The sequence below is a fragment of the Salminus brasiliensis genome, chromosome 4 (genome assembly GCF_030463535.1).
Source record: "Salminus brasiliensis chromosome 4, fSalBra1.hap2, whole genome shotgun sequence".
NCBI lineage: Eukaryota > Metazoa > Chordata > Actinopteri > Characiformes > Bryconidae > Salminus > Salminus brasiliensis.
This window is the reverse complement of record NC_132881.1, coordinates 39,351,264-39,417,472: the sequence shown is the minus strand read 5'-3', so window position 1 is coordinate 39,417,472 and position 66,209 is coordinate 39,351,264. Positions and strand designations below refer to the sequence as shown.

The 66,209-nt window shown below is 39.9% G+C and overlaps 2 protein-coding genes across 2 annotated transcripts in view; one reads left to right on the top strand and one right to left on the bottom strand.

Moving 5' to 3' along the window:
- The window catches only part of rgs17 (regulator of G protein signaling 17), a 21,445-nt gene extending 2,190 nt beyond the window's left edge, over positions 1-19,255 (top strand). The window contains exons 2-6 of the mRNA XM_072677060.1: positions 151-387; positions 11,454-11,584; positions 15,891-15,965; positions 16,420-16,651; positions 18,072-19,255. Coding sequence (XP_072533161.1) covers positions 385-387; positions 11,454-11,584; positions 15,891-15,965; positions 16,420-16,651; positions 18,072-18,257 — 627 coding nt within the window. The 5' untranslated portion in view covers positions 151-384 and the 3' untranslated portion in view covers positions 18,258-19,255. The remainder of the gene's footprint in view (positions 1-150; positions 388-11,453; positions 11,585-15,890; positions 15,966-16,419; positions 16,652-18,071) is intronic.
- Positions 19,256-31,163: 11,908 nt separating this feature from the next.
- On the bottom strand, positions 31,164-64,473 carry pcnx2 (pecanex 2). The gene is made up of 34 exons (XM_072678421.1): positions 64,040-64,473; positions 61,605-61,807; positions 61,270-61,384; positions 61,093-61,126; positions 58,542-59,642; positions 54,011-54,152; positions 53,758-53,900; positions 53,507-53,585; positions 53,242-53,377; positions 51,352-51,494; positions 51,114-51,267; positions 50,995-51,027; positions 50,727-50,898; positions 50,399-50,509; positions 50,218-50,309; positions 49,733-49,842; positions 49,542-49,647; positions 49,135-49,227; positions 48,490-48,640; positions 48,213-48,354; positions 46,776-46,953; positions 45,846-45,954; positions 44,486-44,615; positions 44,041-44,099; positions 42,883-43,098; positions 41,879-42,132; positions 41,003-41,236; positions 39,907-40,010; positions 39,385-39,529; positions 38,757-38,987; positions 37,265-37,539; positions 37,012-37,175; positions 35,293-35,711; positions 31,164-33,731 (listed from the first exon to the last, which is right to left on the bottom strand). Exons 1-34 carry the CDS (start codon positions 64,190-64,192, stop codon positions 33,567-33,569), a joined length of 6,096 nt encoding a protein of 2,031 aa, XP_072534522.1. The 5' UTR covers positions 64,193-64,473; the 3' UTR covers positions 31,164-33,566.
- Between the last annotated feature and the right edge of the window lie 1,736 nt (positions 64,474-66,209).

The window sequence follows — 66,209 nt, the reverse complement described above, 5'->3', positions numbered from 1 at the left end:
CGATTAGTGGTCACTGATTGATTTGTGCTTGGTGTAGCATGTTAATTAACTTGTAAGTATGCCTTGCTTGGTCAGTTACATTAACAGCTTGCTTTTCTTTTGTTGACCTGCTTTTTTTTTTTTTTTTTTTTTTTTTTTTTTTTTTTTTAGATGTTTTATCCTGGTTCACTTTGCTCTTGAGAGAGAGGAATTTGCCTGTGAAGACCAGGTGTAGCAGACCTACCTCTACCTACTAGACCTTCTCCTCAAGCATCCGTGGTCAGGGATGGTAAGAGAAGCGAAGAGGAGCCATCGTTTAAATTCCAGCACCCTCCCTAACTCAGCCTTTGACGTTATGATCATGAGGTTTCTGCCTGGTCTGTGGAAGGACAGCCGCTAATTTGCATGGTAAGCTTTGGCCTCTAAACTATAGGTTTAATGCTAGAAGAAATGCTAAAAGAAAATCAGAGCGCCTTTTAAAACCTACACTGTTTAGGATTCCTGAACAAAGTCCTCCGTGACAAGCCAGTTTCTGTGTTCTGCTCTCGTGATCTCATGCTGGGAAAGAAATCTCATACTATTGACTGATTGTATGTTGTCAGCACTGATGATGGTGTCTGACTAGTGTGCTGTTATGCAGTGGATAATCTGTACATGTTTTAAAGCTATAGTAACATAACTTTATCCAAAATGCACCTCTGCTTGGTTGGCAGCACATTGGAAGCAGTAATCATCATTGACGTTATGTTGATCAGTCATGTTGGCATGGCCATGTTATTTAGGAATGGAAGCATTTTGGTAATAGGGAGGCGTAACCGTCTGCATTTCACTGCTGCTGTTTTCCCCAATAAAGCTGACACTTACCATGCTTAATATACAATGAGGTATGCCTAATATTTTGACTTGCCAAAAGTGAACTGAATCATTGCTTTAACCACATAGTCTACAGTGTTCCCCAACAAAGGATTGCAAATACTGAGCACATCTCAGTTCTGACAGCTGAATTTAAACATTTTTTAATGTAAATAACTGTGTGTTAGTTTTCACACCGCCAGTTTTTCTCAGCAGAGAATGGCTCTGGCATTGTGCAGTATTTTAAGTATATTTAGTTTCTTGGTGCCCTCATGTGTTCATCTAACTGAACAGGTTTTCGAATAGGACAGAAAGTCGAACAGGGCCTTTCGGATCTAGCATTATAATGCAAGTTTTGAAGTGATATTATTTTATTTAAATGATCCTTCAGTTCAGACCCTTAATTGATAATTTTATAATTAATCAAGATTTTATATTTAGAGATTCTGATCATTTCGTCTTGTTTTGAGCATCAGGTGTTAAATCTGTCTTCTATTGGATTAATTACAGGTGGCTAAAAGATTGCATTGCGCAGTTTATTGGCACATTCCATCACTTCTATAATGTACTCCACAAGAGTAACACGCTTACAGCCTAAACACAGCGCAGCCGTCACAGAGCCGCTACAATGAAGTAATTACTCACACCTGAGGAGTAAAGGACACTTTTGGACACTTCCTGAGACATCCTCAATCCACCAGCTGAACTGGGAGTTCTCATCAGGTTGCCGCTGCCTTACGGTAGAAAATGCAGATTGCAAATTATTCAAGTAAACTATGTCTACTTACTATATCACAATATTTAAAGACGTTTTTCATCATACACTGTATTTATCACATGTAATCACAGATTAAATACATCAGTAGTAACAGATTCTTAAACACTACTATTCAGACACGCTCCTGTGATGAGTACAGTGATCTTTGTCACAATGTGCTGCACTTCATCTAATTAAGCCAGTCTAATCACACAGTTTGTAAGGAAGCGTGCAGTTGATCAGGGTTCTTTAAGCACTAACAGTATCCTCTATATGCTTAGAAAAGCATATTGTTTATCAAAATAACAAAATTAATCACAATACGATGAAATATCGTCATATTGCCCACCTCATCTATTTCATATAGATGAAATGTTCAACAGTTGTTATTCGTATCAAAATAAATCAACCCTTGAAGGCTGAATTAAAGGTAAACCAGTTGATGCCAGCTTATTTAATAAATCCACATTACAGACGTATTAAAAAGATCACATTCTTGAGAAATGTCTTAATAAAACAATGATCATGCTGGTTACAACCCCTTAAATCTAATCTGCTGCTGCTTCTGATATTAGTCCAAAGTGAGAAATGTGACGCATGCCATGCTTGCTGCAACTGTGTACTGTAAAACTTCTCTAAAACTAAAGCTTTAAAAAGCATTCCTATCTGCATTTACATCAGCCAGCCTTATGATTAAAACCAGTCACAGGTAAGGTAAATTACATTGTTTATCTGGCTACAATGGCACCTGTCAAGGGACAGGCTGTTCATATTAGGCATCAAGTGAACCGTTAGTTCTTAAAGGTGATGTGTTGGAAGCAGGAAATCATCTGAGTTGCTTTGATAACTGGGCCAGATTGAGACAATTAGCCGACTGTGTCAGAGCAATGTTGGTTTTTTTTTTATGTTTGTTTCATTTTTTTGGTATGCACTGGTCAGTACCTATCAGAAGTGATTCAAGGAAACTCAACCAGTAAAACGACGTTAGGGTGCCCAAGGCTCATTGATCCAATCCATGGAGGCCCGCCTTGAAACTTATAAGAAACCTGCTGCTAATGTCTTGGTTCCAGATACCACAGGACACCTTTAGAGGTGGAGTGTGGTGGCAAAGGGCCAAGGGGGGGTACACAATATTAGGGAGGTTTTTTAGTATTGTGGCTGGTTGGTGTGTATATAAAGGTTTGTTTTTACCCCTGAGACCACAGAAATATTAGTAATGTCTTATAGCTCATTGCCTGATTCTGTTTTCTTCTGACAGTGACTGCATACACATACAGCACTAAACAACAGTCTGGCCAAAATTGTAAACAATCCGAATTTGGGATGAAATTTAGAGCCTGTTTCCACCTGACATTAACATGCGTTTTGTGTCTGGATTGTATCTGGATCTACTTTGACTAGATTTTGTTTACGTCCTCAGCGTCTCCAGCATGACCAAATGAGATGCGATTTTACTTTTCCACGCAAAAAGCACTCCAACACATACATCATTTCAGTTTTACTTCCTGTAAAACAATAGATGGGTGGGACAATAGATGGTTCTCACATCGCCGTAACAGCTCTATCAGAAAATGCAAGGGAACAAATAAGCCTACACACACACACCTGAGCAAGAAAGAGAGTGGGGAAGTGCAGAGAGAAGCCAAGATCCACAGTAATTATTACTATTATTAATGCTTTTTTTAGTTTGCCTGATCATCAATCCGATCAGAGGAAACGCATTCCCATTACACTTGCATTAAACGTGGATGAGAGCCGTCTCTGACCATCTCCGAATGTGGTTTGAGTGATCCGATCGTAATCTGATCACAATGCGTCTTGGGGGTGTTCCGATCATCAAAAACACATGTTAATGACAGGTGTAAACAGGCCCTTAAATCATGGATGCTGTTAATTCCACCAGGAAGCCAGATAGCTAACTTTACTGCTAGAAAGCCTAGTACCTTATCACAACTGAGTAAGTGTGGTAACTTTCATTAATCAATTCAGTGGCGAGACAACACAATGGAGGACATTAAGCTAAAAACTAAAGCTAAAAAACATGTATCTTAACTGGCTACAAACTGAGATATCCTACCTCAGTTTGACTCCTTCTCTCTTTCTGAACATGTGAACAACTATCTCTCTCTCCATTGTGTGCTGAATAAAGATCGCCAGTGACACAGCTTTCAGATCTCTCTGGTAATTCTGTGGTTTGAAGTGCTTCACAGTCCTGAATATGCATTATTTTTGGTAGCATTTGAACGTCCTTTCCATAGTCACTACCTACTTTTTGTTTTTGGGAACATAACAGTGAAAACAACACATTTCCCTGTGCAGCAGATTCTCTTATCAAACAGATGAGAACTGGAGTTGTGTTGCTCAGGGACCCCAGTGAGAGATTTAGTCGGTCACTCTGACATCTACAGGCATTCTTCATTTGGATTGTGTCTTTGATAAAGGTGTGTTGCTTGACAGTAGCTTCGTAGTGCTTAACTTAACTGTGTATAGATCAGTGGCTAGGCCAGAAGTCAGGATTGCCTGAGCACCACAGGGATTCCGACAATCTTAAGAATAAAGATGCTACAAAGGGTTCTTTGAGTGACGCCACAGAAGAACCGCTTTTGTAACAGAGATGTGAGTCTGAAGAACCTTTAAACTGGTGAAGGATCTTAACTTCAATCCATCTACTTCTTTAAACCTTTAAAAGGTTCTTCACACACATCTCTTTTACAGAAATGCTTCTTTTTGGGAACAGAAATGTTTAGTTTATGGCATTGCTTAAAGAACCCTTTGCAACACTTTTATGCATAATAGTCATATAACATATTTTAGTATGCATGCTGGGTATTGATTGAGAGACCACTGACAAAAAAACATGAAGTAGCAAATGTGGAATGTTAAAAATCGTGAATTTTGATGCAGAGGGATGCAATGTTACAAAGCTAGTTTTAGATTGTAATACACCTTTAATGTCCCTTTAAAAACTTCTTAATAAATTCTTGTCTATTCTGGACGTCATATGTCCTTAAGTGTGTACAATATTTTTAGAAGATGGAGGCTGTGAAGACTGTGAAGAGGCTGAACTAAAACCAACACTGAAATCAAGCTGCTGAAGGTGCTGAAGGGGCATTCAAGTAAAGGATTTGATAGAAAATATCAAAAATACACAGAAATATATGGACAGAAGTATTGGGACACCTGCTCATCCACTGCGTCTTCCAAAATCAAGGGTAATGAAAAAAAAAGGAAATAAAGAGTTTATCCTGCTTTTGCTGGAATAACTGTCTACAGTTTAGGGAAAGCTTTCTATTTGATTTTGGAGCATTGCTGTGAGGCTTTCATTGCATTTCTGAGTGTTAGCAAGGTCAAGATGTTGGATGAGCACGACCCTAACTCATCCACAACTTCCCAACTCATCCCAAACATATTTGATGGAGCACAATCATTTTCAGAGAACACAGTTCCCCTTCTCCACAGCTCAGTGTTGGGGAGCTTTATACCCCTCTGGCATTAGGCATGGTGCCAATAGGTCCAAGATTTATCTGGTATTCTATTGGAAGTTATTTTTCTACAGGGACTAGATAAACTGTGTGTATGCATTTGCACATCTGTGTCCGCAATGGGTGCAAGTTAAAGTAGCTGAATGCATTAATTAGCGTAGTGTTGACAAATATTTGGACAGTTTTAATATGCAGTGGAGGATACAGTAGGAATATTTGAGGTATGTTGTGTAGCGTGTGTTTTAAGTGCAGTTCTGTCCTCTGCTGTATATGTGCGTGTGAGTAGACTTAGTTATTGTCTAAGTCTGCCCACAATACACAATTGCTGACAGTAGAAATTTGCGATTGTGCAGTCCGGTTGTATATCCATGTCTGAGCTCTGCTGCACGTATACACACCCACATATTTGCATGTTTTTGGGGCTAAGAGCCAAATAGTCTCCTGCCGCCATTCCCTGCGTCACTGGAAAACACACTAGTAATTTACATGATGATAAATCAACAATGCATTTTGCATAGATTCCCTAGCTGAGCATTTACAGTAAACATAAAACAGAAATACAAATGAACAAACCAAAAATAACTACAATAAAGAAAACCAGAATTAGGAGATAAAAGCTAAACATTTGAAAATATTTTACAATAAAATTGAAACTTAGTTTAAAATTAAAAACCACCAAACAAAATGATAAAAAAAAGTATTTTAAAACAAAAAGTATTACTAAAAACAATTATTAAAACAATAATAATAATAAGTATCATATAATATAAATATATAATATTAAAGTAAATGAAATTTAAATAAGAATGCATTAAGAATATAATAACTAAAAGTAAAATGATTCAAATCAAGTAGTAGTTTTATTCCTGCAAAAAATCACGTTGACGTTTTTTAGGGTATTTAAAATAAGTCTCCACCTCTCTTCCCCTCTTCAGATCAGGTGTTCTCCAGGCTTGCTGACACCAGGGGTGATCACAGTGTGCTTTCAGCACTTTGCTAAAGCACTGATGCAGTTCTTCATTGTTAAGAAAGGATGCAAGATGGACCTTTTCAGTTTGTGTGTGTGTGTGTGTGTGTGTGTGTTGACTTCAACAGCAGAAAGGTGCTTGCAGCCTGTGCAGTCAGCCATGACTGTGCTATGCATCACTTGATCCCCTGGAATGTGTACGGTAATGTGCACAGGAGCACAGAAGGCTTCCATTGGGAGAGAAAGGGGGAAAAGGGTTAGAGCTAGGGAATTTGCTGCCACACATTCACACATATGCACACTCAGATAGCAATAAATAAGTTATTAAGAAACACATGTATTTTTAATTCTTGGAGGGCAACATATATCTAACAAAAACTCCAAATTAAATCGATTTGTATTACAAGCTAATCAAAGCGCAGATTAGATCAATAGTAATTAGAAGTGCTCTCAGACTTCTGATACTCACATTAAGGCTGATCCATACTAAATAAATGTTTCAGGGTTCATGAGTAAGCTTAATGTACAGAGGCCGTGATGTGCACATGTCTAAAATCTTAACCGTAGAAAATACGGTTGCTATAAGAGTGGGACAATATGCAAACTATACTTGGCCAAACAAGAACTTGCACAGAATCAAACAGGGAAGCTCAAATATCAGTTTATAGAAGAGATGTGTCGTAATGGACATTTATACAACCTGTCGAGTAGCAGTTCTTTGAGACAGATAAAAAAAAGTCTTTCCTCTTTGTTTTCTCTGTAAAACATGTTATGGACATCCTTTCTAATGAATGAATGAATGCTTCTTTACGTTGCACCATTTGCTGACACAGATGTGCCAGTGCACACACACACACACACACACACACACACACACACACACACACACACAGCTTGTCTAGTTCCTGTAGTGAAATACTGCCAATAGAATGGGACTCTCTGGAGCAGATCAACTTGAAACTTTTGGCACCATGCCTAACACTAAGTGTGGGCTAGAGGGGTATAAAGCCCCCCAGTGGAACTGTGTTCTCTGGAATGATGGTACTCCATCCAGTCCTTTTGGGATGTGTTAAGGAGCTGTTCTTGTTGATGAATGCAATCAAATCCTCATCAAATTGAACATGTGAACTGATGTGGGAACTCCAGTTGCTGATATTAGATTTTTAAAAAGTATGAAGTAGGACTGCATTGTTTTAGTATTACAGGAAAATTCATTACTGATCTGCATTATTCTTCCAAAGGGTTACACATACTGCACAATATTATTATATATTATTATAATAAAATGCTGATATTTTAGTGCAGTCAGTCAGTTTAAATGTACTAAATCTAAACCTCTGTCTAATGCCAGTTTGGTTTTTTTATGTTGATTAAAATTAGAGCACTGGGCTGTTGATGACAGGGTTGTGGGTTCGATACCCGGGCCTAGACAAGCTGCCACTGTTGGGCCCTTGAGGAAAGCCCTTAACCCTATCTGCTCCCTTGGCCCAGAACTCCGTTCGTGTGTGCTCACTGTCACTGTGTGTGTTTGCTCACTAGTGTGCATGTGTATGTTCACTGCACGGATGGGTTAAAGGTGGAGGCCAAATTCCAAAAGCCATATCATTGGAGGTCATAGTCTTGAGTCACAGCAATCAACCCTTCTGTTGTTTAATTTAGAAAAAGCCTATCTGCCCTTTTTCCATGTATCATTTTATTGTATTTATTTATTTATTTTAAATCTGGACTAACTCAACACAAGTAATAACATCACACTACTGCTTAACATTGTACACAGCGTATGTCTGTATAGCTCCATTTGGCCTACCTTCCTAAAAGAAGCTGTTACAAGCAGATATTGATAGAGGTTCTCCATTTAGACTTAATACAGACTAGAAAGGTATAATAAATACACCCATCTAAAATTACCCTGACTTTTTAACGCTGTCCTAAAAACACTGAGCGCTTCCTCTTTTGCATATGCCTTCCAATATTTTGTGAGTGCATTTGCATTCATATGCCTGGAACGTCCTAACTGTTACTGGCCATGTTTTGCATGACTTGTTTATATCAGTGCAAAAAGTCTTCGTTCACTGAACTGAACATTAGTTAATGCTCTCGGATCATAAGTGTGTCTCGGATGCTCTCGGGTCATAAGTGTGTCTCGGATCATGAGGGGTGTTGTGTATTGTGTAGAAAGTGACATAATTTTGCAGGTAAGATTTTACTCTTAGTAGAAATTTGTATTTGGTGGGTGTGAGTTTGCCAGAGATGCAGGATTAAGCTGCACAGGCTTTTTTTTTATTCAGACGTTAGTATCACACAAACCCAGTTACGTCCAGTACCCACAGCATATTCACCAAATCTGCCTGCTGAGACCAGTGATGGTGCGGCCACATGTGGGGTACAAACTCTGTAATTATTTGTAATACCCCAGGTAGTATTACCCCCAGGTAGTATTGTTGTATAATTAATTTGACTTGAGGGCTTTTGTTGTCAAGCAGCATGCAATCTCGACTCTTGGCCACATTATTGATCTGATTATTTCACACAATTGTCTTTAAATAAATTATTCTATCATTCTCAATTTTTTTGATAAATTGTTATTCTTCAGAAATATATATATGTTCTTGAATTGTCTTAACATTAAAGTAGTCTCACATTTGTATTTGACTGTAAGAGTTCAGTAGGTAAGCCTCTATAATAATCAGAACAAATTACTTGAATAAAAGTGGAGATTGTTGCTAAAGTACTGTTCTTTCTGCGTAAGGAAAATAGCAGCTTTTCCGTCTCACACTGCTGTTGTCATATTTTCCACAGTTTCCTCCACAGTCATTTCTGTTTCATGCATACTGAATTTTTTATATGCTATTTTGCATGGATTTTTACTTGGATGTTGGAAATTTGCCTTGTGTTGTTGTAAAATGCAGCATAAAAGCCTACAATACAAATGGGCTACATAAGAAAAGAGAGACAGGAGTATGAAATGTTTATAATATTGGTGTTATATAAAGGATTGTCTCTCTCCTGTAATGATGGTCTGTGATCTAAATACTAGACTGAGGGAAACTCTTGACACTCTTGCACCACCTGAAGGGAAGAAAAACTTTACTTCTAGGAATCCGTGGATAACTGAAGAAATATGCAATCTGAGCCCTTCTGATAATACTGAAGTTAATTAACTCTAACTTGGCTCTAACAACTATTGAGATTCTTCTTAGGGTCTCAATGAGTCATCATTACCAATCATTTCCATTTTTGGACATTTTACTCACTGGCTGCCAATCATAATTCTTAATCTGGACTTGGACAACTTGTGTTAGCATACACCAGAGTCTCAGCATGAACAGATGAAAGTAAAAATGACTGAAAGTGAAAGTTGTTTTTTATGGTTTTTATACCTGACAACATCCAAACGTTGGGCTTCTACAAATTCAGTAAGTTAAGATGTGTAGAGTATTTGAGCGTACAGTAGGCTGTGCAAAATGTCAATTGTGCAGAAGTTTTAAAAAATGTAACTGTAAATTAACTTTAACAAGAAGCCCTACCTGTTCTTCATCTGTTGCATTTTCATGTAATGTTTATCTGTATTATCCCTGAAAATTAAAACATATAATTGTGTTTGTTATAATAATTATAATAATAATAATAATACAAGCACTTTATACTGTACATAGCATTCATTTAATTTGTTGCATATACCGTGCTATTCAAAAGCTGGCACCTTGATGAAAATGTTTATTACTGTGAATAGTTAAGTAAAAAGGGAGGACTGACCTGACCTACAGACATAAAGTTAACTATGAAACATTTATTTCAGCAGTTTAAGCAAGATTAGTTTGTTATTTTTGTTTTGTATAATTTTACAGTGGGGAAAAAAAGGAAAGGTACACCATGCATAAGTTTGATTTAAGCGATCAGCTAAATTTGACTAAAGGCTCAGACTTTAATTAGCTTGTTAGGGCTATGGCCTGTTCACAATCATGGTTATAAAAGGTCAGTTCATGTAAATAATAGTCTAACTCATACCTTTTTAAAATGACCTTTTCTTTTTACATTACCTTAATGCACACTAGGCAGAAATTTAGATGTGCAGCAGTAGCTGAAGAAATGTGATTATTATAATTTGTGGATAGACCTCAGCAGAGCAGTGCATGCTAGGAGGCCTCACAAGAACTAGAACCCTTTTAAAAGAAAGAATGAGCATAAATTTTCCCTTTGCATTGGAACTTTTTCTTTTTTTGGTATATTGAAATCGTAAACGATGAAGAGTTCTTGCTTAAAATAATAAAGAAATGTTTCATCTTTAACTTATAAGAGGTATTATATAATTTGGGTTGTCATTTACACACTACTTTAAAGCTTCACAAAGTGTTTATAGAAGAAATGTCATTAAAATACCAATAAATGTTGAAAAAGGTAACATCTGTTTCATTAAAAGCCAAACCAAACAGATGGGTCATTTCCTTCCTTTTAAATGTACAAATGTCTGCAGGTTGATATGACCTGCAGAAATGTTCAAATGTGTGCTTGAGAACAACTTACCTTCATGTATGAGAAATGTACAAGCCAGTATTCAATTTCCAGTTTCTGTGGTTGAACAGCTAATGGATAATTTTTTTTCAAGCTACCAGATACTGACGTCATTCACAAATGATTGCTACTGTGTAGCTCCTCCATTTGTGCAGCTGTTTTGCTGCTGCAATACAATGTTATTTGCCTGCACATTTGCCTCATCAGTACCGTTATTATCAATTAAGCAAATCAACCTGTATTTTTAAACAAAGCATTGTTTGTATCTCTGCACAAAAGCAGGCTGTTTTTGACTGCTGTGACTTGGAAACCCCGTTTGGTGCTCTGAACAGTATCCATGGCTGAAGTGATTTGTTCGTACTTGGTATAAGGTGGTTTGTTTTAAGGGCAACATGATGTAGGTGTATTAACATGTACAGTTCTGTATTTGCAGTAAGAACCAAACGGGAATGGGCTGGGAGATAGCAGGCACTCTACAATAGCAGGCAGTGGCATTTTCCAATCTTGAGAAATATTTTTTATGTCAGAGAACTATAATTAATGTCTGGGAGTGGCTTGCAAATACTCGCACGGGCACGAAGCCCAATCATTTGCTTGTTTGAATGCTCTATATTCAGTGTTTGGAAGTCTGGAAGTGTATGTGTGTGGTGTGTATACACATTCCTGCCGATTCTGTCCATTTGTCTCTGTCTAAATATTACAATTTGTGCCTTTGTGGAGCTGGTCACACTTTTTCACACTTGTCTGCTTTGTTACTCCTTCAAACTTTATTTAGCAAGAGATTGTTAGTAGCCTTATTTTACAATAGTATCTTACGGCTGCATTTCTGTAGCAGTTTTTAAAACATGGTTTGCTACTTCTGACTAATTTACCGTCCCATTCATCTGATTATTATTTTTTTTAGCCTCAGAGTGTGAGCGGAGTTGAAATGAGGAAACGGCAGCAGGCACACATTGAAGGACCCCCGCAGGCCCCTGGACATCCAAGGCCGAACACCTGCTGTCTCTGCTGGTGCGGTTGCTGCAAATGCCTCTGGTAGGTCACAGCCTTCTGCGTGTGTTTGGGGGGTAAAAGCAGTAAATTGCTGATAGGTTTCAGTGTTACAGGTGTAATCTGCACAAACACTGTGAGAGTATACTTATAAGATGCTGATTTTAGAAACAGTACATACAGTGCACTATATGTCCAAATGTGTGTGGACACCCATTTTCATGAATGCATTCAGCTACTTTAAGTTGCACCCATTGCTGACACAGATGTGCAAATGCACATACGCAGTTTGTTTACATTTACATTTACATTTATGGCATTTAGCAGACGCTCTTATCCAGAGCAACTTACAAAGTGCTTTGCTATTTACCCAAGAAAAGCCTTAGCTAGTTAGAATAGACCAATAATTCAAAGGATACCTCTAAGATTAGACATTACTAACACAAGACAATAAGGTGACCATAGTACTCTAATCGTCCAAGTACTCTCGGAAGAGGTGGGTCTTCAGTCTGCATTTGAAGACAGCAAGCGACTCGGCCGTTCGGACACCCAGGGGAAGCTCGTTCCACCACTTTGGTGCCAGGACAGAAAAGAGCCTGGACACTTGTCTTCCACGGATTTTTAGGGATGGCGGGTCTAGCCGAGCCGTACTTGAAGCTCGAAGGGCTCTAGGTGCGGATCGGCGGATTGCCCAGCCCCTGTAGTGAAGTACTGTCAACAGAATAGGACTCTCTGGAGCAGATAAACATGAACCTATTAAGCACCATGCCTAATGGTAAGCGTAGGCTAGAGGGGTATAAAGCCCCCCAGCATTGAGCTGTGGAGCAGTGGAACTCGGAAATGTTCTCGAGAATGATGATGTGCTCCATCCAGTACTTTTGGGATAAGTTGGGGAGTTGGGGAGGAAGTGGGGTGGTAATCATCCAACAGCCTGTCCTCACTAACACTCTTGTCGCTGAATGCAATTACATTCTCACAGCAGTGCTCCAAAATCTAGAGACCGAGGCAAAAGTAGGATAAAGTCTTTTTACTACCCTTGATTTCAGTAGAAACAATAAAATTAGCAGGTGTCCCAATACTTTTGTCTATATAGTGTAAGTTCATGGTTTGTTGACTTTTTTATCAATAATTTATAAATAGTTCTGACCAGAGGAGGATGGGTCCCCCTTGTGAGTCTTGGTTCCTCCCAAGGTTTCTTCCTCCAGCTCTGAGGGAGTTTTTCCTTGCCATTGTCGTTGTTGGCTGCTCACTGGGGGTCTTAGGTTTTCAAGTCTTCTTATGTTGTTGATTTCTTGTCTTTTTACTAATTACTGATTGTGTAAAGCTGCTTTGTGACAACACCAGTTGTAAAAAGCGCTATACAAATACACACATTTGTTTTGATTTGATTTGATGTTTGCTTCTCAGAGTTTTTTTTGCTTAAAAAGCCTAAAATTAGGCTAAAATTATATTTATAAATAAAAAATATATATTTTCTTTATTAAAAGGTAAATAAAAGGCCTAAACATCAGATTTAAAAAAAAAAAGGATTTGTGTAAATTAAACTTGTTTAGAACAGTCCGCCCACCATAATGACCCAGTCAACAGTGGTCCTGTGCTACAAAGCTGACCACTGCTGAGTGGAGGATGACAGAGCAGATAAATCTGAAAGACTGTTAATTTCAGATTTCTTGAAAAGGCATTGAATTGGATTATAAAAGTTGTGCAGTCACACTGTGTCTGATTCCTCTCTTGTTTACCATACCCTTATTAACAGTCAGTGCTCAGTGCTCCTACTCTGAGAAGCTAGAAGCTTTATGAATACTGGCCCCTAACATGGAATCATTTCCAGAAAGGTTGAAAGTGAACACCCAGTGAACGTGATGAAGATAAAGCCGGTTACACACCAGCTTAAAATGCCAGTGTTTTTAACTGCTCTTGTAGTACTGAGACAAAAATCTGAAATCTGAACAGCAAAATCTTGGACCTTAAAATATTTCTTACATTAGTGATCTGAGTGCCTGCATTGCTCATAGTAGGACCTTTAAAATCAGATGAGAATTATTTTTTTTTACAGAAACATCCTGCCGATAGAAACATGTAAACTGAACAGCTGTCTTGGTATCACCATGTGGTAAATATGTAATACTTTTTAAAGTTTAAAGTAAAAATTTCAGATCTCCTCTGTTCTATCATTGAAATGATTGTGAGAGTGGGACTTTTGCTACTGTGTTTATGTGTTAAACCTTTATTTGGTATAAAACTGATATAAAGGTCTAATTTGCATTGTTCCCAACAGCAGCACATTTTATATTTTTGCCAAACACAAGAACTTCTGTATCTTGTGTGTCTCATAAATGTGGTAAAGCAAACAGTACAGAGCCAAGTACAAATCCGTACAGAATCCTATTTACACCTTGTAAAACCTGGGATTGTGCCACATGCAGCAACACCCTGGATTCAGTCCAAGCGAGAGAAAAAAATTATCACCCTAATTTCATGGCCAGTAGCTTTGCACTCCACCTGTCCACCTAGATTAAGACTTACTCCATGAGCTGTAGGCATCATTTTCCATGGCTGTAGAGCTGTAGATAACCGCAGTTCATGCAGAAGCTGAACAGCTAAACAATCATTTGCTCTTCCAAAGAGTTCTCACCAATGAATTGACTTTTTATTTACTTGACATTCTGTCCCAAATGTAAGTGGCTATATCATTATCTGCACTTTAATCAAAGGGAGATCACAGAAAGCACACTGGAGCTGTGGAGCTTGTGGGGCGCTATTAATAACACTCTTATGAACACAGAGAAGGAGGGACAAACCTGTGTTTGTAAAGTAGGATTTCTGCAATCTCTGCCCATTATTCTCTGTACTTATCTGCTCTGTTAGCCGCTATTTCTGTCCACACATCACATGCAAAACAGCTGTGTGGAACAGTTTATATATTTAGAGTCTTCTAAGCATGTGTAGACCCTGTGGCTAGCAAGCTCAATTATACTCGCACAATAGAGACTTTGAGTATTGGAAGGGATGTTCACTCGTATATGTGCCGAGAATAGAATCACGACTTGGAAAAGTCATGAATGGCTTTGGGAATGATCAGACCCGTTTTTAGGGAGTTTATCTGTTGGGTTTGGTTTGTGTTTTTTGTGGGGGTTTTGTTTTAAGATAAAATAAGAGTTTGAATGTAATGATTTACATCTCACATTCAATTTATTCCATGATTACCTCAGAACCAGAAGCTCTCCAGTATTAGTCTAAGCTGCTGAAAGACGCAGCATTGCTCCTGCTGCTCTTCCGGCCATTAGCAACATTTCCAGAGTTCCTGTAGTGCTGTTTGTTGTAATGATTCAGACCTTGAACTCTGGTCACCTTCTTGTTAGATGAATAGAGTGGTCTGAACCTTTGTGGAGCCAGTTGTTCACCTTTATCTTGAGAGGAAGGAGGGCAGCAACAAGCTTAAGTGCACAACAGAAAATAAACAAAATGAAAATGATCAGTAGAAGAAATAAAATCTTCTTCATTAAATCTTATTATAAAATTCTTATTCCTATGCTTCCTTCTGTTGTGAAACATATTAGGCTGCATGTTTAATAATATTATTAATATAATAAAATATGTTGATCTTTCTTTAAAATATACCGCTGACAATGAATTTGCATCTTCATCCGTAGTAGTTTTTAGTGAATATCACTGCAGAAGATATTTTTGCCAAACCTTGAATAAGGCATTATTTAAGGATTATTACTGGATTAATAGCAAACTTTAAGGATTTTCTGTAAATTATCAGAGTTGATGTGGTGAACCAGGGTTTATCTTCTTCATCTTTTTATTATTATTTGGTGGGGTGTGATATAGGGCTGCACAATATTAGAACTGATTTTGCGACATTTTGTTATTCTGCTATACGTATTTCAATATTAATAATTACAGGCATTTTCACCATTTCACAAGAAGTCAGTGATTCAACATGTTGTGATATTAAAAATCTCTCCTCTGTGTTTCGAAGATTGGAGTAAAATAAATAACACTGGTCAGATATAATCTGTCTCTGGTAGATATGTCATGTATCAAGTAAGTTTTACCATAATGTGTATTATTTAATTAGCCTTATGTGACACTGCAAATCCTGCAGTGGACTATTGTGCATGTGCACGTTGCGATGACAACGCTGTATCCTGAACTTTTCTCTGTGCCTAATCGTAAGTCCATTGGTCATTTCTGCTTGAATTGCGTGAAACGTGTTGTACTTGGAGTTATTCCTCATCTCACATTATATTTGCTCACTGGGATATGATCGTTCAACTGCTGTTCTCCTCATAACTCACTGCTCGTGCTCTGGCTCCCCTCCCCATTCTCTGTTCCGCTCTAGGAATGAAGAGAGGAGGGAGCGTCCAGAGCGGCAGACATGTACAAAAATGGACAGCATAGAAGTGACAGAAGAACAGTGAGTAATCAGTGGCTTCACTGTTTCATTTTTCCACTTTCCACTTCTTTTCCAGCTCTCCTACAGATGCTCTTGTTGATTTAGGAAGTTTTAAGTTGATCAGCTGTTGGCAGCTGTTTTAGAGATGGGCAACATGACAATATTGTATTGTTATCATGATATATATTCTGGATATTGTCAGTACGTCTAGAACACTGACCAGCTACTGTTTCTTTACTTATTATTGATAAGTGTTGAGTATTGAGTTGATAAGATACCTACTTTGTAACTTAAATAAGATAAAAACAGGCTATAGAACAATCATATCTGGACCTGGATCACACTGTAAAACAATAAAAATAGTTGATGCATAATTATCCAAAGCACAGAGAGTTTCCCAAATCATATTAAAGCCCCTTCAATTATTGAAGCCTTATTGCTCTTGTTCTCTTTTTGCTTCTTTTATGGGCTGAAGGCATCCCACACTGGATGAACTTGTAGCCTGGGCACGAAGCTTTGAGCTAATGATGCGTTCCTCAGAAGGCAGGGACATTTTCAGGGAGTTCTTGCGGTCCGAGTACAGTGAGGAGAACCTGATGTTCTGGATAGCCTGTGAGGATCTAAAGAAGGAGACCAACCCATCAGCTATAGATGAGAAAGCTAGGATCATTTATGAGGATTATGTCTCTATCCTGTCACCAAAAGAGGTAAGGCATTACACGTTGGTTCAGCCTTGTATGCGTTTAACTCTGTCATTGTTTTGATATGAGCATGATATAATATGATGGGCATATCTGTTAAGGAAGAGGGGATCAAAGGTAGGGGGAACATTTCATTCCAGCAGTCATAACAGTACAAAATACATAAAATGCACTGGATTACTTGGATTCGTGACTTGGATTCCCCAAACGGCACCAGACTGTAAGACAAAATATCCTTTGTGTTGTTCTGAAGTCACTGGTCCTCTACTGAAAAACAACTGGCATGTGAATTTAATCCAGCTTGAAAAGTAAACCACACCCCTACCCCTACGTTATCGCTGTGCAGGGTTTTCAGCAAGAAAATCATTACAGTAGGGCTGCAACAGCTTTATAGTAGGAGTGTAAACGAACAAACAGTATGTCAAAATAAAAGTCACTAATACAGATGTCAAAATAGTTTATAATAACAGTGTCAAAATAAGTTTCTTATACCAACGAACAAACAGAGCATTTCAAAATTAAAGTCACTAATGCAAACAAACATACAGATTGTGTAAAAATAAGTCACTAATACAATTGGACAAACAGGCTGTGTCAAAATAAGTTACTTATACGAACAGAGTGTGTCGAAATAAAAGTGACTAATACAAATGGAAGTGTGTTAAAATTATGAGAAATCTGTTTTAAGGGGAAACTGGTGTACTGTTATGTTTTATTGCTGATACTATACTATATACTTTGCATACCCTTGTTTTTTAAAAGGAAAAAGATAAAGATAAAGAGTTTTTATCTTTTATTAATCATCCAGGACCTGATATGGAGAGGGCAGAAATGTGTACCGGCAGTTTGTGAGAAGTGAGAAGAGTAAAATGTAGAAGAGCTGGCCCACCTCGAGCACTGATTTTAAGAATTTTAATACACTTCTTTGCAAATCTACCCAGCAGTCTATGTCTAATAATAAACCCTCTGTGGTCATGCTAGTGCTAATAACACAAATGGTCACTGTGTAATTACCTACAAATGGCATGGTTTAATATATTGTTATAACTGTCAGTCAAAAAGCTCATCATATATGATATCATAAGTAAGCTATCATAAGTAAGCAGTGTTAGTTTCCAAATGGGCCAAGAATGGCTAAAACTGCCAAATACTGCCTGTTTTGAATTAGTATTTAACATTGAAGTTATTAAGGGTGTTTTCACCATAGCGATTTCTGAATGAGGCACAGTACAGTAGCCAATTACAACATAGGACATATCAGTAATGGAACCGTAGTCACAGAAAGAGCCTGTTAAATTCTGAGGCAAAAAAATAATACATAAAATAATGGGTTCTTGAAGCGTGAAAAACAATCAGCAAAACAGTTTGATGGACGAATGCCAGGTGCTCATGCTGTTTTTTTGTGCTTAAATGTTGCCTCTTGCAGGTCAGTTTGGATTCCCGGGTGAGGGAGGGTATCAACCAGAGCCTGGCAGAGCCTAGCAATCTAATGTATGAGGAAGCGCAGCTGCAGATCTACACCCTCATGCACAGAGACTCCTTCCCCCGATTCCTCAACTCATCAGTTTACAGGGACCTCCTGGAAAGAAAGAGAGCCTGCTTAGACACCTAAAGGTTCCAGCCAAAAATAACTTGAGACAAAAAGCCCACTAAGGTGCCACTATTGAAAGGTGTGATGTTTCCTTTTCATAGAGCGAGTAGTTAAGCAATTCTGATCGTCCAGTAGTGACCCTGAAGTCCACTTCCTGTTTAAGTGCCAATATAAGCTGCTCAGGCAACTGTGACGAAGAGAATCGTGTAAGGAAAGCCGCCAGAGCCCTACTTTCCTGACCTTTACTTCTGTCTTTCTCATTCATCTCCTTCTGTCTCTGCTTTCTGTCTTTGTCTCCCTCTCTCTCTTGTGTTCAGTCTCTCTCTCTCTCGCGCTCTGTCTTTCGCTGCCTGTCCTTCTCTCGCTCTTTTTCGCCTCATGTTTTGAGGGCGTCTGAATAACGATGATCCTTTTATGATTGGATAAGAGAGTTTGCCGTTGTGCGAGATAACATCTGACTTTGCATGATACAAGGTTATGGAATTTACTCAAGCTTGTCATTTACACACTGGCAGGACTACAATGGCTTTTGAATAAGAAATGTTTTTTTTATGCTGTCGTAGGGAGAGAGCCTTTAAAGCTCTTGTAAGCTAAGGGAAATTTAGTTTTGACAATTGTTTTCTTTTCTCTTCGGAAGTATTAAGCCGTCATCCGTCCAATCTCTCGTCCGTCTCAACAACTCTTTCCCTGGGAAACGTAAGGGCTAGTGTTGTGGTTGGGCAGCTAAACGAATCACGAACATTACTTTCCTCTGCAAAAATCACAATGCCTCGATATTGAATAAGGGCACCGAAGCTGCTGACGCTGACCAACAACCACAGTCCTCCCAGGCCCTCCCAGTCCACACTCCTCACTGAGAGAAGCACAGGTACTGTATGTCATTGGTTGTAAGCATTGCTGGATTAAGAGTTTTGCTTGAAAATAAATCAACAACATCTCAGAGGTACTTGAGAGAATTAGAACTGTCATTTACATTGAAATGCCTTTTTTTTTTTTAAAAAAAAGAAGTCTTAAACAAAGGTTGTGAACACTGCCTTGTTTTTAAAGGCGGCACTGTATTTGAAATAACGACTTATAACGTCTTTTTTCAGGCACTGCACAATGACACATTTTCCCAGAGGTGATGTGAAGAAAAACACACTTCTGGTTTTGGTATAAAGGTTTTTTCTCTGAACTGATAGCCTTTGTGTTGTTGGTTAGCTGATGGTGTATGTAGGTTTCATGGTTAGACATGTCAGTATGAAGCTCCTGAAGCGTTTTTTTTTTAGCTTAGGATTTCCTAATGAAAGGAAACAAAGCAGGCTGTTGTCTGTTTTGTGAGAATGGTGTTTCTAAAGAGGCCGCCAGGAGCAGTGCAGTTTGCATCCCGCTAGCATGCGTTTAAGCGTTTGTGTGTCGAACACATCACAATATACAATCTGAATAAGAAGAACCACTATTTAAAAAACAAAAAACACTACGTTCAGGCTTGTGTCCCTGAAAATGGAAGCATTTTCAGCTCAATTTACTTCGATTCAAACGTGAATCTTTTGCTGTTGACGTGATGACAAGTTGTTTGCTGTTACAGCGGCCAGTGCATGATAAACCCGTATGTAAATGACTGCTCGGTATAACCACATTCTTGTCTCTTCGTTCAATAACTCTGGATTGAATGACATTGATTGATTGATTGATTTGTCATTGTCTGATCACCATTTAGCAAGAATTTCAAGATTTCACTTTCCTTGAAAGGTTTTGCTAAAGAATGAGCCTATTTTCAGAGGTGGTCAAGTTCTTTCACTGTTGGATTTTCTTTTTTGGTGCTTGGAAAACTGCTTAAAGTGCCATTTTATAAATGTACGATACTACAAAGAAGACCTTTGTCACTCCACTGGCATTGCACAGATGCCAAGATTTTTTAAATCACTGATTAAGCAGAAGTAGATTTACACATCAGCATCAGCCAGTGTAAAGATAGAAGTATATTACCCTAGGGTCCTTTATACATCTTACTGAATAACAACCTGCATGTGTTTCCTGGATATGAAAGCATTTAGAAGAGGCTCTGTTTTCCATTCCATTCTCTACAATAAGGGAAATGTACACATTTACACTAAATCTTACTAATTTAAATCTCGTATTACTTTCTAAAATATCCACAGCTGAAGCCGAAGGGGGCATATAGTCACGTTGTATCGATCAGCAGCGATGTCAACCCTTTGAATGACCTTCAGTTAGCACAAATGCCTTGTATGGGCTTTGGCTTTCTAGGTAACAGTGAAAGTAGTAGGTCAGCGATGAGTATTTCAATCAGAAATGATCCAAACCCATTTTCAGTGTGCCATTGTAACCTCCTCTCCTCTTCAATTAAGAATGCCAGGTTTAGTGCCATCGGCCTGTGTTTAAAACATGCAGGCCTAAGTTTAGTTTAAAGTATTTTATGTCCCTGGCTATATTAAGCCTGATTGAAGTGAAATGACGTTCACCCTTCCTGATACTGTGTTTCACCTGGAAATACATGCATTGTGATTTCTGATTCATTCGTGTTGACTTTAAACATCTCTTCGACCAGTAGTTTTATTGTTGTTTTCTTTTCTGAATGGTGGAAAGTGGGGTCGTGGTGCAGTTGAACTACGTTTACATTCATGCGTTGAGCCAAGCAATTTCAACTGAATACTGAATAGCATGATGAACCTGCCGGACACAAACTTAAAGATGTTTTGATTCATATTTGGAACGTGAAAAGGGGTCCACCGCAGATATTTGCTATATTTGTGTTTTTGTGTTCAAGCCAAATACATCTGACTCATTAATCCATGACATCTTTTTTTTTAAGTTGTCTTTCTTCACTGCAGGTCAGTGGTTTATCTATTGAGGTTTCTCTGGTCCAGCCTGGTACCATAATGGACAAAACTAACCTGTACACTAAGTACAGTTTCTCCTTCTTTTACAGACGTAAAGACCTTGGCCAACTCAAAGACATGGTAGAGTCATGGTAACAGTATGTAACATTAGGACCTTTGACCTACAAAGGTCAGCCATTGTCTTGTGATGTCATGGATTAATTCACCTGTTTGATTTCTATGTCTTGATGGTGATTTTGTCCTGCCACGAGAGCTGAAGAGTTTTAGCTTGAAGCTATTGCCAGCTATTGACTGAAAGTTACACAGCATGGTACTACTTTAAGTTTATTACTTTTTTACTCTTACTCTTGGTTTTGTTTCTTTAAGGCTTCTTGTTTAAGATACAAAATGACAAACTGACGTCTCAGATAGTCTATGATCTGAAAAACGTCCTTACAGACATGCCTCTGAAGAATTTCATCGGTTTTCCTCTACCTCTCATGTTTCTTTTTGTTTCGCCTCTAGTTGTCAATGTTAAATTTATTTTGATCTACTTGAAGCCTAACACTGTAAATGAGATGTGCACAGGTATACTGAAGTTTGACGAAGAGTAGCTATTATTTGTTGAATTTTACTCAGCATAATTAGATAAAGATTCAGGAAACACACTGTCTAAGGGCTAATCTCATTTTGCCTATGCAAATATGTTAAGTGTCAGATTGGCAGAATCGATGGTTGAGGGATGTTTTTCATGATATTGGATGGAACATGGTTTACATTTCCCTTTGCTGATATTCTTCAGTCTAGGTCAGAAAATATGTTTTGTTTTTATTTCTATATACATATAACAGATATTTGAAAATAGTATGCCTTCTTGATATATATATATATATATATATATATATATATATATATATATATATATATATATATATATATATAAATACTCAATTAACACTTAAATAAATTTGTGTTGCGTCAACTGTGGTCGTTTTTGACATCTTGTTAGGATGGCATTTCACTTGTATATTGCACACACTGAATGTACAAGTGTCCTAGTGCTCTGTGCGGAGTGAGTGATTGGTCATTGGAATATGATGGGCTCTGTAAATTTAGAGTGGGGGTCATCAGTGTCATAAAACTTTCATCAAAACATTCAGAGACGGAATTAATTTAGTGTAGTAGTGTAGTAAGTGTCTTATTGTTTTAGATGGTGCTTCAATCTTTTTAACACAGGTTGAAGGGCTGTTTTGGGCACTTTAAACATACCTTTTAAGAACAAGAATATCTACCTCTTTGTTCTTTAGCATTCTTTCTGCCATTTTGGGAAAACTCACTCATCTCGTTTCTTTTGGAGCTGAAAAGCGTTTTCTTAAAGGTAACATAGTGCTGACAGGTGACTACTAGTCTTCTAGTCCACTGGCCTCAATAGAAAACATCAGAAGCACTTAAAAGTGTCAAAATGCTTTGGCCAAAAGTTTCCAAAAGTTGTGATCAATTGAAATATTTGTTTGTTTGTTTGTTTGTTTTTTTGCTTGTTTTGCTTGTTTTACTGCCAGACCAACTGCAAATTTCTTTTGTGGTTTTCTGTTTAAAAAGAGGGTCGACCTTATAGGTTCCAAGAGAAAGATATAGTATAGGTGGCTAGTTCCTTACTCAAGGGCCCATAACAGTCAGACCACACCTCTAGAGAAAATATTGACACAACCTGGCACCTTTTATGGCCACACTCTCTAAAGTGAGCCATTGTTTTATAGCTTGAGAACGTATATGGGTTTGTTCAGGCACTAAAACTGCATGCGTGTAGGTCAGTAGCTTTTACAGAACCCTGTTTACCACTCAGTTGGAGTACACCGATTAGACTTTAATTCCAGCTGATCAGAATTCATAATCATTCCTTTGACCGTGAAATATTATATATGAACTACTGTTAATGAATCATGCTGTCAATCCTGTGTCTTGTATTTTGGGATGATATTGTCAGAAAACCATTGCTTTAGCTGGTGTAAGATGGTGACTTTATCTTCAGTCACTACACGTCTTAAAAAAACATTTTTATAGTGGTAGGCACACCAGTTTGCTGAAAATTAACCCACCTTTTAATTGTGGGCAGTAAAAAAAGGCTTATACAGGAGTGTTAAGTCTGTGGGCAAACCTGTCACTGTTTGTGTTTTGGATATTATTTTGATATGAGAAATATTTTAGAACATCTTTGTGAAGAAGATAAAAAAGGCTGACATTACAGTCGTGTTATTTTTACTTGGCTTCTAGGCATGCTCTGCAAAAGCATGCATGAAATGAAACAACAAAATAATTAAGACATACTCTGGAATGACTAATAAACCCGAGGAGGCTTTTAGCACACTCGATGTTAACAATTTGGTCAGCAGTTTCAAATCATACACCTGAATGCAAAATACATATTTTGCTGATTTTTTGAAGTGAAAAAGGAGTAAACAAACCATTAGGAGCCAACTACTTAAAAACATAAAATACTTATTGTGGAATGAGCAAAAGTTTGGACACCCTACCAAGTCTGCTTTAAATTTTGCAATGTTTAAGATCCACCAAATATTTCAGTCAGGGGACTGTGAGAGCCGTTAAAAATGTTTAGCTTATGTTCCTTGACAGTTGTTTTGGGGTTGCTGTTGCTGGGGGGGTTTTTTCTGGGGTTTTTTTTTTTGGGGGGGGGGGGTTGGATCATTGTCCGATTCTGTCCCATCGATAATTTCTTTATTGACTTGATACAATACATGGACATGACCCCAAGACTTTTTGCTGATCTTAAGCTTGCTCATTATGTTTTTCTTAGCAAGAAGAGCCCATTAACTGTGTTTATTTTTCTTTTGTTTATTTAAAGTTTTAATCTTTTTTATTTCAAAATCTGAATAATCTTAACAATTCATAATACTATACGTTCTTTGCTCTTTAAAAGAGTGTAATTGCTTTATTATGCTATTATATTATTATTATTTCAGTGGTTTAAAATGTTTAACGCAATTATACAAAATTGTAAATTAAACAAAAATAGTTATCGTGACTGGCCTTCATTCTGTAAAATCCAACTATTTTTTTTTAGCTTCAGTCTCTTGACTGACTGTTTCCCACTTTTCAGGATTTAACGATGTTTGGTGTATTCTGCCACTGGCTGCCACACAACCTCACAGACTAATAAATCCACCCCCATACCAAACAGTTGGTAAGGTGTTCTTTTTATCAAATGCTGTTCCATTTTAACTTCATCAGAGCACAGCAGTTGTATCTAAAATGCCTCTGGTTGATGTAGATGTTGCTTCACAGGCTTCAGATGTTGATTTCTGTGAATTTGTTGCCGGTAGAGTTTCTTTCTTGACTATTTTATGTTTCATGTTCTAGTTCATGTTTGTGCAGGTAAACCACCACTCCTGTCAACCTGTAAACTTTTATTGCAGGTCCTTTGCTGCCATATGGGGGTTATCCCTTGCCTTTCAAGCCAGCGTATTAGACAGATTTCCTGGTATTCCTTGACTTTCATAGTTCCCCTTAAATCTAATTTTGCAATAAAATTTTGGACCGTGGGAGCGCTAAGAAACATGTACTTAATTTTCAGTTCCACCCCAAGTCAATTTATTTGAATTAGTAGTAGGTTTAAAAATCTGAGAATGTATTAGCCCCTAGAAGTCCAATCAGCTGACAGTTTCTATTGAGTATGAGGGGTTCAAAGTTCTGAAACTTGAAAAACTAGAAGGGTGTCCAAACTTTTTAGCACATGCCACTACTATTATTTAATATTTCCTGTTTTTATATTCATTAAATAGAAAATAATAAAATGTAAATTGTAATTTGGCCATGGGTGCCGAAACAAAACACATTTCCATGCCTTTTAACAGCCTTTTTGACTAACATAATTTGTGCAGATTAATTCAAAAAAATTTTTTTATTGAATTAATCATGCATTTAATAAACAGCATGTATACTAGAGAAGTAGGACTGGATCTCTCCAGATTACCCACATTTGCTTTACCTACGTGAGGTTACTTCAGGATCAGAAAAGAACTAGAATTACTGTGTGGAAGCTCCATGTGTGTGAGGTGTGAGTTTCAGCTTTGTTCATACTGAAGTAGAAATATGCCCAAAGATTCAGGATAAATGTTTAAAAAACAAGGAGCCTAATAAGCACCTGGACATAATTAAGAGAGAATCATGTGCCTGAGAGTGAAAAATATTTGCATGAACTGAAACATGTCAGAACATTAGACCTCCAGGATGTGTGCTTATGTTTTTAATTTTTAATTTCATCACAGCCATCCTGAAGTGCCTTCACATGTAGACCATAATCTGATTTCTGCTTTTCTGGTATGAAATAGCATGGCAGCAGAGAGGGAATTTTCAAGGCCATATATTTTGTGCTGAAATTATGTAGGGCACCATGGTGGAATACCAACCAGGCCTATGAGTAAGATCAAAATAAATGCTGAAACATTGCTATTGTATTCCCCATAGTCTCAGTTAAAGCAATAGTGCTACGTTTTGCAGCTCAAAGTTCTATAGCCCCATGGATCAGTACCTAACGTGCCTCTGTGCTCTGCAGTGACTTCAAAATGTGCTCTAAAACAGAGTACATTAAGTTTCCATTGCATTTAATGTAATTCTCACCATTAGAATCTTATAGTGTACACTCTGCCCGTTTCTTATCTTTGTGAGTTTACTGGTTTTCTTTAAATCGTTTGCTGGCTAAAGCAGGCAAAGATCTGAAGAAACTCAGGATTAAAATGTAAAAACTGACTACAGCTTCTGCATTTTGTAGATGCAGTTTACTGAACTTCACAAAATGCAGCAAAAGAATGACTGTTAATCCCAGTTTAGGTAGAGGCGCATTAGAGCTTTGAGTTGACGTACAGTGTTGCTTTTACAGTCCAAAAAACACATTTTTAAATGATTGGTTGGAGCAGCAGATTTAAAAAAAAAAAATCATAAATGGAATCTAAATGGAAGAACCAAAAATGGCAGATTTAAGGAACTTAAAGAACTTAACATAAAAGTTTGTAAATAGCTGTAAAATATATTTGCATATGGTTCATCCCACTCCAACTCGCCTGAAGCCTGCAGAAACGTCTATTTAATTCATGCAACCATGTAAAAATGCAAAACTCTGCTTCAGATAGGTTTAAATCCTATAAAAACCCCTTAAGTATTAACTTTGATTCATTAATAAATTGAGGATATACACGTAGCACTTTATTGGGAACACTACACTTCTTTTGCTCTCAAAACAACTTTCAATTCTTGCATTATGGAGTCCACGCGACTCAAAACATGGGTCAAACATGAGCCCCATCTGGGTTGTACACTGCACATGGGGTCTAGATGGGACCCATGTGTGATTAGGGTGGGCTGTAACAACATAGTCCATTTGGGAAGCCCCATATGTGAGTCCCTGTAACAACACATGTACAAACCCACCCAGAGCCTGTGCCTACCTGGAACCCGCCTACCCCATGTGCAACGGGCCCCACATTAGCATGTTGGCTGGAGTAACTTCTGCTTTGTGACGTGGTGCATTGTTATGGAAAACGGGTAGATTGCGGTCATGAAGGGATGCACATGATCAGCAACAGTACTCAAGTAGGCTGTGGCATTCAAGCAATGATTGATAGTGGTATTAACAGGCACAAGGTCACCACACCATTACAACCACCTCCACCAGCCTAAACTGTTTTAAAACCACACAAGGCAGGTTGAGGCCATGGATTCATGCTGTCGGTGCCAAATTCAGACCCTCCCATCTGGCTTGCTCAGCAAAAAAACAGACCAGATCAGTAAGAAAACCATGATTCAAGAAACAAATGGGGAAAGCTTTAAAAATTGGTAGCTAAAAAACAGCTATTTGGAGCAGAGCTTTGAGAGTGCATGAACTAAATAGAGCTTCTTGCTGGACTATTTTCGTGGAAATCCATCCTGAGAGTTGTTGTGGGTGTGAAATGACCCGCACACCTTTTATATACTGGCATTGGCTGTGGAAGAAACAGTCACAACCTCTTTCTTGGTTCACAACGGTAGATTAGTTCTATTTCTAAGAAATGTAATCAGAATTTTTTTTTTTTTTTAAGAAAAAAAAATAGCTTACCAGAGCCTGGTATGGAGGTTTTAAAACTAACAACACTCTTAGCTCAGAGCCTGCAGTCTTCCTTCAAAGGAGACGTTATTTCTCGTGCTCTGATTGAAGCGAGTAGATGCTGTTAGTAAACCGGCCTGCTACTTTAATATGCTTGCCAATTACATGAAAGCGTTTACCTGGTGTTTTTTAATCAAACTGCAATTACTGTTTTGTTCATTATTTATTTATTTATGTATTTTCTTTGTTTTATTGCCAGGAGGCAAAACTAACGATGCCTTTGTATATATTGTGGTGATTTTAATATATTCTATTTAGCATGCATTTGCTAATCGAACTAGTTATTCATAACACACAAATACTGTATGAGTATGTATTAAAGTACTGCGATATGCAGAAATTTCTCTGACAAGTTTATTTTTGTTTTGGTGACTGTTCAGATTTTAGAATTTTTATGGCAGACAGAACATGTGTTGAACATGTGGAAAGATGGAGATCCTCCTTATATTAATGAGAATAGCTGGTGGTAGTGCTTTAGCTAGTGAAACAATCTAATGAAATAACGGCTGCAGATGTGATCTGCTTGGCATGACAGGTGTAGTTAGACGAGACTCAGAGGGTCGGTTTTACTTTGGAGTCTGGTGTGAACACGCCTGCAAAACTTGTAGTCAAGTGTTTGGGGAGGGGGGAGAAAAATACTGGTGCTTTTGCTCTGTAGAGATTTGCTGTCCTCAAAAAACGTACTGTACTTACTGAGTTAAGTGGAAAATGGCGCTTTTCTAGATCTACACACAATACTGACTCAAGAACCAATGGTAAACTCTCTGTAACACTTTTTTGTAGTTTATCAATAGCTGCTTGTATATCAATTACCCATATATCGGGATCCTTTTCTCAAATTGTAGCATGCACTGTACATAACTGTGGTGTTAGTGCAGGGTACACTGAGTGTGTGTAATTCTTATTTTTTCTTTTTTATTTTGTGGGACCTCATACTGCATGGCAGGTGTAGCGTACTGTGCGTAAAATTCTCCACTGGGGGGATTCTCACGAGCTCCGGTGTTTCCTTTAGCAGGAAATCAGCATCGAGCCTAGACGTTAAACAGTCTTCATTGTTTTTCTGTGTTGGGCCGCAGTGATTTCTGATATTGTGGAATGCATGTAAAGTGTAAAGTACTCTCATAAGCAGTGAGCCAAAATGGTGTAATACATATTAAGAAGCTGTTGCTATCTGAGGCCAAGGTAACTGTTCATTCATATAGCCTGCATATTCAGTATAAATCTGTACCAGTTCTAAGCACTGCTGCTCAGAGTGGCTCAGCCAACTATTGCCTTGCCACTGTTGCCCGAGGGTTGCGGGTTCGAAACCTGAGTCATGCTGCTTTTTCATCAGCAGCCGGAGTCGGAGAGGGCACGATTGGCTCTGCTCTTTCTGGGTGGGTAGATGGTGCACTCTCTCCCCTCATCACACTGAAGGTGATGTTGGCCAGCGCTGGCATCTGTTAGCTGTTTCCTCTGAAAGTGTCTGCTACCCAGCAATGCTGCAATGGTGGCAGTTTGAAAAGAGTCAGTGGCTGGCTTTGCATGTATCAGACACAAGTCCATACCTTCTAGTGTTGTGAGCATTGCTAGTGCTAGGGGGAGTTATGAATGGGTGGGTTAATTGGTAGTCAAAAAACAGGGAAAAAAGATGAATAATTTGATTATTAATTTGACTTTCATAAACAAATAAATGTGTATATATTTTAGAAATCAGATCCATTTCACGCCGCAGGCCTAGTTTAAACTTCAGTGTGTCTTTCTGTTTAATTGTTTTTGAATAGTTCTTGTATTTCATCAGAGTGCTAAATATTGTGCAGATGACATACACTCTCGTGCCATAGAAGATTACGTCTTTTCCTCTTCTGCCCTCCAGTATCTCTGTCTCAAATAATGCTGCTAGGGGAGAAGGTTCATGACTTGCAGTTGTATATGAAATCTGAAATAATAAACACATTTTTCATTTATGCTGTGTGAATCATTCCAAAGGGGTCTGTCTGGTGTAACGAATCTGTGTTAACTGTTAACAGGTTGAACTGGCCTCCTGAAGCCATTGGGCCATGATCTGCAAATGACAGTCCACAGGCTCAGGCATTTTTGCAGTTTCTGTGTAATCTATAAAACGATAAATAATGTTTTAATACCAACATCTATTTAATTGTATACATGCTTAGGTATAATATCTGATGTCTGCATCAGCCTACAATACCCATATCCAGGGCCGGACATAGTTGGTCTGGTCAGTTTTCCCCACACAGGCATTATACAACCTGATCTGGCAAAGCAGCTTCCATAAATAAGACAATTATATTTCTATATGTCTATCTATACACAAACAGTCATATCAGAATATTATGAACACCCCTGGCCCATTAAATCAGCTCCACTTAACAAATAGCAGCATTGTGTAGTTCTGTAATTACAGACTGTAGTCCAATTGTTTCTCTGCATACTTTGTTAGCCTCATTTTAGCCTGTTCCTCAGTGATCAGGTCCACCACAGAGCAGGTAGTATTTGGGTGGTGGGTCATTCTCAGCAAGCAGTGACACCGACATGGTGGTGGTGTGTTAGTAGTGTGTGTTGTGCTGGTATGAGTGTATCAAACACAGCAGTGCTGCTGGAGTTTTTAAACACAGTCCACCAGCCAGAAATATCCAGTCCTGTTGGCAGCATCCTGTGAGCACTGGTTAAGCTGATGAGCTTCTGTCTCTGACCTTACATCTACAAGGTGGACCAACTAGGTAGGAGTGTCTAATAGAGTGGACAGTGTTTTTACTGTGTCCACTCAAACCAGAGCAACTCACACTAATAGACTACCACAATGTCACTGCAGTGCTGAAAATGACCCGCCACCCAAATATTACTTGCTCTGTGGTGGTCCTGCATAGAGATAAGTACATAGATATTCGATAGGTCATTTTAGCTGTAGGAAGATAGTTCCAATTGGTGGTTGCAGGTAGCAGCTGCCATCACAACTAAAAGTATCGAAGTCTTGTGGTGCAACCATGGTCTAATAGATTAGACATCAGGACTGGAAGGTCATTGGGTCAATCTCGTGGTCTGGCCGGAGGTTTTGGTAAGAGAAAAGAAAGAACAGAACTTTGTCCTTTCTCAACATTCACAGCTTACCCCCAAAGCAGGTGTGTGCTCACTGTCCCTAGTCACTAGTGTGAGTGTGTGCCACAGATGGGATAAATGTGGGGGTTAAATGCTGTACTTACTGCAATATAATGACTATAAGGTGTGTTCTTAGTTTGCCCAGATTAAATCACTGAAGCTTCTGCTGCTGCTCTCAGAACAGTAGACTTACCAGTTCAGAGTCCAGGTCTCAACATTATTATGTGTTGGGAATGACTTGGATGGTAATCAACAGAAAATGCTTCAAACTCCAAGACTTTGTTTGATGCAAAACAACTCAGTAAGCTGGCTTATGAACCCACGTTTAACAGGCTAAAGTTTCACCTCAAGGGGGCGCTGTTCATACTCAAATGGCTATTTCACTGATACAGTGTCCTTGTTTTTATGGTTAATATGTTGTCATGTTCTCATAACTATTTTGGCTTGGAATTAAATACATGAATGTGCTCTCTGACCTTATGTCCATGAAAATTCATGAAAAAACATTACCGTATGTTACGTGTCATACATGTATAACCAAGTTGAATATACAAAGCGGTGAAAAGGATCCATCATAAGATCACGAGGGTGTTTAGTTAAAAACAAATTGTCCTTTGCTTTTGAAAAAAAAAATTAAAATACATACTTGTTATTTAAAAATCATCCAATGATATCATCACTTAGCGTCAAAAGAAGCAGACTATGCTTCAACCTGCATTATAAGACAAAGTTGTTGAAAGTGTTTGAAGGCGTGACCCTAACCCTAACCCTTACCTAGATCATCATTAAGCTACACAAGCAAAAGCAATCCCGTGTCCACGCATACAACACATTTTCACAGAAAAGACCAACAAAAAAAATCTGTATTCGTTTTTATTAATAAAAATGTGTTGAGTGGGTTCTTATATTTAGTGATTCGGTGATTCCCGTATTCATTGAACTTGTTTTAATGTCATTATACCATTCAACCATAACTGTTACAACACATTACACTGTGTACACATGATACTGTGTATCCAATTTAAACAATCAACATCTTAAAGCCTCTTTTTGTGTTGGTATCTACAGGAAGGAATACGGTCATTAACAGAGACTGCTGTTGATCCGTCACTCCTTTTCCATGACACCATATCCACTTAAACTCTCTCAATGGAGTAACTACTCATATGTCTCACATCTGACCTCTACACATTGTGCTTGACACACTGAATGATGCCGGGACTCTTTTCACTGAATATTCAGATGAGGTCTTCTGTTTGGAAGTACCGTTCACACTTTAGCCATAAATCTGCAACATCATCTGAGAAAATGGATGAATAAATTAAATAAATACATTAAAAACAGAATGAGGAAATTAATAAAGCACAGGAAGGAGCACATTAAAGTGCTCATTAAAGCACATTTGCTTTAGATTGACAGATGTAATCCACATCGTTGCTTTAGCTTAAACTTAGTTCATCAATCTTTTTCTAAAGAAAGCCCACCGAGTCCTCCTCATGAAGACAATACAAATGGTTTATTGGGTCTAAGAGAAGCACTTCACATGCACAGTTATCCTGCACAGCCCAGAGGAATGTCTTTGTGCCCATGCTTCAAGAACCAATCAAACGGTGACAACAAACAAACAAACACTAGATGGTGATGAGATGGTGATGATGTTCAGGCCCTGTAATGCTGAGATAAACTACTGTGATGCAACGAATGGTTTTTGTTTTTGCAAGAACCTGTATTTTTTGCATTGGTTGTCCATCGCTGTGCATTCTCAGAGAGAAGAACCTGTAAGCACTATTACAGCTGGATTAGTTTTACCGCTGGATGATCAGTGATGTCATTTGTAAGGGATCTGACTGGCTGACTTTTTGCTTAGCAGGTTTAAAGCATCTGTAAATAATCTCAAATTACCATGAACCAATTTGGATTTAGTTTGTTTATATATATATATATATATATATATATATATATATATATATATATATATATATGCATTTTTAGATAAATTATATAGATAAAATTCTCACATCCTGACCAATAAAATCACAGATGAGCGAGTTCAGTACCTCAATTTTACATTACATGGTCAAATGGCTGAAGATCAGACTCTGGCGTGAAGCAAGGTTTCAACAATCTGATATCATTTCACAATTCAGAGGCTTTTCAAAAATGTGGAAATTGTTCACAATTCAGAAAGTATTTTGCAATTTGGAAAGTTAAAGTTCTCACATTCATGATTTAAAATGTTTTCCCAATTTGGCAAGTGTCATGAATCAGAATGCTTTTACAATTCAGAAAGTTTTTGTTCTGGAAAGTGTTTAATATCTACTGGATAATCTCGGATATGAGCGCTCGGAGACCAAGTGCGCGGCAACTGCCATGGAGGTTAGCCAGTTACCCTAATAACAGGGTGAAGAAAGTCGAACGCCACAGGTTATTTTATTATATCCCTGTCTAACTGACCCTGCCACCCTGATAGATAGATAGATGGAGAAATAAATAAATAAATAAATAAATATCACAGTCTTTGTAGGTAATCAGATAAATTATATAAAACCTCAACCCCCCGACGCCCAGGAGAAAACTAGTCCAGCCGAAATAGGACTTCTGACCATATCTAAACAGGCCAGCAGTCCTCTTACCTTTATACACTTCCATTCATTAATTTCTTCCTGTCTATCAAGTCTGAGTGGTTTGCTGTTCACATTTTATCAGTTTGTAAAGACTACTCCCATCATGTCGTCATCAACAGTAGCTCCACAAACTGCTGTTTGCCCTTTTTGCAAGAGAAGGCTACATGCTTCAATGAGGCTTCAGTGCCTTTGTGGAGTTCACTACTGATGGACCTTCATGTTGCTGAGCGCACTGACCAAAAGCAAAAGCTCATACTGTCTACCGGTTACTCTCTGTACTGAGCCTTAACACACTCGAAATGACCTCTGCCTCAGGCCAGGTGCTGCTCTGATTGCATGTGGTTTTTCAGCCAATCTTAAATGTGAGCAGGACCTTGTGGGAGAATGCACTGTGCACCCACATTAATCATGGCACAGGCATAATTGAAGTGAATATGTTTCTGGAAACACAGTGAGCACTTTAAACAGATCTAACCAAGAGTATTCAAATGTGTATGGCAAAAGAAAGTCAGCATGGCAGTACGAGCTTTTGCCCACAGCCCGAACCTTCTCTAACCCACGGTATCTGTCCCTTTTAGTGGGAAACCTGTGTTTTGGTTTAAAAATGTCTGGTGAGGCAGGAGGTCTGGATGTCTCAGATGGTTTTCTGCTCTGGTGGCTCTTGGAAGGCCGAGGTGGATTCCTCCTGGCTCTTGTCCATGCTTTGATCAGAAGGTTTATCACCATGCGCTGTGTTGTCCTTGGGCGCTGTGACCGCGGTGGAGGTGGCATCTATGCTCTCATAGGCTTCTGATGTCCACTGTTAAGGAAAAATGAACACATTAGGGTGATCAGAACTGGATTCTCAGCTACTGGGCATCTGGGAACAGAGTTTTAGAGGACGTGACTTGACAAACCTAATTAAAAACAACTTTTTTATGAAGTGATTAGACTGATAAATCACCATTACACTTCATCACACCATCAACAGTTCTGTAATAATCTGGTTCTCTGGGCTGTGCTAGGTGTGCCTAACATCTGTGGATTAGTTAGAACTACATGGATTGGTCCATGCTCTCATTCATACTTAACAGGGCTGTGTACTGGCCAGGACCTGGCGAAATGATTAGATCAATGGTGGCTGGATTGGCGCAACAGACACCACTACCTGCCAGTGTGCTACCACACCACGTGGAAGGTTGGGGTTCGATTCCTGATCTTGGTAACTATGCTGCGCTACACTAATAGAGTCCTTATGCAAGACGTCTAACACTTCAGTGGTCCACCTCTGGATAAGAGAGGCAGATGAATACCATAACTGTAAATGTCTCACCATACAGAAGTTACAGTTCAATATACTGCAATATACTGTGAAACTGTGGGCAAAACTATATATTGTGTTTTTTTTCATCATATTTTAGGAAAACTGTCATAGTATAAAAATCAATTTGCATAAAATATGAGTGTTTTTATCCAATCAGGATCTGAAAAACATTGCTATCTAGCAGTCAGGTTTAAATACAGCACAAAATGAACCACAGTCTACCACCAATTTTTACATGTTAACTACTATTAAAATCAATACTGTGATTTTGAGAACCAATAAAGTATTGCAAAACATAAAACCGCAATACTTTGATATATATTAATATAAAAGGTTTATGTTGGACTATGGGGGCTTTCACCTACCTTCACCTACCTTGATTGGTCTGGTCCTTCTGACTGACAGTTTGGATCATACAAGGTAAGTGTAAAAAGTGCCTCTGACCACCGTTCAGACCAAAGGATCAAAATTTGGTCAAACCATAAGAGGTGGTCTCGGAAGCAACTGTACCATGGTTGGGTTTGTCTGCAGTGAGAAAACACGTTTTTGGATGGTTTCAACGTTTGGACCAATTATTGGAAGTTGAGGCAGGCTACCGTCAACTGTCAAACAACAGAATAAGAAAAAGGACTGGAAAAGAAGGAATAATGAGCTGCAGGTATAATTATATGTCAGAAATGATGTAACTGTTACCCGACGAGAGCATCCTTTTGGTGAACTAGTTTTGAGTTCTGGGCTTGGCGCTGGTGTTGTTGGTAGTAATGCTATAATATTAGCAGTATATTGGCAACCAAATAAATCTGTTCATTCAAAGGCGACCCGCTGGACAGACAACAAGCTGAAGTTGGACACGCAACCCCTTTGCAAACCAATCAATGTCAAGTATAGGGACGCAGCCCACGTAGGTGCTGATGATGAGATGTAGGTATCTCATACAGTTCTTTAGTTTGCTCACTAAACTGCAAAGTAAAACAAAAACTTACTGAATCAAATGTTGGTCTAGACTTTCAGGTACGACTTTTTTTTTTTTTTATCAATCCTTGCCCTTGTACTGTACCTGCGTGCCTCGGCTTGCAGAGCGGACAGATGGCCCCAGGGCGATGTTGACAGAGCTGGAGGACTGCGTGTCGCTGGTGTTGCCACCCTCAGCGGCAGACAGGCCGGAGATGACCAGACCGCTGGAGAAGCTACGCTTGCCAAACAGCAGGCTGAGTGTGGAGCTGGAGGACGAGGCCTGGCTGGAGCGCTGCTGACCTGTAGGGAGAGGACCTGCTGTAGACAGACGGGGGACTTGTGAAAAGACGGAGGCGATGGAGGAGGTGTTGAAGGACAGCTGACTGTTTGAGAGACGCTGCATCAGCCTGGGCCCCCCGGAGCCAGAGCCGTGCTGGCTGTCCAGGATGGGCCCCGAACGGCTGGTGACAGGGGGCCGCTGGCCCTGAGGCTGAACCGAACGACTTCGGTACTCCCGCCGGCCTGCAAGAGAAGAGGGGACACAAGAAACTGTGAGGTCTTAAGAATATTTATTTTCTATTTATTCTATTTCTATTTAAGATTGCTCATCTTTTCATTTGAAATGTTGAAACTTTTGTTATTTAATAATAACACATACAGGGTAAACATTACAGAACATACACCTGAAAGTATTATTAGATGTTTGATTCAATGTCAAAATTCTTGGGAATAATTTCAAAAGCAAGTACGTATCAAATATGACCCCCCCCCCCCATTAGATTATGTGTGAATTAGAAGCATTTCCATGGATTTACCACACCATAACAAAAGAACAGGGTTGTAATGGTACATGTATTCGTAATGCAAATCCTGCAGCTTACAGCCTAAGGTTAAACTTAAGGTATGTGCTATTACAGTAAGTACAGTAATGTACAAGCAGGCATGCCACCAGGAACCCTTAAGCTGTGAGCCATAGGGTTTGCATGGTATTGTGGGAATTGTAGTGGTTTAGGAGTATTGCTATAATAAGTGCAATCTTGTTTGTCCTCTCCTCCTCTCTCTCATCTCTCCCTCTGGCTACTGCATGAAATGACGAAATCATGACGAATGATTAAAGGAAAATAAATATGTATTTTAGCAAAATTATTTCAGGAAATCATGATGGACTGGTGTTTTTTTCACTAATCGGTTTTAAAGGATAGAAACATTAATTTTATATTCATTGTTCATTTGAAACCATTCATAATTTATTTATTTTAAATATAGATTTTTATAAAGACAAGATGCAGTGAGCTTCAATTAAAGACTAATTATAGGTATGACAAATTAATGAGTTACTGGAATCAGTTACTTAATATATATTTGCACTGTATTCAATTTGATTCATTTAAAAAGCACAATTTTCAGATTGATTTAACAGATTGATTTAATTTTTAGTTTTTTTAATTTTTGTATTATTATTTTACGTGTCAGGCCCTACAGGGATAACTGGTGAATAATATACTGTAAATATCTATTTATGGTAATATCTTGTCAAGTTATTTGCCACAGGATTTCATCACAAGACTTTCTGAATGTCAAGAATTTTATTCTTGATCTTTTACAGCTTCTTAATTATGGAATTAGCTGTAGCTCTCTTTACCATTCTGAACACATAAAAATGTCAAATCATTAGAGTTATACCTCATATTAATATAATGTGTACCTGTGCATACAACAAAACTGGTTGCATTATTAAAAACAAGTGTTTTCAGACTTTTGAACAGTGATGTATTTCTCATTTCCAGCGTTGGTGACAGGCAGCTGCAGCAAACGCTCTTACCTGAACTGTGGTGCCTGGCCTGCGAGCTCCGTGGTCGGCCCTGGTGCATGCTGGCGCTTTGAGAGGTGATGGAGTTGTGGTTCTGACTGATGGAGGATCCACCACAGTCCACATCCTCCATATTCACTCCACTGTTACAGCTGGTCAGGTTGTCCTTCCTAACACTGAGAGAGGAGACAGTAATAAGGTGAGTGAAACAGAGCGCGCTGAGATGGAGCGCGTCTTTCGTTCATTTATCCCAGCTCATACCCACCGGAGCCACCTGGAGAAGAGCCAGGTGCGGATGCTCTCCAGACTGAGCGGCCCGCCCCAGATGTTCCTCATCTGTTTGTGTGTGCCCATGTAGGATGTAGTGAGAGGCGAAACGAACATGGGGTAGCCCAGAGGCTGGTCGCAGGAAGAGTTGATCATGTTACGCAGAGCCTGCTTGGAGTTCTGGATGCTTCCGCGCTCTGGGTTGCGATTCCGTAGGAAGATCAGCTCCTGCTGCTGACCAGCCCACAGCCCACGCACACACTCCTTATTGATCTGAGGGAGGAGCGTGAGGACAGGTAAGCCATGTTCAATTTTGTTGCTTTAAAAAAGTAATGGGTTCTATTTATAGATATTAACTTTATATATGAGAAAAACAGCAACCTGTGTCCTCTGTTGCTTAATTATTACACAGTACGTGGTAAAAGTGCACTCAAAGCCCAGAATGCATCAGACAGACATAGCCTGTCAATACACTACACATACTACACCAGGTGATTTTAGTGTGGCATGTAACTGGCAACCCAGAATACCTTAACTGGAATTGGTATTGCTAGAAAGTCAACGTGTATTTTCTAATATTTTCTTCTTGGCATCGTTGAATAATAAGAGTTCGGTACATGGAAGTAACATGCCATGGGCCTCAATCCAGCATAACCAAAACTGAGCTAAAAATCAGGCCAATTCCAAAACCCCAAACAGTGCTTTTGCTTTCAGTGTTAAAACTATGTGGCTCTTATGGTCTATCGGTGTTTCGTAAACCACCTCTGTAAATTCGTAAGTCCTCCATGAAAGGAAAATCAGCATGCCTCAATCTGAGCCATAATAACAGGGTTGTAAAACTGTATATACTATTTACACATCACTGAACAACTTAAAGTACTGAATAAATGTGTTCTTTAAGTTACCTTAGGGGAAAACTTTATGTATTATGTATCAAATGCAAATATTGAACTGTACTTGATATCAGCAGAGACCCATTATTCAAGGACTTTTTCTAATTGATACATTTCTCATATTAAAAGAAACACAGTTTTCCCATTTAATGGGAGAGTGGCATAAAATATTCTATCAAAATTATGTAAACAAAAAAGGCAATTTTACAGTATACAGTATGAATCACAATATTTTGATACATGGACAAAATAGACCTGTGAAAAATGCAATAATGACAATATAAAAGCATAACAAAATAATTAACACCCTTTATTTAGGTTATTTATTAAGTTAATATTATTATTAGGTTATTTATTTAGGACACACACACACACACACATATATATATATATATATATATAGACATCCTAAATAAATGAAACATAAAGTAAAAACTGTTTTTTACTGACATTTGCCTTAATGATTGCTAAGACAAATAATGGTCAAGGTCGATGTATGAGTACAATGATTACCCTAGATGAGTTTAATGTTTGAATATAACCCAGTGCTGCAGTCTGTTTAAAAAAGCAGCAGACAGAATCTGCTAATGGCCTTGCCTTGATGACTTTGAAGCTGAGGTAGCGTTTGTAGAGCATGATGATTTTGTACTCATCTGTGCCATCATCCACCATGTGGCGCAGCGTGAGCAGGGTGTCCTGGCTGGACAGTACCGCTCTGCGCCACGCGGGGTCACTCTCGTCACAGATTACCAGACTGCTCCTGTATGTGCTGATGGCCTCATACAACACAGCTGGCTCCTCCGTCTCCTCCAGGCTCGTGAAGTGGTCCTGTAATGAAGACGGAGATGGATGGATGTAATTACACTTTTTTCAGAAAATGTATTACAGGAAGCAGAGTCTGTACAGTACGTGCTGGTATGTTATTGTGCGCACAGCATGTTTCCATTCTTCATTTAGGCAAAATTACTCATTAATTGTCATAGATGCAACAGGTTTACAGTTATTAGCATAAAGCAAATTTTCACTTGTAGTGCCAGTGGCAGTCTAATTAGCAGTGTTGATGAATCTGATGCAGCAGGACACTTTTAATGTATCGTGTCTGTGTGGAAAAAAAGTCTAATTACGAGTTTTGGATGTTGCTATGCCTTCCAATTTCCTCTCCTCTGTCCTCCCAACAGTACATCACACAATGTTCTCCCAACACTCTCAGCAAGCGGTCTTATACCTGATGAAGCTTCAGGCTCATTCGAACAGCAGGTGCTACCACCTTCTGCAGCAGATCCATGTCCGCAAAAACCCACTCATCCTTGGATGCGATGCGGAAATCTCCCTTGAACAGGGTGTTAAAGCCGAAGAGGAAGGACTCCAAACTAAAAACGAAACCAACATGCGAAATGTTAAAGATCTAAAATGAAAATAATCACTATGTAATTATATCATGACTTTATCATATATTGCTGCTGTCATGCAAAAATCTTGTATCTCCAAAACAGCTACTTTACAGAAAAAGGGAAAAACCTGTGTATCATTCAATGGAAGTCAATGTAAAAAGATATTATTCCAGGTCATTTTGGAGTATTTTTATTGGTCCATTCTTCATGAAATTTCTATATAATAACTCAATGTAAAGAACAACAGCCAGATTACATAATGTCAAAATAATGTAAAAGAACAGAAATGGACAGTGATGACATTTTTGTTCAATCTGCCGTCAGATACACTAGAGAAAATGCACTAGAGAATTTACCTGTTTGACATGTTATGCGATGCTGTGCCTAGTGACCGCCTGCCCAGCACAGACAGAGCAAAACAGAGAGTGACCAGAGGAGAATCCTCATCACTGTCCACTGGCTGAAGACAAAGAACAGCTCATTCACTTCACTGCATGCAGCAGGTGGCCATTAGGAGTCTTTGCTACAAATGAATCTGTAAATCTGTAAAGCTTTACAGTGTATAGAACAAAAATTGAGTGTTTTCACATTTAGTTTTATTTGTATAAAATACATTATCGTCTGATTATTTTAGTATTCACAATGTCTGACACTTTACAGCTATGTTAATACACTGTAAAATGTAAAGTTAGGCCAACCTAAAGTGATACAGTCATTGATTACAGTGTTTTTGGAATAAGCGCTAGTTAATTTAGCGCTAATAAAGTGCTAATTTTAGTCAAGTAATGTTCTACATAGTATTGAAATGAGCCTCAAAAACATTAGTAAATGAGCTGCAGCTGAAACTGCTTAAATATTAAGATTTTTGTGTCCCTTCCCCTCAATTTGTTTAATTGTCTGCAGGTTTGGACACCTATTTATGGGCATAGATCAAATCAAATCAAATCTTTCCTATTCTTATAGGCCTGACCATGGAGGGATGTGGTGTTGACAGGAATTGATCCTATGATCTCCTGTCCGTTGATAAACAGCCAGGTCAACATTTGCACCAGACTATAGCTATGTTCATATCTGTGTCCAAGGAGGACTGGGAATGTAAATGTAATCAGAACTGTGTTTTTATGTTGTGTAATTTCACAAATTACACAAAGTCTAACTACCAAGTGTGAGGTCAGTACGTTTAAATCTCAGCAAAGGCTCAGCACTTCAGCAATTTCAGCTGCAGCATATTTACTTACCTACTGGTGACCAAACTGAAAGGCAGACCTTCAAATTGTGAGGAGAACTAATTTGAGTTTAACTCAAAAACTCATCAGTTACTTCATCATTTTAAGTTGGCCTGACTTGGTACAGTGTATCTTCTCACAAGCTTTAATGTTAAGCATTGTAATTTAGTTCCTGAGTTCCTGTGTTAACATTCTTAAGTCGTAAGTGAAAAATGCATCCTCTTACTTCCTCCATTTTGCTGGCACAGTATTGGATCCACTCTAGGTAGACGTTGCAGTAGCTGGCTCGGGTGACACCCTGCAGGCAGTGAACGTAATCCTCGTCAATCTTCACACTGAACACAGCGGGGTCCCTCTCTATGTGGTGCCATTTACTGTAGGGCTGCAGGGCCTCCTGCATGGACTGCTCTTTAAGCCACGCCTGCAGCTTTGGGTTGATCACCAGGTAGTAGGTGATACTCTGAAGACAGAAATAACAGAAGACAGAGAGATTAGGAAGTGTGCTGGAAGTGGGGAAGTGAGGATAAGGGAAAGACTAAATCCGATCCAAAACCCGTGACAAATCTTGCTCGAAATAGCACAAAAGGAGCTTATTTTAAACTTTAGTAGTTATTTAAGAAAAAGATCACATGCATATCAGTGGATACTCCAGGTTCCAGTTTCAGTATAAGAAATGAAGAAGCTGTGTCAATATGCCATCAGGATGTTGTTCGATCACCACACTGCTTCATTCCCAACTTCCAACTCATCCCAAAAGTGTTGGATGGAGCACTATCATTCGAGAGAACTGTGCTGTGGAGTTGTGGAGCTTTACACCCCTGCCATTAGGCATGGTGCCCATATGTTTATCTGCTCCAGATTAAAGTCCTATTCTATTGGCAGTACTTCTCTGCAGGGGCAAGCAGTTTTTGCACAAACCTAAAGTGGCTGAATGACTTCTTTAGAAGGGGTGTCCACAAACATTTGGTCACATAGTGTATTTGCTGTAGATAAAGGACAAGCTTTACCATTTCTGTGTACCAGCGTTTTTAAGGCTATAAAAAACAACACATACAATATACGGACTAAAGTATGACACCTGATTGACGTCATGATGCCATACCTTCAGGTAGTAAGTGATGAGCAGCTTGCGCAGGTCGTAGACCTGCAGCATGGTAGCAGCGTTGTTCTCACTGATGCTGTAGCCTTCCAGCAGGTACTTGGTGGTAGTGACCTCCCAGGCAAGCCAGCGCAGGTTGAAAGCAGCATTGCAGGAGAGCAGGTGGGGCAGGTGACCCGGCTCGCAGCAGCAACAACCATCATCCTCCTCCACTCCTTCTGTGATGGCTTCCACCTCTCTCTGCTGACAATACGTACCTGACAGAGACAGCCGGGCAGGTACAGTACATTATCCAGTTTTAGAAACCACTTAAACTATATGGACAAAAGTATTGGGACACCTGCTCATGTATTCCATTTTTTTTAATTCATTCTGCTACTGTCCAGGAAAGAGGTTCTACTAGATTTTGAAACATTGCTGTGAGGATTTGATTGCATTCAGCAACAAGTATGTTATTAAAGTCAGGATGTTGGATGATCACCACCCCACCTCATCCCAAACTCCCCAACTCATTCCACAAGTCCTGGATGGAGCACCATCTATCATTCCAAAGAACACAGTGCCACTGCTCTACAGCTCAATGCTAAGGGGCTTTACACCTCTCTAGCCCACGTCTGATTATTAGGCATTAGGCATGATTACAATAGGTTCATGTTGATCTGCTCCAGAGAGTCGTATTCTATTGACAGTGCTAGTCTACAGGGACTAGACAAGTGGTGTGTGTGCATTTGCACAGCTGTGTCAATAATGGGTGCAACTCAGTAGCTGAATGCATTCATTAGAAGGGCTGTCTACAAACATTTGGACATATAGTCTAAGCAATTTGATAATTTAAATATTTAACAATGTGACATGGTTTAAAGTATGTGTGTGATGATGCAGTTTTCACAACATTATTCATCAGCAAACTTTTCACACCAAGAGTGTCTTGGGCAACTGACTATATTTCAGCTATTTTCTATTAAATGCTTAAAAGTAACTATACAATGCAGTGCTGCAGTACATACCCCTGAACTCCAGGCCCCTCAGCTGGAAGGTGACGAGGCCGTTGCCCACCTCAATGATGTGCACGAGGGCGTTGAGGTAGTCTGAGGCCAGGATGAAGCAGTCCCCCGTGCTGTAGTTCCCCCAGCGGCCCAGCAGCAGGTCCCCACACAGAGAGTGCTGCAGCGATCGCGTCAGGTACTCGTAGAAGATAGAGTTCAGGTTGTTGTCGTCACATCCTGAAGGAGGGACATATTTTCTTTCATATATGTGAGCATCTTTTGGGGTCACTGTGTTTTAACTGGATGTGAGGGAGTTACAAATAAAGGTGCAATACTGTGGATAACTGTATCCATTGGCATAGTTGAACAATGAGATTTCAAAACTTGGAAGTGACACATTGTGAACCTCAAACACTGCTGCCTTCTCATTTAAACGCAAAACCTACATAAGTAAACTGGAGCTGTAAAACGGGCCAATACAAAAACCACAAGACTGTTATGTTACCCTCATAATTTGCAAACACCCAGACCACTAGATGTCTAGAGGCGGAATGCAACAGCTACCTCAGGAGAACATGGAAGGGAGGCTAAAAAAAAGCTAAAAGGTGGCTGAGTGAAGCACCACTCAAACAAGCCAGCCAACAAAGCACGACAGCCCAGTCAAGAAGAGCCAGGGGCTTGCACTGCGGCTTGCTGAAGCCAAAGGAATTGCCAAGGGGGAGTGACTAAAAGCCTAAAGCAAGGCTGAAAGGCTAAAACACTAGGCTGACAAGAGTTAGAGAAGGGTCAACTTAAAGAGGATGATAACTGACATTATTGGGAACACTCAGTAAAAATGACAAAGAAATATATTTGTTCTTAATTGTTAAAAGTAAAGCAAGTAGAGCTTATCTTAAGTATAAGTAGAGCTTATCTTAAACCCATCTTAAAGGCAAATCAGTGTTTAATTCTGAGGCTAAAAAATTGGTCATAAATAGGCTTGTAAAATCACATATTCAATATGCATGCATTAAAGAACAATTTGAAATACCCAATAAATACATTCTTTGGCACTGCCTTTTTCCTAAATCAGGAGTATATGCTGACTGCAGAGCCAGAGCCTTATTCTCATCAATACAGCTCCAATATTTTATCAGGCATTAGGTGCGCAAGTCACCAAAACACTGTAAAGCTATTTACCAGTCTCCTTGTCAACCTGGGACACCAGTCTGCTGTTGGAGTTATCAATGCGTTTTGTGCTGGAAACGACAAAATTGTAAAACGGCTGTAAAGCAATATAACACAGTTATGCTATTCACTTTAAATTAATGTTCAGTCTCAAAATAGGTAACAGCAATAGTGTGAGTCTGGCTGAAATCCACATGAATAAATCATAGACGAGTGTCTAGCTTAGACTGTGGCATTCAGCTGCATGACATCACGGCTAGAAATAACTTCATCCACATTTATTAATAAACCCAGACACACTGTCCCACGTGTACCAGAGGAACATCCTCAAACCTATATAAAACAACCTCATCAAACCAGCCGTTTACAAAGCATCAAAAAATAGAGGCCTCTGCGCTGGCACTCAAGTGCACAGAAAGCTAAAAGACATCCTTCATGCATATTTCATAAATCTTACTTATAGTTCCTCTCCCAGAACTTGACGGGCCGTGGGTAGGAGGTGATGAAGATGGCACTGCCGAGGAATGGGCTCAGTGGCGTGTAGAAGACTGTGGTGATTAACGTCTGCAGCAGCAGCATGGCAGAATCTGAACTCCTCCGTTAAGGGTAAAAAACAACTCTCTGCTAATGTGAAAGAGGTAATGAAGAGGAACGATGCTAACGATCTAAGGCACCTTCTAAAATAACAAACATCGTAAAAATGTGAAAACTTGTGACGACTGAAAATGGTGCATAACCCTCGTATAACTGTACAGGCTTAACCCTTAACACAGTTATTGCAAGCGATAGCACAAGCAGGGTATAGTTCAATACTCACAGCTCATTCAGAGCCATGATGGAAACTTTCAGACAGTTCCAGGTTTGCATTTTTTCCAGGGTTTTGTCATTTCTTGAAAGCAAAACAAACATAATATATTCTAAAGTGGCAACTCAAAGCTGACAAATGATGAATTGTGTAGCTATGTAATAAAAAATATATTACATAATGACTGTTTATATAAGTACTTACCGTCAGGTCATGAATTCAATAAGTAAAAGCACAACATGGAATTTAAAAATCCTAAAAGCAGACTGTTTGGCATCAGGGATACAGCTATACTATTGTATATATGCCCATTATCTATCAAATATATCTAACTATAAAATATTACTAAAACTGAAAGACAAGATCACAGTGTATCAACATCACGATATACCAGTATAGATGATACATCATCCAGTCCTTATTAATTACATCTGCAAAATGAAAGCTATAACTCAACTTCTATAAATAAACAGCAGGATTATCATTCAGTTTTTTAGACTTATAATACAGTAACTGCCATAAATTAATCAGTAAAGAATTTAAAGCAGCATTATATGAGCACTGGTATTTCTTGCTCCTGGCCTCCCCCTACAGTCGGGACTTGGAATTCACTCTTCGAGCCACTACTACAGGACATGCTTTATACATGCATTTGTGCACAGTTTGTGTGGAGATACAGAACTGTCACTGAATGTGAAAGAAGCATGTGGACTGAGGTGGTAGAGTAAGATTACAGGATGTTACACAGGTCCCGCGAGTGTTGCCCTGCCTGTTTTGCCATATAGTCACATAGTGCAATAGCAGCGCCCAGAGTGAGGATGACAGAGACGCTATTCTCCCCATTACAGGTCAGTGGAGCGTCGCAGTAACTTTTAAGCTGTTATTCTAATGTAAAAATGCTACATAATGCTGCTTTAAGTGGTTAATCTTGAAGCTCTTGATGTGTATGGGGTATTTTAAAATGACAGTTGTAGAGAATGAGGAACCACAGCTGAACAGACAGTAAAGATACGTGGGACAGCAAAGGGCTGAGCAAAGGCGTGAAACGCACTCCCCCATGCTATCTGCCAGGGAGCTATATACACCATGATGAAGTGCAGTTTGTGGAGAAGGTCCCAGAGCTGGAAAGAAAGCAAAAATTCAGTGTGACTCACTGTATCTATACAACAGACATTCTGAGCTGCTGCTACTGCTGCTGCAGTGCATATGATCACATTACTTGGCAACTAAACGTGTTGCTGATTTGTAATACATAGTTTTACAACATTTATAGCATGGAGTCATCTACAACTGCTCTATAAACTATGAAAAAGCAAAAAAGAGGGGTTTTAATGGGTGTGACCTTGTCTAAGAGACCTGTACACTGGTTTTCTAAGAGAAATTTTAAATGTTTTACTTTTGCACATTCAATCTAGTAGATAATCCTGTTGCTAAACCCTGGCATTGTTTATGATATTATTTATGTAAACCCTGCTGAAAAGAAAAGAAAACAGCCTGGCCATCTCAAACCGGTTACGTTGGTTGACCAGCTCAGTTCTTTACCAGCATAGCATATGTTTTCATTTGAGTTTGATGGTTTAGCTGGTCGTCCAGCGTGACCAGCCTGACCAAGAATGACAAGTTTGATAACCAGCTTGGTCAAGCTGGTCATGCTGGTCCATCAACTCAAATGAAAACATACGCTCTGCTGGGGAAGAGCTAAGCTGCTTAAGCAGCTTGATTACCAGTATGGGTCATGTTTTCTGCTGGATGACCAGCCTTTCAACCTCCTTCACCATCAAAGACCAGCTTAAACCATCTGAAACCAGCTACCAACAAAAGATTGGCTGCAACATGACAGCAACATTAAATTGTTAAACTATTATGCCCCTGTGTTTTTCATATGGCTATCCCCGCCAGGATTCTTTCTGAGTAATGTCCTACCTGTGCTGGTGGAGCTCACCTTGTGGAAGACTATGGACATGAGGAAGAAGTTCAGCAGGAAGGTTTCGGACACGCTGCTGTAGTCGAACTCAAAGAAGACGATGGTGAAGATGAGCGTGAGGAACTGGTAGCTGGGATTGCAGAAGGACGTGCGAAGAAGCTTCATCCCAGCAACTGTCATCAACAAGACATCACAGCTGGAGCGAGACACAGACACCTGAGCCACTCAGGTGTAGGGGCAAGACACAGCCAAGCAAAGCGCAGAGGCATCAGGAGGGGAGGAGAGCCTCCGACATAAGAGCTTACGCTAATAATACTAGAAGTACTACTGCTACACCAACACTGAAACAAGGATGCAGTCTGTGTTCTGACAGTACAGGTACAAATCATCCATAGTGGCACTAAAATCATTTTCTAGCTTCTCATGATGTGCATGTACGTGTGCTTCTGCAACTACAGGCCCTCTTAGTTCCTAGCAATGGATGTTTGGACACAGTGGATGTTGGGTCACATTTTTAGCATGGTGCAAATGTTTTATTAGTGCTGTAACGGATCAGTAACAGTCACATAAAAATGGTTTCTAATGTAATTTCTTAAGATGATCAGTTTAAATGTGTTGACTGTAATATATTCCTTGCACAGCAGGTTATACAATCTTTTTTAAAAAGTCCTGTAATGTAAACAAGGTTGGTTATATGTCTTTGGACTACAAGCTGAAGAAGGAAAGAAAAAAAGAAACTAAACTGTTAATACTGCCCATAGTTGCAGAAACACTGTACATAACAGCTATTTCCATATTCAAATACAGAAACATGCAGAGCAATTGTTCTAGTCTCTCTGTAGTTTTTTGTTCTCTATTTTCAAAATTCCTCGTTTGGAAATTGCCTTCATCTGCCCTGTGGATATGCACTGTCTTAATGGATCTAGAAGGATTAGTCCTCGTGCCTGGATGATAAATGCTCCAACAAATCTGCCTTTAGTAACTTCTCTTTTTCACTCTGTTTAACGGTGCCATAGCATACCTGTGGACTTGGTCCTTGGTGTGTAAATAGTATGTAACTTTGTTTGGTGTGAAAATCTTCGAGGTTTTCCAGATACATGCCTCATGCCTTTTTTTTCTTCTGGTGGGACTGTGAATAATTGAATGAGCTATGCTTTGATTGGTCGGTGCAGTCTTTTGTTTTGGAATTGGCTCGTTTTCCAGCTATGCTTTGTTTTATGCCAGATTTTCTTTTCAGTGAAGAGACAACAGTGTCTGAGGTTTACTCACTCATTTACCGAAATCTCATGACTCAACCAGGTCAAGGTACAGATTTCTATTCAATGGCACTTTTAATGTATTACTTGTTATTATATCTATTAAATGGTAACAAGACAAATTGTGAAGACACATTTCAGTGAAATGAACTGTGGTAAATCTCTGTGATCCACAGTCTGCTTCTGCCCAGATACTTACTGTATACCCAGCTTTTTCCTGTGGCTTAAGGCAAAGCCGTCATTGGTGAGAGCGCTGAGGACGATGGCAGGGTACACTATGTATTTCTCAAAGCTCAAGAGTCCAACATAGAGCCGCTCAAACCACATTAGCTGAGCATCCTCTAAAGAGAAGCCAAGAAAGACACACAGTCAGGAAGTAGTGTACTGGTTATGAAATGCATAAATATGTTGAATGAATTTTACAATAGAAATTAAATGCTAGTTTTAAAGATGGCACAGAAAAAGACAACACTCACCCGTGGGTTCAAACTGGGAGTACTCCTTACTCTTAAGCACAGGATGGGAGATCCACAGCCAGGGGTGATGCTTCCGCAGTTGAGGGATCAGATAGTGGGTAACAAACCCCACAGTCGCTGCCAGGGCATACAGCACTATGGTGACAAAGGGCTGTGTTTAAAACACAGGGAAATATATTTGAAATTTTAGTAGCAGCCAGAAAAATCCAACCCAGTCTCCAAAATTACTAGGGCTGTGTATTGACAAGAATTGACATATCATTATACAAGGGTTATGACTTTTTATGACTATTGCAATATATACAACACTGTAAAAATTTTAGGAAAACTGAGATAGTAAAACACACCACCATATGCATACAATCTGAGTAAGAGAACAGTGGGATTAAACACAACACATGCATGTAAACTATTGGAAATTGATACTGTGTTTTTGAGACTCAATACATATTGCAAAACATTATATTGTGGTACTCAAGCATATCAATTTTGACCCCATGAATCATTATGAATTATGACCCCATGAATGTATGATGTTGTACCATGACATATAGTGTACCTACAGCTTAGATCTACTGACTGCTGCAGATATATTTAATAAAATTTTATGATTCTTATTTAAGGAAAACAGCCAAAGAAACTCACCCTTAACGACAGGAAGACTGTACTGGCCGTAACTGCAAAGGTCAAAACGGACGCAACAGAGCAGATAACCAGGTCTGAGAGCAAAATCTCTTTCTGTAAAGGAAAATCAGTCATCAGACTCTTAGAAATATCATAAAAAGAAGAGTGTAAATCCATCTGCTCCATTTGCAACTAAGTTTGAGCTTAATTTGATATATATTTGCTATATTTCCATAAGACAGGGGTGCCCAGTACTGGTCCTGGTGATCTACAACCCTGTAGAGTTTAGCGCCTACCCTGATCTAACACACCTGATCCAGGTAGTCAATGCCTTCAGAGGTATCTGAATAACACAGTCAGGTCTGACCTCTCTGAGGTGGTAGATCTTCAGGACTAAACTGGGCAACTCTGAAATAAGTGGTCCTCACCACTGAGCTTCTGAGCTTTTCTGGAAGAGGATCCATGTTCTCTGTATTCTCTTCCTCCATCTCACTGTCCGTCAGCACTGGCATCAGTTTGGACTTAATCAAAGAGCTGATGAAGAAGTGAGTTCAGTGACCAATCAGATTCCCATTCTTGCAGCTAACAGAACAACTCCCACACAAAAATTCCAACTTACAATAGATAGGAGGGGTCACTGCTTTGTCGACTGAGGTGGTATGACAGGATCACCAGCAGGGCACAAAACCCAGAAAATAGGGCCGGGATGTGCTGCTCATCCCACGGTTCCTGAGGAGATATTATTATTATATTATTATTATAGCAGATTTTATTATATTATTATTAACTGCATTTGATGAAAGTTATTATTATGCACACAGATTTTTGTGGACATGTAAAACCAGTCTTAAGTCACAGTAAGCTGCTGGATGTAGAGTAGCAATCTTGCACAGGGTACATTTCACAGATTGAGGAAAGTATGGAGGTTGAAGGTTTTGTCATGACCCTTACAGGTTTTAAATCAGGTGGTGGTGGTGAAACATTTGCTCAGTACCGTATGTACAGCACTTACAGTAAACACTAAAATTAGAGTTTTATTTAAACCACATTCCTTTTATATGGCTTAATGGTACTTTTATGACTGTAATAATAATAATGCCATACCTTCAGAGCTCCAAAACAGAATCCATACAGTAAGAATAACACCAACAGACTCCTCACTATACAGTAGATGGCTGAACGGAGTCCAGTTGCAGCTAAATTTAAAAAAAAAAAAAGGACAATCAATCATCAAGTTCCTTACATATTGTACAACATTCAGTTAATAATAAGAAATTCTACACACCTGTCCCACCGAAAAAATGCATATCAATTTGCTCTAAAAAGTAAATAACAAAAGTGTTGATTTGTGGAAGAAGGCCAAGAAGAAAGCTTAGAGGAAAACAGTATGTAAACCCTAAAAAGAACAAGGAGACACAAATCAAATGAATACATTAGAAGAAATACTTTTCAGTAATCTAATGCCATTAAAACCCCCTTGTCAATCTCTCTTAAAGGAGCAATAAGCATTTTTAGATTTTGCTGGTCACTTTTTAATCCACTGTTATTGAAGTAATGGTACATAAATATGTCATATTTTAACTACCAACAGCGCCTTTAAAAACAGTACTCACCAATTAATACATCTTGTACAACCCGAAGGGTGTCTGCCACCACAACTGTAACACCGTATATGGTGGACACAGGAAGGTCTGGTCTTTTCAACACTGAATCCAAAACCCAAATAAGGCCACAGAACATGCAGAAATATGCAGCTCGACTGTAAGCGACAATCTGGTTATGTCCCTGAAAAGAACAACCATCAAAAGGCTTGTAAGTCCCAAGAGAAACCCTACTAATCACTATGTTGAGTGCTCTTCTGTTTGTTTCTGCTGAACTCACGTGAGTAGGTGAAGCTGCATCTGGCTGAACACTCTGAAAAACATGACACATTTTAGCCCAATGCAAAACACCTGGATCTTATTTACTACTCAGGTATAAAATAATGACTGCTACACTACCTTAAGTAGAGAATACTGACAGCTAGCAATGACGAGGCAAAACTGGAAAACCCAAAAGTCTTTGAAACAGCCCTGATTCAGAAGCACAAACCCCAGAAAAGCTACCAGGAACGCTAAGAACACTGCAACCATGTTCTCCTTCACATCTTGATTCCTGCAAAAGAATGAACATGCTTACTGTTTTGTTTCAGATGCTATATTCCATGCAAGTGTCCATTTACCACAGCCGTTTTCTCACCTGTCTAGCAGTGCCAGCAGAGTTAACCGATCATACAAGATATTGATCCATTTCCCAGGAAAAACTTTAAGCTTATAGTAGAGCTTCCGGGAAGGCTTTTCCTGAGTGGTTGTGTCAGAGGATTCATCAAGAGAGTCCTCCTCCTGCAGGAAAACAATATCCACACTCTCAAAGCAGTGTCTTTTACTTTGAGTAATCATATCTAACCAAGACCAACATACATACACAAATGTTTGTGGACACCCCTTCTAATGAATGCACGCAGCTACTTAAAGCTGCACCTGTTGCTGATACAACTGTGCAAATGTGCGCGCACACACACGCACAGGGTGTCTAGTACCTGTAGACAAGTACTGCCAATAGAATAGGACTTTCTGGATAAACTGATAAACACAAACCTATTGGCACCATGCCTAATGCCAGGCGTGGGATAGAGGGGTATAAAGCCCCCCTCTAGCATTGAGCTGTGGAGCAGTAGATTTGTGTTCACGGGAATGATGTTTGGTGCTCCATCCAATACTTTTGGGATAAGTTGGGGAGTTGGGGACAAGGTGGGGTGGTGATCAACCAACATCCTGACCTCACTAAAGCTCTAGGTAAATACAATCAAATCCTCCAAGTGCTCCAAAATCAAGTAGAAAGCCTTCTTCCTTGGACAGTGGAGACAGTTACTCCAACAAAAGCAGGATTAACTCTTTTAAATACCAAGAAGTGTATGTATAATATTTCCTCACATTTGATCCTGAATATTAACTCCATCGCTTTGGCTTTTTTATCTACTGTTTGAAAACAGTAGCTGTCTTTCATATTTCCTCTGAAAATGCATAAAGCCTTTATGTAACTCTTAACCATCTCAACTCAATGTTGAAATCCTGACTGAGTCATGCAGGTTTCTCCTCCTCCAACATCTAGAGGATTCAACTTTGGGCTTTGGGAGGCCACCCAGGTGTGAGCAAGCTGTAACTACTGCAACTTTCTCCTGGCTGGTCTTCCTATACAAGCCATCAGACCCTCAAGTATTTCAGGCTGCAGCACCACGAGTCGTCTTCAATCTTCCTAAGTTCAGCCATGTGACTTCACTACTGCATTCTCTTTGCTGGCTTCATGCAGCTGCCTACATCGCCACATCAAAACCCTGATGCTGGCCTAGACACGTGAAAATGGACCAGCATCTCCCTACCTGACGGCCCTACCACAGTCCCCAAAGTCCGACTGAAGATCCATCTCTTTGAGAAGTACTTCAAATATTGCTTTTATGCAAATGTCTTGCATTGCACATATGCAATAGCTTATTTCTGCATTGTGTATTTCTCTATATAGGTATCAACACAGCCTCTTCCCGCTCCAACCATCGGGCTTTATTAACAGGATTAACAGTTTTTATGCACAAGCCGTCAGGCTTGTAAACGCCTCCTCCTCCCTCACACTCTAAACTGGCTGAAGCCCACTACACATATCGCTGCTACTGTTTTACAGATACTGTTTACTTTTGTACTTGTACAATGCACTTTACACATGCACATGCAACAACTTGCATATGCATTCATAGTACTGTACTTTTTAACTTTTTTTTACTTAGTGTTTTTCTCTTACTTAGCATAACTTTACTGTATGAATATATATACATATATATATATATATATTCTATTTTTATATTGATATTTATAAGATTGTCAGTAAATGGAAGAACTGCAAAGTAAGAATTTCATTGTACATTGTAACTGCTTGTTTCTGCTGTGCACATGACAATACATTCTTGATATCTTAGCTCAAGACTATACATTACAAAGCCTGAAATATGCAGTAAGCATAAATATGAAATGTGAAATGTGTTTTATAAAAAGATATTTAAAAAATCCTTCTCAGCTAGAGAAGAGACACCTTTCTTACCTGGAAGATCTCTGGGTGGGTCCTCCTAGGCCGAAGCCGGTGGGCTGGAATGATGCGGCGCTGGAATGGGCATTCAGAGTGCCCACCCGCTAAACCATCCTGGCACTCAGAGTTTGAAGATGTGGAGAGGAGATCACTAACAGAGCAGAGAAACGGTGTCAGTCTGTTTACATTTTGTCTGTTTACAGTCTGTTTACATCTCAAGTACTGAAGAATAAAGTGGGCTTTGATGACAAGTGACACATTTGCAGGCTTTCTGACATACCATATGTTGCCTGTAATGAGTTCAGCTCCAAGGGGTAAATTTAGGGCTCTTTCATTGTACAGCTTTCGAGGCCTTTCCCCTGTAAAAATATTTACACATTACCTATTATATCATCAGAGCTACATCTTTGTCATTTTTAACCCCAAATAACATCAGCTATGAAGTTGGGGAGCTGGCATGTGGACCCACATAGAGACCCATACAATTTTAGAGGTCATATTCCCATATTGACATTTCTGCCAGTCACTTACTGTGGACTGTGTGAAAGGTGTATGCTTCCTCTTTGGACGTAGCTTCTGGTCTACAGATAACCTGCAGCATGGAGCTCTCTGACTGGGAGGTCTGAGATGGAAGAGAGTCATAGTCTGGATCCCTCTCTTTATCTGTCTGAGGACTGAAGGTGGGTTGTTGTAAAGATTGTTATTGTTGGAATGCTTTGGCAATATTCGTCTCATTACAGTCATGCCATTAAAAGCAAGAACAGCCTAAGAATGCAATTCCTACCTATCAGGAGAAACTATGGGAATCAGTTTCTCTGGAATGGTGCGCAGTGTGTCTGTAGCTAGTGTGTTAGGAGGGTTTGGACGGTCCTGCTGTCCAGCTACATCTCCGTTTTCAGACTTCTTCACAGCAACTGTAGTGTCCTCTGAGGACAAAAAAGACGAGTAAAATAAATCACACCCCGGTCTGACTGCATAAATATGGTACATGCTTGTTGTTGTTGTCAAAGTTACAACATACACGTATAATGTTAAACGACATCAAGAATTATTAGTGCTCTGGGTGTAAAACCGAGAAGGGTCCAGCAGCAGACCTCTGGAGTCTTTTCCTAAAAACATAAAAATACCCGCTTTCTAAGGATTAGCCATCATAATAATAATATCAACAATAATAATTAATATATAACTGTGCCTTTCAGCACTGCTAAACACCATAGTATAAGCTATAAGAATAAAAACGAAATACTCAATATAATAAGATATTAATACTTGATTAATGATAATTTAATTTAGATACATAAAAAAATAACTGAATCAGCATAACATAGATATGCACAACTAAATACATTCAGCTAGTTGCCAGATTTAATGGCACTGGCTTCTGAGCAGTTCCGCAATTTAATTGGCTCCTCAGTGGAGCGGATTGCAGCTGGAGGCTTTAAAAAAAGATCTTGGGCAAAAATCCTTTCATAAAGACTAAAGATGAAACTGACATTATGTTTTGGTCTTCTCTTTTAATAGAGGTGAATTGTATCTACCCACTTAGATTTGGCTTTTGACCCCTTAAACAGCCTATGACACGTCAGCAGGCCAACCTTCTATTACCAAAGAATAGCCCCACCAGTTACGGTACAGAAGTACAGATGTCCCTGTAGCAACCGAGTAATACTCATTAGTGTGCAATATGCCTTTCTGCAGTAAGGGATCTTAAGGGGTCTGGGCAACATTTTAAAAATGAGGGAGCTTATTTGAGTGATGCCATTGAAGAACAACTTCTGGTTCCATAAAGAAGCATATTTGTTATAGAGATGTGTGTGAAATTTACATCACTTAATGTAACGGTTCTTTACCAAGGTAAAGTTTCTTGAAACTCACACATCTCTGCTAACCAAAAAACATCAACACTCTCAGTGCAATTATAAGTTCACTGAGAAACACCCAGACGATCCTCCTGACTTTTGGTTTAAGATGTTATTCTAAGTTTGAAATATGCGCAAATGTAGAAGTTCAGACAGAGGGAAAATGTTTCCATGACATTGTGCAAATATGATGCCACTCACATTAGAACCACTGGCCACTCACAAACCAGACTACAGGCTACATGCCTAGAAATACAAAACTGAACTATTAGCACAGTCTTAGTGTTGCAGCCCATGTTTGCTGTGATGACACTCCACGGTGGGCCGGCTTCCTGTGAACAAACTTTGTGTGTGTTTGTTTTGAGAGTGTGGAAACTGGGAGATTTCCATTCACAGCCACAAGACCACAGGGTACATTTAATGGCCTTACGTATATATGTATACGCAAGGCCATTCAGTATACGTATACTGTAATAAACCAGAGTTTGGTAAATGTTATTGGACGTTTCACTAAAACCAGTCACTATTGTCAGATTACCCCAGTGACATTTTGCTCAACATATTGTGGTGGAAATGACACTTGCAGCCTGTGTTTTGCTTCTATAAAAATCCATAAAAACCTTGTTAGGATATCATGGAAAATGAAAATCTAGAACCATGAAGGAATGTAGAGATACTGTACACAAGCAGGAATATGCTTTGATTCTTTTGTTTCTCACAACTCTTCAGACTTTGTATAAGAAAGATCAATGCTGTTAAATTAGAGGATGAAGAAGGGAGGATGCACACCGTTTAAATTTCCAGGTATTAGTAATGGAAATGTGTTGAGCAAAAAATATTTTGAATAATAATTTTATAGATTTCTGGGGACAACGTGGCCTAATGGAGAAGTGGTTTGAATCCTACTGGCAGGTAAGAATTGGGGGTGGGGGAGGGAAGGCTGTCTCCTCCCTTGAGCAAGGCATCTAACCCCCAACTGCTCCCCGGGCGCTGGAGTTGGCTGCCCACCGCTCTGGGTGTGTGTGTGTTCACTACCACGGATGGGGTAAATGAGGAGGACACATTTCACTGTACATTGTACAGTGACAAATACTTGCACCTTTAACATTACCTTGAATAAACAAAATATAATTATTGTATTTTTTTATTTTTTTATTTATTTATTTATTGCGATTTTTTTAAACAAAACTATAGCATAATTATCCAATACAAAATTAATGTTTTACAAACCTAGGAAAGAAAAATTAATACCAGAATTGGAACATTTACAGATACGACATCCACATTTTGTGGACACAGGACCATTAGACTTCTGAGCTTATTGGACATGATGGACATAATCCCATAATGTGAGATTGCCAACCCCCAATTTGTGGCTATTAGAGCCTGGAGTGTGTCTCCAAAACAGCATTCCTGAGGTTTGGCAGAGATGTTGGACGAGAAAGCCATGTTCACAATCCACTTTCTAAATCATCCCAAAGGTGTTCAGTAGAGGTGGTCAGATCTTTAACATTACCCTTCAAGGGGCCAAAACCAAACCCTGAAAAGTCCCAGGTCATCCTCTTTTTTCTCCATTAAATGTTCCTTTCTTTTAAGTTTACACTAACACTTAACATGTCCTTCAGTCCTACACTCGCATTCTCATAATGAATGGCTTGAGGTCCCATTTGCTGCTTTGTGAAGTTTTGTTGTGAAAATTGCTGTATATAAATATAAATAAATATATCTAATAAATCTGATTTCAATTGAAAATGTTCCTGTTGGTAGGGAGCATTCTTCTGGCCTACGCCAAACGCAGGTTCGTCCATCATACAGCCAGATAGAGAAGTGTGATTCATCACTCCACGCATACTTTAAGCACTATCAAACTACGGCCGTACACACTGTTGTAAGTACACTTGATGCCTCTTTCAGCCTCTGCAGTGCTACAGGCCTACACTGTGACATATAGTATGAATCAGCTGCAGTATGGGTAAGATCTCAGAACAAACAAAGTGGCGATTAGAACCAACAGTAGTTGATGAGGGTTCAGAACCAACAAGGCCGATGACTGAGACAAATCACTGTCAGGGGGAGGGCTTAGAACCAGCAAGGCTGGTGATTGAAACCAATCACTTTCAGCAGGAGGGCTCAGAACCAGCAAGGCTGGTGATTGAAACCAATCACTGTCAGAGGGAGGGCTCAGAACCAACAAGGCCGGTGACTGAAACCAATCACTGTCAGGGGGAGGGCTCAGAACCAGCAAGGCTGGTGATTGAAACCAATCACTGTCAGGGGGAGGGCTCAGAACTAACAAGGCAGTGATTAAAACCAATCACTGTCAGAGGGAGGGCTCAGAACTAACAAGGCTGGTGATTAAAACCAATCACAGTCAGGGAGAGGGCTCAGAACCAACAAGGCAGTGATTAAAATCAATCACTGTCAGAGGGAGGGCTCAGAACCAACAAGGCGGTGATTAAAACCAATCACTGTCAGAGGGAGGGCTCAGAACCAACAAGGCCGGTGATTAAAACCAATCACAGTCGGGGGAGGGCTCAGAACCAACAAGGCTGTGATTAAAACTAATCAAAGTCAGAGGGAGGGCTCAGAACTAACAAGGTGGTGATTAAAACCAATCACAGCCAGGGAGAGGGCTCAGAACCAACAAGGTGGTGATTAAAACCAATTACAGTTAGAGGGAGGGCTCAGAACTAACAAGGCAGTGATTAAAACCAATCACTGTCAGAGGGAGGGCTCAGAACCAACAAGGCCGGTGATTAAAACCAATCACAGTCGGGGGAGGGCTCAGAACCAACAAGGCTGTGATTAAAACTAATCAAAGTCAGAGGGAGGGCTCAGAACTAACAAGGTGGTGATTAAAACCAATCACAGCCAGGGAGAGGGCTCAGAACCAACAAGGTGGTGATTAAAACCAATTACAGTTAGAGGGAGGGCTCAGAACTAACAAGGCAGTGATTAAATCCAATCACAGTCAGGGAGAGGGCTCAGAACCAACAAAGCGGTGATTAAAACCAATCACAGTCGGGGGAGGGCTCAGAACCAACAAGGCTGTGATTAAAACTAATCAAAGTCAGAGGGAGGGCTCAGAACTAACAAGGTGGTGATTGAAACCAATCACAGTCGGGGGAGGGCTCAGAACCAACAAGGCTGTGATTAAAACTAATCAAAGTCAGAGGGAGGGCTCAGAACCAACAAGGCGGTGATTAAAACCAATCACAGTCGGGGGAGGGCTCAGAACCAACAAGGCTGTGATTAAAACTAATCAAAGTCAGAGGGAGGGCTCAGAACCAACAAGGCCAGTGATTAAAACCAATCACAGCCAGGGAGAGGGCTCAGAACCAACAAGGCGGTGATTAAAACCAATCACAGTCAGGGGGAGGTTTCAGAACCAATGATGAGTGATGACACTCTTCTTGCACTGAGGGAAAACTTACATGGATAAGATTACAGCCTTACCTTCTTTTTTGGCTCTCTCATCCTCCTTTGTTTCGTCCTCTGCCTGCTTGCCTCCGACACCTCTGGTGCTACTGATTGACTCCAACATGGAAACAAACTCCACGAAGTTGGACTCATTGGGCAGCTGTCCCTCTTTGGCCTCCAGGTCCGACTTAGAAGAGGTCATGGCATGTGCCTTGTCTTTGTCTCGATTTCCAATGAGGACAGCGTCTCTTCCACTGTCAATGCTCAGTCCTCTCACGTGAGTCCTTCCTCCAGGACCGATCCTTCCGAAACCAGAAGGGATTTGCAGGAATCCATCAGTGTCTGACTTCAGATCGTTTTCATCCGGATGGGAGTGCACATCAATGCCCGAGGAGCTGTTATAAGTCAGCTGGGGACTTGGGTTCTCCACTTCATGTTCTTGGCTGTCCTGGATAGGTTCTGGGCCAGTTGGCTCATTAGACCCATGGCTTTCATGGTCCACAGACTGTTGCTGAGCAGATGTCTCGCTAGAAACCAGCCTGTCTTCCTTTTTAACTTCAGTACAGACTTCCACCTCCTCTTCATCATCATGGGGCGAATCGAAGGTAATGACCGGGATTTTGACGGGACAGTCTCCCCCTGTCATTTCCTGCTGGGCTAGGTGAGACTGAGCAGACTCCAAGATGCTAAGCTTAACCGACTCCTCCAGTTCGGCTGCGGTCTGCGGATCACAGCTCATGGTGATGATGATCTTCACCGTGTCTGTCTCGTCCAGATGAGCTGATGAGCCAGAGTTGTCCACCAGCACCACAGCAATTTCATCTGAGCAATAGTTCTCCTCTGGCTTCTCTTGCCCCTCACTTTCTTGTGTAAACTCAGGGGACAGGCTGTTGTTGTTGTTGGGGTCCAGGTTTAGCACCTTCTCTTTATCCGCTTCATCATCGCTCTCCTCCTCACTGCCAGCAGAAGGAGGCAGCCCTTCATCAGCCGTGTCGCCGTGGGTTGGCAGCCTCTGCTCTCCCTGCAAGAGGGGGGCTGACTGGTCAGTGTTTGGGCTGAATGCATCGTCAGGGGTCAGTCTGTCTTCAGTCGCTCTTCTGTCCTTGGACTTCTTCTGAGAGGATGTGTCATCAGGGCCTGCAAAAGCCACAATGGAGACCTTCTAAACTGTCTATTAACAGTCTATGTAATTAACAGCAGTAAGTGAATAATAAGCCTAATTTACTATCTGAAGTGTCTAGAGTTTAAAGCAGGGGTGGGCAATGGGGGCCAGAGTCCAGCACAGTTACTAAACCTGTTAATTAAATCAGGTGAGCTTGAGAGGAAAAGGCAAAACCACTGTGCAGGAATCCAGCCCTCCAGGACTAGAATTTCCCATCCCTGGTTAAAAGGCTTGATTACTGGTCATTGCTCAAGTGTTGAGGGCAAGGCTGTTACATCACTTCTCTGATTTGGATAACATTTCAAATTATTACCAAATAAAATCAAATTACAAACCAGTTAAATCTGACCATTTTCACAACATTCTAACCCTTAATGAACACTAACTCAAACCTACCAATCCCAGAGGTGTCATGCCTGCCCCTGTTCTGTCATGCCTGCCTCGGTTTTCTGTTGGGGCTCTGTTTGTGTCTTGTCAGTTCTAGCCCCGCCTGTTCATTAGTGTCTCTACCTATGCCTCCTCTGTAGCCACGCCTCCTTGTAAGTCCCAGGTGTTCCTCTGAGTCCCTTGTTAGTCTCTGTATAAGTACCCCTTTGTTTCAGCCTTCCTTTGTCTGGTCTTGTGTGTGTTAAAATGTGCATGTTCCTGTGTTTGTGTTCACGACAGTTTATGGTTTGTTGGCTTGGCCTGTCTGTTCAGTTGGGTAGTTTGAGTGTTTATGTTTGCTTTGCCGACTCTGTCTCCAAGTGGCGTGACAAACCGTAAAGTCAGTAATGAATGTTCTTGAACTTGCTTCAAATTGGATTGAAATTAACATTCATATCTAGCACTGCCCAGCATGGACAGCGGTGGTTGAAAGTTGACAAATTATGGAATGGCCTTCCCTCCTCTGGAAAGCCCTGACCTCAGCTGTATCTATAATCTATAAATATGTGGACTGTGCTTAAAAGTCCGGTATGTACCATGAAACCAACAAATTCAACTGAACTCAAGAACTTCGTCAGAAGCTTGTTGACGGCTACAAAAAGCATCAGGTCAGAATGCACCTTTCTAAGCGATATTTAACCAAATATTACTACATACATGCATGTCCACCTTCGACAACCACTGTATCTATTGCTACACACATCCAGACAACAATTGCTCCCAAAGAAGAGCATCTTTGTACCACTGAAAGAAAGAGGAATGTGTTAAAATAGAATTTATTAGGGAACAGTGTCGAATGTCGAATTAGCATATCAAAAGCATACTGTAGTCATGCATGTCAGATCTAAAACCAATCAAAACGGCCAGAAGGCTGTCATGTTCTCAAAGAAATCACAGATAAAAGCAATGGCAGCCTTCACCGTGGAGGAAATGCAAAAGAAACATGAGGAGCTCAGGCACCACAGTAAAATCTAGATCTATCATATGGTTATTACATACCCTCTGTGTTCTTTGAGTCATCCTTCGGGCACTCCTGCAATTTTATCAAGATAAAAACAATAACAATTCATTCAAAAATATATACTGTTTGTTTAGTTTACAGTTACGGGTACTAAACAGCTCACACTCAACAGTAGGCCATTACAAGAATGATGAGCACATAAAAAAACCACTCACCCCAATCAGTCCAGGGTCTGTTTCAGTCTGCTTCACTGTGACTTGGATTACTGGACTTGGCCGGTTTCTAGCCAGTACGGTCATGGCAACACTATCAGGGACTGTGCTGCTCTTTCTAAAAAACAGTATAGACAGTTGTTGTAGAGCTGTAACACTCTCATTACAATGTAACACAGAAAGCTTCTATCTCTCTCAGAAAATCTCTGTTTTGGTGGCAGTTGTTGCTCAGTGTGCGTGTGAACTAATTCTGTTTCATAATTAACAAGCAAACAAACATAAATAAATAAATAATGGATTATTTTGTTCACCAGAGGAGCTGTACTGCTGTGTCTTACCTCAGGCTAGCTGGCAGACAGGAGTCAGACGCATTGCTTTTCTTGTCTGCACCTTTGCTGATGTCAGACATGCTATTCTGGGCCACAATTTCACCTTCATCAAACATCAGATGAAGGCGATAGTTCACCATCTTAATGAGGACGAAGAAGACGGTCACTGAGGCGCAGTATATACTGAGGGCCAGGGTAGTGGGCGGAAGAGCCTGAGTGAGAGAAGATGAGAGAACACATACAAATATATAGTGTATCAGATGCTATGTAATAGTTCAAAAGGTCAGTCCAATACATGCACCTAGGAAAGAAATGACAATCTCAGAGTGGGCCACTGGATGTCTTAGTGTAGTATTTCTTTCTATTAGATTTTCATTCCAGTATTAAACAACAAAAACATTAAACAAACACTGTAAAAACTGTGAGATCTCTTATAAGCATAAAAACTAAAAAGCATCAACATATTGAGTAATTTATACATGTGCCAACCTGAATATGCAGCAGTGTTAATAAAAATGGAAAAACAATTTTTTAATGGATCGTCCCAAGACTCTCAGCCCTCAAAGTATTTGTTTATGAGCTACTGTTACATTGCCTCTGAGAAATGGCTCAGGAAAAAAAAGCCCAGAGTAAGAAAATTCTTCTGCAAAGCAAATCCTAATGTTTGCACTACTAAACATTAAAGAGTTAGGTGTTCTAGCTTAATTAACTGGTCTAGCTTCTCTAACTGGACCACATTAAAACAATCAGGCTTTGAGCAAGAGCCTGCCTCGGTGAAAGCAAACAGGCTTAAAAATACATACCAAGCTGTGTGTATTTTAAAATTAAACTGCAGTTCTCCTTAGGGAGAACTATACAAAGCAAATATGCAAATTAGCTGAAGAAAAAACTTGAAGTAAAATAAAAAAGTTTATTTGTAATGCCATTTATAGCAAATATGCTGTAAAAAATAATAAATAAAAAATACAAAATCTATCCACATGGCTTTGTTCTGTGTTCTAGTCTCCGCCCTGGTCCCCGCCTAGTCGCCTAGTGTTCCCAAATGTGTCTCCTCTGTAGCCCTGCCCTCTCGTTATCCTCTCCAGATGTCTCTTTTTGTGTCTTGTGCTCTCATACCCCTGTGTTTGCTCTTGTGTTTTCTTGTTTGTTTCTTTTGTGTCCCTCCGTTATGAAAGTAGCTATTCTTATAAGTTCTGTATGTACTATTTTAGACTCCATTAAAAAGCCTAATAAAAATTTTGTATGTGCACCCCCCCCTTTCTTTCAGTTAGAGAGGGACACCACCATAAAGGAAGCTTTTCAGTTACTGTGCAAGTCCTTGTCTAAACAATAAGGGACTCCTGGCAGAGCTTCATGGTGCTGGTCTTGATGGGTTTGGTTGTACCAGACTGTCACAGGCAGCGTAAGAAACTTCACTCTACTAAGGAGAGAAAAGCCACTCTCTTGGTGGAGGTACGTTTTAGGAATGACACTATGCAATGCTTGCCTACACAGCGTCACCAGGTGTGCCGGAGAGCCCCAGCAACCAGAGCCTCCGGCTTCAGCAGTGCCTGCCGCCCCAGCTCCAGTGCCAGCAGCGCCTAGGTCATCTGCCACCCAAGCTTCAGTGCCAACGCCCTCCACCACCTTCGTGCCAAGACTGGGCCCTCAGACTTTGCCTCAGACAATTTCCAGTCCTGAGCCCTTGCCAATGATTGTTTCTGTGCCCATGTGTGTTTGTTTTTCTGCTCCCCGTCTTTTTGTGTGTTCTTGCATCCATCACTGGTTCTGGTTTTGTGTTCCAGTCTCCGCTCTAGCCCCACCTAGCCATTTGTATTCCCACCTGTGTCTCTTAATTCGTTCATCTTCTTACATTTCTTCCTAGCCAGGATTACAGTGGGTCTGGAGCCTACCTGGAATCTTTGGGTGCAAGGCAGGAATACCTCTGGACAAGGCTTATATTTCAATTCCTACATTTCTATGCCTATAAACCATTGTGTGAACTTGTTAAAGTGCTAAATAATTAATAAATGCAATAAATGCATTAATCCTGTTGTGCACTTAGTTTTTGTACATATATTACTTTATTGAATAAACCATAATGTTGAGTGTTTTGTGAGAAGGGAGAGGGAGCTATGAACACGTGCTGCTCAGCACTGAGGCTGCCTCTTCCTCTGTAGCTGGTTGCAGTGGTAGTTTAGCTCCATCATCCATCCATCACCTGCACACAGTCTGCAGAGGAATAATGCGCCAATGCCAGACTGCTGCCAGTCCAGGAGCTAGTCAGGGCCCAGCAACACTGCCTATGCACGCACACAGCGTGTGGATCTTTAGCTCACATTCAGTCCTACGCAGCTACACGTTAAAGCTGCGGGTACTGCTGGGGCTACCAGCTGACTCATGCCATGTCCCACCTCTGTGGTGAGCGAAACACACCCGTCGACCTTACCGTTCCCGTTACTCACCAAATGCAGGGACAGGGGCAACACCAGCAGGAACAGCCATAGGTAAAGGTGGCACGAGTTGTTGAATTTATTCTGGTCCGGGTCGTGGTACCATCCCCCGGTCAGTGAAGCCCACACCCCTTGCCGAAGCGTCTGGATCACTTGTGAGCCCATGTTTTTTTGCAGGCTAACGCTGAAAACGAGTCATGCTGTGAAAACCGCCTCTCTCTCTCTCTCTCTCTCTCTCTCTCTCTGTCCCTCTCTCTCTCCCTCTCCCTGGCTTTCTCCGGGTGATTACATTTTCTCGGCTCACATAAACAACAACCACGCTGGGCTTCAGACCACGTTTGCTGTCCGTCTTCGTGCTCTCGTCGTCTTGAAGGCCATTATAACAGGAACCGTGCTCCGCAGTCTGCGCAGCTCAGCGGCAGCATCTCCAGCACCCTCCAGTCAGCCATGCGGGAATGCAGGTGTGGCTACAGGAGCGCGAGCGAGCTGTCTCCCCACCCGTATTCCGTCAGCTCCCGCCTCCTGCGCTGCCATTGGCTGATGGTTCACACGGATGAGGACAATTTTAGCATCTCCGGCTTTAGCTGGGTCATTCTACCAAAATAGGACGTTTTGATGGAGATGGAGAAAGTACAGAGAAGCTGTTTTAAGTGACAGTATGGGGGCAGACTAAAATTAACGTTACATTTCATTTCATTTCATTTGTTCACTTACCTTCATTAATTTGAGCCTAAATGGATCAAATATTGTATTTTCTCTTTCGATCCCTGTTTGCTGTAAATGTAAATGTAAAATGAGGGTCACTCTCAATGTACATCTTGGTCAAAACCTGCACAGCCTCTGACCGCAAGACCCTCCAACGCATTGTGAGGACAGCTGAGTGGATCATCGGAGTCTCTCTCCCCTCCGTCATGGACATTTACACCACCCGCTGCATCCGCAAAGCAACCGGCATTGTGGATGACTCCACCCACCCTTCACACAGACTGTTCTCCCTCCTGCCATCAGGAAGAAGGTACCGCAGCATCCGGTCCAACACGACCAGACTCTGCAACAGCTTCTTCCCCCAAGCCATCAGACTTCTCAACACAACTCAACCCAACTTCTGAACTGATGTCTTTTCTGCTACATGCACACTCACTCTCTCTCTCTTTCTCTCTCTCTCTCTCTCTCTCTCTCTCTCTCTTTCTCTCTCTCTCTCTCCAACCATTTACCCCAGATAAAATGGGAAACATTTTTGCACAAAGGAACGTTGTTGAACGTTGTTTCACTGTGTACTCTGTATGTAGTTGAAATGACAATAAAACCCACTTGACTTGACTTGAAACTAAGGTTGACTGATTAATTGACTGATTGACTTTACTTAAACAACATTAAAAGGCCTTCATCTCAATATATAAGTCAAAAAGTATTAACATTTTAATGTACATACATACTATTTTCTGGCCAGGCTCATGGTGGGCCTAGAGCCTATGTGGAATCATTGAGCACAAGGCAAGAATGCCCCCTGATCTGGACATTCCAGTCCATCACAAGGTACCTCAGACACCCTTTCCTTTAAACTTTACAAAACATTTTTTTTATGTTATATAATTTTATACAGTTTGCATTAGGAGTCAAAACTGTTTGTTTTTTCTGGGAAATACATTTACAGTATGAGGTATTTTGTTTATTATTTAAAAAATTATTAGCAATGACTTTATCTCGTTCATGTACGCACATCTGAATGCGTGAGTTGTCTTCTTTAGTGTGAGCAGCTAAGATCAGTGTTTAAGAAGTTAGTAAAGTGACATTAAGCACATCTTTATAATATCTAAAACAGTGGCAGTTTAGCAAGCCTGGGTATCGACCCCACAACCCTGAGATCAGTAGGTGTACAGGGGCTCTGTTTTAAAGGAAATCAGGAGGACTTGATTTGAAGAGAGATGTATTTATATTTTCTATTTATGGCATTTAGCGGACGCTCTTATCCAGAGCGACTTACAAGGTTACTCGTATTACAGAGGTGAGCCAATGTAGTGTTAGGAGTCTTGCCCAAGGACTCTTATTGGTGTAGCACAGTCACCCAGACAGGGAATCAAACCCCAGTCTCCCATGTGGTGTAGCAGCTCACTGGCAGGTAGTGGTGTTATCTGTTGCGCCACACCAACCACCATCGCTTCAGTCATAAAAAAAGACAAAA

Excerpts from the sequence above, each read along its gene's own strand:
- pcnx2 (XM_072678421.1), bottom strand. The coding sequence starts at position 64,192 with ATGGGCTCACAAGTGATCCAGACGCTTCGGCAAGGGGTGTGGGCTTCA. Across the intron at positions 54,153-58,541 it reads TGAGAGAGCCAAAAAAGAAG|AGGACACTACAGTTGCTGTG; the intron begins GTAAGGCTGTAA and ends TTTTGTCCTCAG. Across the intron at positions 35,712-37,011 it reads GGCCAGGCACCACAGTTCAG|GCCGGCGGGAGTACCGAAGT; the intron begins GTAAGAGCGTTT and ends CTTCTCTTGCAG.